The sequence below is a fragment of the Ostrea edulis genome, chromosome 10 (genome assembly GCF_947568905.1).
Source record: "Ostrea edulis chromosome 10, xbOstEdul1.1, whole genome shotgun sequence".
NCBI lineage: Eukaryota > Metazoa > Mollusca > Bivalvia > Ostreida > Ostreidae > Ostrea > Ostrea edulis.
Window position 1 is genome coordinate 28,201,380 of NC_079173.1, and position 60,948 is coordinate 28,262,327.

The following is a 60,948-nucleotide window of genomic DNA, read 5'->3' on the forward strand; positions in this document are numbered from 1 at the left end:
CTTGTAGGAGTTATGAAATTGATCACTGTTCGTTATCTTCACCTTTTATAAATAGAGTGGTCGCAGTATCTCAAGGTTACAGCGTTCGCGTTCGCTTCGTAACCGGAAGGTCGTGAGTACTAGTTCCTCCCGTGCCATGGCCGCCTCAAACCTAAGATATAAAAAAGTGATTACTTCTTCGCCAAACGCTTGACATTTAGAAATGAAAATGACAGGTCTTTCGAGTATGACAATGAAAACGGAGTTCCCGTGTCGTGGCAGGCATGACACGTTATAGAACCCTCACTGCTACGGTCATAAGCGCTCAGCATAGGTCTAAATTTGTGGTACTTCACCTACAGCTGGTGACGTCTCCATATGAGTGAAAGTTTTTTTTAACGGGATGTAAAACAAACGAACAACAACAGCGTGTTATAAATATATGTACAAGTAATTTTTTTACTCGTAAATCCCTTCATGAAAATTAATGTTAAATGTCGGGTAGGAGAAGGTATGGTGGGTAGGAGAAAGTATGGTGGGTGTTTGTATCTTGATTATTGGTTTCTACAGCGTGCTAAATCTAATAAAAAGCTGATAGAAATCCAACTCTTCGGTGACAAATCATTGCTAATAAGAATAAATCAATATACAAATTCATCGGAGAACTTTTTATTAAAACAAAATAATAATTATTTAATCATATATATATATATATATATATATATATATATATATATAAAGAAACAAAACAACTCCAGGGGTTTTAGTTTCTTATATCAAGTTACATATTGACGTACAGCACATTCATCCTGTAACAGCACTCTCGTGTAAATAAATCAATATTTCGCTAAATACGTTTACCAAAAACTCCCGCAAAGTTTGCCATTTTGTTGTAAGCATATTGTCACTTCTACCTCATTTGTTCCCTTTTAACCTGAAAATTAATGTAAAAATGCACGGCAACACAGCGCTAACGGAAAAAGCACTGATTCAGACATCTGTTTAGATACTAATTTAGATCAGTTTCATCAAGATTTATTTAAAACTCATGCTAAAATGTATACCATAAACGAAAAAAGAGATTTGATTAGAGTTTTCCATTTGCATTTATCAATCTCCGATGGAGAACACTTAATGAAGTTTACAGGATGATTATTGATGATATCCTCTGAAAAAATAATTTGTGGGAATGGAGAGGGATAACACGATTTGTCTGCGGCATTACGTGAATTACGACGTGATTTACAACTTTTTTCTATAAACTGGTTCCCCGCTGATTGGTGCTACACGAGAGAAGCAGGGTACCAGTTTACTTTTTCTTGTGCATCGTGCGTATGTTTATTTTGGGGTATTGAAACTAGGTAAACTGGTCGAATGAAACAGGATTTCTACTGTGAACACTAAAAACACCTTTAAAACTCTTAATTTACCTGCCTTTGTAATGTTTTCTTACACTGTTTACTTTTATAATTGTCATCGGAGCATATGGGAGTTATGAGGTTGATCCCTGTTCGTTATCTTTACCTTTAAATACAATAGTGGTATCCCTGTAAAAAAAAAAAAAAAAAAAAAAAAAAAACAACAAAAAAAACCCCAAAAAAACGACGGTTTCGCCACGTGGTAAAATTTTGATTTACATGTTCGCCTTTGTAAATCATAAAGCTTTGATTAGCTATTTTGAGAAATTCGAATTACGATAGTGAAAATCATGAAACGTTCAGTTTCTCTATCTAGACTTTCCTTTATTCAGCTACGAACACCAGGATACTAGTGAACCCCTATTCGTAAGAAAATATCATGCCCTGTTGTGTATTTTGTAAATGTAGCATTTTTTTTTTAGATTGCCTAATTAAATTGTGTAAGGATTTATGTGGATGCTTCCTTTGTTAAGGTTTGATCTATATCAATCTAAAATCTATTTACTCACAAATGATATTTTGATAATTATGAAAATATTTATAAATCCCTAACCCTAAGTAGTTTTTAGCTAACCTGAGTTGAAAGCTCAAGTGAGCTTTTCTGATCGCCTATTGTCCGTTTGTCTGTAAACGTTTTACATTTTCGACTTCCTCTCCAGAACCATTGGGACAATTTCCACCAAACTTGGCACAAGCATCCTTGGGTGAAGGGCTTTCAAGTTTGTTCAAATGAAGGGGAGATAATCACAAAAATGCAAAAATACGGTGTGGTCATTTAAAAATCTTCTGAAGAACCACTGGACCAGAAAAGCTGAGATTTACATGAAAGCTTCTTGACGTTTGTTAAAATCATGACCCCTGGGGGTAGGATGGGGCCACAATAAGAAATCAAATTTTTACATACAAATATATATAGGGAAAATCTTTAAAAACCTTCTCAAGAATCACTGAGCCAGAAAAGCTGAAATTTACATGAAAATTTTCTGACATTGTGCAAATTCAAGTTTGTTAAAATAATGTCCCCTGGGGGTGGATGGGGCCACAATAGGGGATCAAAGCTTTACATGCAAATATATAGGGAAAATCTTTAAAAATCTTCTTGTGAAGAATCACTGGGCCAAATATGTTTACATTTACATGAAAGCTTCCTAACATAATGCAGATTCAAGTTTGTTCAAATCATGGCTTCCTGGATTAAGTTGGTGCCACAATAGGGATCAAAGTTTTTCATGCAAATATATAGAAAACATCTTTAAATATGGGTCAAGGTGACTTAGATGAATGATGTGGCCCATGGGCCTTTTATTAATTTAACTGATTACTTGCAATGTTATACTGTATGAAAGGTGAAGATAACGAACAGTGGTCAAACTCAACCCCTATAAGGAATACAAAATAAAGAATTGGGCAATTGATTCAGAAGTAATCCAGGATCAGGTGCCTAGGAGGATAAGCACCCCCTTTCTACTGGTCACACCCACCGTAATCTCTGTATCTTGATCAGGTAAACTGAGTAATCCGTAGTCAAAATCGGTATGCAAAGAAGGACCTAACAATCGGTATGAAACATGTAAGACAGCATCTGACCCACCGTCTCAAGCCACGCCTATTGTCTCCGTTTACACTACGTCAAATGCCTTGGCTGTATGATTAAATTAATCCTCGACTTCATGAATATTTATGTTCATTAGTCAACCAATCGGTGAGCTTCCATGATTTTTTTATTTTTTTATTTGGTGGAAATAAAATCAATCGGAGGTTATTGCGTGCTCGTAGCGGAATAATCCAAGGATGGCCGATTGAGAACATACTGGACACTTTTTAGCTGTTGTAACTAATGGACGCTTCTTTGTTGACTTCACCTGTGTAATAAATTTACCATGAATTATGTGTAACCACGCCGTTCTCTTTAGATAATTATCCAATCAACTCTAGTCTTTCAGCTTTCAACACATCCCCTTTACCCCGAATTTCCTCATCAAGTTTGAGAATACGATTAAGTTTATTAACACAGAATTTACAAGCGTAACCACTGCTGTTAATGCGAATTTCATTTAATGGATACTTATAAACTTAACTTGCATAAATAAACAGGGATATGTAGTCTTTTTTTCTTTTTTTCTTTTTTGTCCGTTCTTACTTGTAAACAAATACTGTACGTTTTAATTGTGGGCGCAGCCATTAGAATATCGGAAATGTGTTATTGTGACTGTAATTGGTCAAAAAAAATTATCGATTTATTTTATAAATATTCGTGAAAATCGAGGGCTTCGCTGATCATGCAGCCACGGTTTGAGGTAGGGTAGGTACTACCGGACTTAGTAACCGTGCCTAGCGACCCAATGATAGGTTGTATTGACAAATTAGTTCATTATCACGACCATTAAAATTTGCGAAATGCTGACTTTAAACGAGACTGTTATAACCCTGCACCATCAACTTGTTTGTCAGTTGTCTTCCTCGATTTTAAAACTGATAATACGCAAAACAAGCCCTTTCGTATCGAAACAATTGTGATATATACACCATATGCAGGTGATAATGGAATATTGCTACATAAATATGGGAAGTTGGCGGTGGAGAAGGTGAATCATCCCGTTTGTCATACAGCTGAGTTGTCAGTTTGCCGTTAATTTTATTTTCAATAAAATATCTAAGTACGATTTAGAGGACTCTGGTGTTGTTGTTTTTTTTTATCTCGAGTTCAGAGGAATATATCGAATCGACATACGAATGAAAATTATTATTGATAAATGAAACGTCGTCGATATATCTAAATATCGAGTTGAAGGCCACAATAAAAAGGTTTTTTCTTCACACGTAGAACCTTTTGAATAAACTCTGCTTCATAAGAATATAAAAACAGGTCAGCTAACAAAGGGGCACTTGTAATTCTGCTGCGTGTCGATCTTACGCTTTATAAGCCAATAATTTCCTATTGAATTCGTTTATTTAATTCTTTATAATTTAACATGCTACCACTACGTTATGTACTACGCGTTTGATTGGTTCGGAGCAATCGATTATGACATCACAATGATGTACGAGCATGGGACATTATTGAAACGTATGTTGATCAGCCAACTTTAAACTGCGCAACAAATGTACCTTAATTGCTATTATCTCCAACGAGTCAAATGAAATGAAATATTCCTATAGATTAACAACGAGTCAAACGTGAAATGAAATATTCCTATAGATTAACAACGAGTCAAACGTGAAATGAAATATTCCTATAGCCTAACAACGAGTCAAACGTCAAATGAAATATTCTTATAGACTAACAACGAGTCAAACGTCAAATGAAATATTCTTATAAACTAACAACGAGTCAAACGTCAAATGAAATATTTCTATAGACTAAGTGTTTTAAACTCTTTCTACTTAAGCATTGAACTTTTATCTTAAATAATCATAATTAAAATTTCCAAAAATCAAAATTTCAAAAACACTTCATTGTAAAAAATTCTCTCTGAATTCTTGACAGTGTGTACTTCACTATGATTCTAGATGATTACTCTCGGAATTTTTGCCAACTTAAGGTTTCTTTTGCTTGGATAATACTTATCTTAATCAGATCCTACAACAGGACAACTCGTCATTAATTTCATCTGCTTTACACAAGCTTAACAAAGAATAGATTTAACAATTTGTTAGATCGCATCTGACAAACAAGAATGCGTGTCTCCATCGATTTGTTTCTTTCAATGTGAATAGCTTTCAGGCCAATTTACAGAAGCATGTAAACTCTCTCTCTCTCTCTCTCTCTCTCTCTCTCTCTCTCTCTCTCTGAATTCATATACATTTCCAACGATGCACGTTACAATTTCCATGTACTCCAATACCCTAGTATGATCATCACATGATCTAGAAAAAAGCTAGACAATTATTCTTTAATAAACATTGACGAAGTGAAATCAAACGAAATATCATGATGAAAGATTACCCTATTTAGGATCCACCGACACAGTCTAGCTAAATCACGATCACATTATTCTTCTAGATATTCATCAGAGGTCGACAGCAATCCAGCTTGTACAAGAAACACTCTTGGTGCAATCTTCATGGAAAAATCGGTCAATGTTAACTTAATAGTCATTAAATGTTCCGCAATGTCCTCTTGACAACATCTATACAGCTATGCATGAACAATGTCATTTCGTTATGAAAACATCGCTGTAAACAAAGGGTAAGTTTAAAAGGGAGAGCTTTACAGTTATGATTCAGTGATTAGCTCATCATAGTCCGTACTGACAAATCCGACGAATTCTGCCAATTTGCATTTTCTTTATGAACATTTCTATCGAAAGAAAATATTTTGATTCTAACGTTTACTTTGATAATTGCAGCGACACCTTAACTTATATACATGTACTAAGTCCTGAACACAGGTAGTGACAGTTCCATCACCAAACGTTCCGCATCAGGTGTTCATGTCGCGGGTCCTCGGAGTTGACCTTAAAAACGGATGTCTCGTGTCACAGTTGGTATGGCACACTGAAGAACTCTCAATGCTCAATGGTCGTGAGCGCCGAGTATAGGCCTAATTTTGAAGTCCTTCACCGGTATTGGTGACATCTCCATATGAGTGAAAAATTCTCGAGAGGGAAGTTAAACAATATACAGTCAATCAATATATACATGTATCTTGCAAATGTTTACGTAGTCGTTGGTGATCAGATCTCCCAACAGTCTGTTGGATTTCCCATGGGCACATATAGCGCTCCATTATTAGCTGATAAATTTCTGTATTCTTATGAGGCAGAATAAAGCAATACATCCCAATAAACTCGAAATAAGCAACATCATCGAGTCTTCCGCATCTACTTCGAATTTAAATATTTCATTGAACCTATATTTCAGCGGAAAACTAACGACACAACTTTATGACAAACGAGTTGACTTCAGCCTCTCCACTGTCAGCTTCCCATATTTGTGTAGCAATATTCCATAATCACCAGAAAATATTTATATTTCTCAACTGATTCGATACGCGAAAGCATGTTATGCATATGATCATTATTCAAATCGTGACAAGCTGCTGGCCAGTAAGCTGATGTTACAAGGATTTCAACATGTCATATTTTTACAAACTCTATGGTCGTTATAATGATTTAATTTGCAAATGGAAGCTGTCACTGGGTCGAATACGCGCTCAAAATCACACGGCCTCTCACCTCTGTCGGCGCGGGTTCGAATCCCGCTCGCGCCGGTAAGTTAGAACTTTTCGGAAGGTCGGTGGTCTCTTCCCAGGTACATTGTATATGGGTTCTCTCTTCCACCAATAAAAACTGGGCGCCACCAGATAACTGAAAAACTGTTGAGTGTGGCGAAAATCATCAATCAATCATGTCTCAAGTGTGAGGTAGTTCGCTACATACTAATTTTGACTACGGGTTAATCCCTTTATACCTGATCAAGATATAGGGCTCATGGCAGGTGTGAACGGTCAACAGGGAATGTTTACTTCTCCTAGGCACCTTATCCCACCTCTGGTGTGTCCAAGGGTCTGTGCTTGCCCTTCTCTTGAATTTTTATTCTTTACATGATTTATTAGATTGAATAAGACAGATTGAATATAAAGACAGAGTTTAACTATACATGTATATGGATACCCACTTTCGCCCTGTCCAAAGTTGAACTCACGACCTGCAGGAACGAAAATCTCCTACAAACGAGTGTCCAGCTCGACCGCTCGACCATATATGATATATATGCCATATCCTTTTCAATTTCAATTGTAGAAAACCCTTGTCCATTCACATTGATTTATAGTTTTGCCGAAGAAAACACAACCTGACACGGCGTCTTATTCAATCTTCATCCGTGGAATAACACTAATGAGTCAAAACAGTGAAATATATGTTTCATCAATGTGTTCAGTTATTGGAAGAAATACAAATCAATCCTAGAAATAGACAGTGAACAACACAATAATTAAGAATCGTTGATCTCATTTAGCGGTCATTGCAATCCCGGATGGTCAGCAAAAATTCTCCCATGTTTTCATCAACCATTACCAATTTACAACCGACCCATAGTCAACTTTGCTTCAATAATGCTTAAGAAATTCTCTTTAGTTTTTGTTGGGTTTTTTTGTTGTTTTTTTCTTTTTTTCTTTTCTTTTAAAAAGACATTTAGACAATCTTTTGACTCTTTAGGTCCCATATTTAAGCGACTGCCCCCCTAGAACTGAGATCGTCGAATAGGGTTCGTCATTATTTACGAATTGTGGTCCGGATGTCTTTACACATCATTGATGTATAAAAAAATATTGACAGAAATGTGAACAATAATCCATTTTAAAAATTGTGGTGCTTTTTAGAGATTCGGTGCTTTTTGCATTAAAGAAAGCTTTGTGCGATTCGGCACATCTATTAGGAACTCATCTCCAAAACCGCTGAAAATTTCAACACGATATCTTAGATAGTTTCCGAGAACAATCCGGGACAAACTGACCCTTTAAAAAATCGAATAAACGTCAATATCTTACGTAATAAGTAACGTAATGAAAATCGGGAAAAAAGTTAACAAGTGAATATTTACCATCACTGAAAATTTCCGAAAATCGGCCGACGCATGTCGATCCGAGAAATCGCGTTCACAAAAATTGTAAGAAAACGAATAAGAAGAAAAGGTTTTAGAATGTCTTGACAATAAAATCTTGCGTTGAAAACGAAAGAACTTAACAACTTCACAAGAAACCTAATTAATAAACCTAATAAGGTATCCAGTTGAACATGGAAGACTTGGAGATTATCATAAGGATATCACACCATAACTGCCTCAGTATCAGAACTTAGAGATTATCATAAGGATAGTACACTATAATTGTCTCAGTATCAGAACTTAGAGATTACCATAAGAATATTACACTATAATTGTCTCAGTATCAGAACTTAGAGATTACCACAAGGATATTACACTATAATTGTCTCAGTATCAGAACTTAGAGATTACCATAAGGATATTACACTATAATTGTCTCAGTATCAGAACTTAGAGATTATCATAAGGATAGTACACTATAATTGTCTCAGTATCAGAACTTAGAGATTACCATAAGAATATTACACTATAATTGTCTCAGTATCAGAACTTAGAGATTACCACAAGGATATTACACTATAATTGTCTCAGTATCAGAACTTAGAGATTACCATAAGGATATTACACCATAACTGCCTCAGTATCAGAACTTAGAGATTACCATAAGGATATTACACTATAAGTGTCTCAGTATCAGAACTTAGAGATTACCATAAAGATATTACACTATAACTGTCTCAGTATCAGAATGACTATGTATTAATTAGCCATTCATATTTACTCATCTAATTTAAATCTATCGGATCGCCCTACAGAGAGATAAATGAATTGAGAAACATCCGTAGATTTGATTCTTAACGGAATACGCAATCGGGTGTTTTCTCATGCGTTTATCAAATTCAAAACAACCATTCCTAAATGTTATTCGCATCACTTCCTCGGATGATTTTGAGGTGAAGAATTTTAGAAGTGACATGTCGGGTTTAAGAGTGGTGCTGGAATGGTTAACCTATGTCACGCGAAGGAAACTTCTCTGAATTAATGATTTTGCGATAGGATTGAATTAGCACTTAACAATTGTGATGAAAAGCACAAGATTTTGTCTCAAAACAAGAGGTTAAAGTTCCCTGACCGGTGAATTATGAGACTGGGGGATTCGTTGATATACAATGTGCTAAGCGCAGCTCCATTCCATGATGAATGGAGCAGTGTTAATATGATTCATTTCAAATAAGTGTCTAATTTCCATTTTCACACGAACACCAGAATTAATTTCTCAATGGATGAAATATAACATCAGATAGATTGCGTGGTTCCGTTTTCACAATGTTGTAAAATACTGACTTTAGAGGAGAGATTGTAATGCGAATACATGAAATAATCGGGGCTAAAACATACATGCAATGCAGTTAAACTCGTACATGTATCCCACAAAACTAAATCTCATTCGCAGGGGAAACAATGCCACGTACATGTACTATTATGTAAGAATTCGGTAATGGATACGTATCTGCCAAATGTCACGCAAAATACGCACTTTCATACACATCGATTTGAATTGGGGAAAAATATGTGTGCTAGAGAAAGATTCCTGAATTCAGTCGACTAGCTCTCTCGACTCCGATGTATGCTCACGTTTACGGGCACTGTTGCACGTTGATATTTATCGGCTTTGTTTTACGTTGATATTTATTGGCTTTGTTTTACGTTCATATTTATCGGCTTTGTTTTACGTTCATATTTATCTGTTTTACGTTCATATTTATCGGCTTTGTTTTACGTTGATATTTATCGGCTTTGTTTCATGTGCATATTTACCGGCTTTGTTTCACGTTGATATTTATCGGCTTTGTTTCACTTTCATATTTATCGGCTTTGTTGCACGTTGATATTTATCGGCTTTGTTTCACATGCATATTTATCGGCTTTGTTGCACGTTGATATTTATCGGCTTTGTTTCACATGCATATTTATCGGCTCTGTTGCACGTTGATATTTATCGGCTTTGTTTCATGTGCATATTTATCGGCTCTGTTGCACGTTGATATTTACCGGCTTTGTTTCACGTTGATATTTATCGGCACTGTTGCACGTTGATATTTATCGGCTTTGTTTCACATGCATATTTATCGGCTTTGTTGCACGTTGATATTTATCGGCTTTGTTTCACGTTGATATTTATCGGCTTTGTTTCACGTTGATATTTATTGGCTTTGTTTTACGTTGATATTTATTGGCTTTGTTTTACGTTGATATTTATCGGCTTTGTTTCACGTTGATATTTATCTGTTTTACGTTCATATTTATCGGCTTTGTTTCACGTTGATATTTATCGGCTTTGTTTCGTGTTCATGTTTATCGACTCTGTTTATTGGTTCCGTTGTACGTTCATGATTTTGCAGTGTTACAGATTCAGCACACATGTAATGCTAAAAGGGTGCAATTCATCGACAACATCAAGTTTATTCAATCAACATTAAATTTTTCTGCGCAAGAATACAAGTGACCACACTGACGTAATGTACTACTTGTAGCACGTACAAAGGCGAAGGTACACTTAGCATATAAATTTTTAAAAATCATCCAAAATATTTTAATTAACAAGGTATATTGAACTATTTTTTCTGTATAAGAATTGAGAAAACGTCATCAGACACAGATCCAAGACGCAACGTTAAATTTTGCACTCGCAAAACATGCAAAATTTGCTACTTCATATCACAAAAAATATACGTGATACATGGATATAATTACTATATATGGAGAGTACACACCCTATATAGTATTTGGGTATAAAATAACCAACTTCTGAAAATAGGCCAAAATTGACCATTAGTGTGCCTTCTTTCTAACAAGAAGCAGGGAAGCTCAGTTGTGAAACTGATAATATGGATACTAAAAGACAGGCTCCAATAAAAAACATAATAATAAGTGGATCTCAAGGACGTGTTTCTTCGTCACCCGTCATCGTTTCTCTGTCTGGTGATGGACTACAGGAAATAGAAAACAGAACACGTCTGTTACACGGGAAATACAACGGAATCGGGCTGTATGAATTCTCCCTCAGGTGAGACGAAATCCGGACGCATTGATCATTTACAAAACAATTATATTGAATTTTACATTACACACAAATCAAATGACCCATGCCGATTAACGTTTTACATCTGGCTAATATTGTAAACCAGCTGCTATTCGTGAGGACTTTATTTCGCGATTTACAAGTTAGCGAAGAAATGTATTATACACATATATACGTGTACTTACATTGTCGCGCCTAAACCATACTAATTTGGAATAAATAGACAATTATGATTATAGACATTGAAGAAACAATACTTAGAAAGTCTGCAATCAAAGCAGTCATTCATTCTATGGCAATATACACATACGGTATAACCTGGCAATATTTATCGAACATCGAGTGCAATTATTGAGGAAATGCGGTTTATTTGATTATTTTCAATAGCGGTGAATATGTCAATTGAGTTCTCGTGGTTTATGTCGGGAAATAAAGTATAGTTTATATTCTGGATATTTTGCTGATATGACCTTATCAGAGTTCACTTCAGATGACACAATTTCGCGGGTTTTTTTCTCTCAGTATCGTAAATATACAATCATTTCATGTTTGTTTGGGGTTTTATTTTTCATTGACCGAGCTGAGTCATTTTATACCTGTACCCGCACTTTCTAAAGATATCCTAAAGATGTGCAATGAGGTGTCGGAATTTTCATTTTCATCCCGCAACCCACCCACCCCACAATAAATTTAAAAAAGCCATGTTCCCAGAACTCTCACAGTTAGCACAGGGGGCTAAGCCCGCTTTCGGCCCGAACTTTGTGAAACTCTATATCTATGGTATCACAGAGTTCGGGCCCAAACGGACTTAGCCCCTGTGGCAGGTAGTTCATGTAACAACTCATTTTTAAAAAAAAAAAAAAATACGACTGTTGGTGTTCTGTTGATGTACAATACGGTTCCGAACGTTTTTCTACAAAATCCATAATCATGTTTCCAGAACTCCTCTCGCATCTAAAGTAATAGCCAAATCATATTTTGGAAAATTGAGAACGCCTCCTTTTTAAAATCTTATTTATTACCCCCCCCCCTTTTTTTTTAACTTTGTTGTTGTTGTTGTTGCTACTGCTTGCATGAAAACCTTCCAAACCTCCATTTCAAACGTAATTCATGCTTAATCAAATTATTTTAACGGGTTATGGGTTTATTGCAAAAGTGAAACTTAACTTGTATCCACTCATTCGATAACTATATCTCAAATTTCAGATTCCTGGTTGTAGAGAGAGAAAAAAATACGGAAAACTACATTGGGAACAAAGTTCCATAAATCTCGTAAAAATCAGCCCACTATCACAAACCAGAAACTGTAAACTAATATAAGCACATACTAAAGTCCAGCTTTCAAAATCAATTAAGGAAAGGCTCGGGAAAACAAAACTTGAAGAAGTTCATTTAACTAGGATTGATTAATTGATTACATCTAGTTTAACGTCCCTCTCGAGAATTTTTCACTCATGTGGAGACGTCACCGCTTCAAAATTAAGGCCTATGCTCGGCGCTTACGGCCATTGGGCCCTTTAGCGTACCACGCCTACTGTGACACGGGACATCCGTTTTTAAGGTCATTTCTGAGGACCCTTGACATTCACACCTAATACCGAGCGTTTGGCGATGGAACTCTCACTAACCTGTTTTAACGACTTAGGTCTGTCGCGGCCGGGATTTGAACCCCGACCTTCCGCCACCGCGGCAGTTCATTCAACATTCAACTACGAAAAGCATGGTTTACAATCTTTGTTAGATTATGTCAACCACAACAAAAGTAAAACTCCATCTGTAATTCCTACATAAGTAACCACAAGTCAAATATCTCATTACTTAGTTAAAGCATAAAGGAAAAATTCCGAAAACCTAGATAAGACACAAAGTCCCAAATATCTGTATATCGCATGCAGTCCGATTAAAATCAAACCTTCACTAGGTCTTCAATTTTTTATTTTGACTGTTGCGTAAAGGTGGCTCATTACACTAAAATATTACATGTATGTATTGGCTCGTTTAATTAAGCCCCTCGTATGAAGCATGAATTCCCCATCGAAAGACATTGACATCATTCAGAAGTGAAGATATCATTAATTATTTGAAGAGATCTTAATTCAATAGTTGCAGCATCAAATAAATTGACGATAACAAATTCCAAGTTGTTTGAACATATACCGCACACAATCTCATGGGTAGTTTAGATTTAATAAACTCAGGTGACAGAAATAATACCCAGCTGAAACAAAAATACCAAAACTACACAAATTAGACATGTGTAAAGTATTAAAATGTTTATAACAAATAATAGAAACCAGTTCTTCCATGCTATAGTTCATACACAATAGAAAGTGTATCCATCTGGATGTATGTTTAATATACTGCAGTCAAAGATATCCATCTGGATTTCTGTTCCATATTCTGCAGTAAAACATATCCATCTGGATTTATATCCAATATTGTGCAGTAAAACACAGCCATCTGGATGTATGTTTAATATACTGCAGTGAAACATAGTCATTTGGATTTCTATTCAATATACTGCAGTCAAAGATATCCATCTGGATTTCTGTTGCATATTCTAGAGTAAAACATATCCATCTGGATTTATATCCAATATTGTGCAGTAAAACACAGCCATTTGGATTTTTGAAACATATCCACTCGGACTTCTGTTTAATATACTGCAGTGAATCATATGAATGTAAATTTCTGTCCATTCACTCCTAATAGTATCCATCTAGATTTCCATACAGCTAAGTTTCCACTCCACACTCTTAAACATATTCATCTGGATCTCTGCTCCATGCAACGAAACATACCAATCAATAAACAGGGAAAATGTTTTCTTCTGATCAACCATCTTTTGATTGGAAATCTCCAGGGCATACACATTTAATGCCTTTGATATACAAATCCGTTTAGTGGTCCATATTAATCCCTGCCCGCATGTTTTGTTCTTTTCTTGCCATGCTGCGATTACCCACCATCAGGGTACTACAGTGTTCGCTCGTCGGAGAGCCAGACATCCAGATACCACATCACTGGTCATCACACGGATCCGGGAAAATTCCTCTCCTGTTGCATATCTTAGTTTTGTCTCTGGATCTCTGTAGAAGGCCTATAAGAAATTCAGAATTGTCACTATCGTCAAATTCCAATCAGTCCAATCACTTATATCGAAATTCAAATTGTTATAAAATTATTTTGATATACATTAAGAATATTTTCTCATAAAAAGTTTATGATATCCTAGAGCACTGTGTGCCTTGTCATATTTAGTCAATGTCGACAGAGAAATAAACAAATGTTGAGTTTTTACTCACTTGAAGGCCAGATATATCAGAATATTTCTTAGCTGGTTTAAAGGAGGGTGGTGCATCAATAGAGCCATCTGCCAAAAATTATTGGTACATGTGCATATCACTTATTACATGTATGCAAATAAATTCACTAAAACTACTTATATGTATATCTCATGTAGTCCACACATGCATGAGTATCAAAAAGTCCATACATGGTATATATAAGTACTCCTGAAGAATTGAAGAAACTAGTCGCGTATACTCAATTGGCTATGTGATATTTTAATTATACTACTACTTGTGTAGAATTCTCTTTACTTATTTCTGGATTATATAGATGTATATAAACAAGTAAATCCTTTCAAATGTCTTACATGGCACATCATCAGGTTTCCATGGTAACAGTTTTTCAGCTGCCACAATTTGTTTCAGATTTTTCCACACTCTTGATTTCTTACTCCCGGCATTTCCTTTGGTCGAGTGCTAAAACACAGTACACCAGAATCACAAAGACTGCATTCAACAAACAAAGGTACATAAGCTTGGGTCAATCTAGTTTATATCCTTCCCACAAGGTTTTCCTACCAAGTGATACCACGACCTTGACCTTTGACTTCTGACCTTGAAAAACAAGAGCCATCTTCCTCTCATCGTGGTGATCAAATATACCAAGTTGTAATATCCTGGAGCTTACGGTTCGGTCTGTATCCTGCCCACAAGGTCCAGACAGACAACACCATACCATAGTATGTCCTGTCTTCGACAGGCGTATAAACACAGTTAATCACATGGTTAACTTTAAACACAGAACTTAACACCGAGTTAACGCTGTGTTAAAGTTAACCAGCTTTCGAAAAAGCGAGCCCAGAATGCTGAATGGTTTAGGCAGAATGTTTTGGGCTTGAAAGGAACAATTTGAGAATGGTAACATGAATCAATGGAATGATTCACGTTGTGTAGAAGGATGTGCCCCAGTCTCTACAGTACTAAACAATACTTACAACAAAGGTAGGGTCTTTGAATATGGGTATTTTGTCTTGGGTCTCTGTGGACAGTTTCTCCTGGTTATCGATGACCACTTCCTCCGTCTCGATGGCTACCTCTACTTTTACCTCTGCTTTCACTGTAATCTGTGGCTCTATTGTCTTTTGCTGTAATGAACATTTGAATTTTATGTCACTGAGTGTTGTATACTTCATAGTCGGAATTAAAATTATCAAAAATCTCTAAAATATCACACAATATATTTCTATCACTACATAGCAGTCTATTTTAAATGATTAAAAACGAGTTCTATGTAATGTTACACATGGCTGAAAATGATCGATTATCAAAAACGCTATCGAATGATGAAATGTGGAGGGATTTTAGTGACAATCAATTATTGAAACATTGCTAATGCAGATCAAGCCATTGAGATATCGATAACTGTTTAATAACAGAAAGATGTCCCTTGGCCATCATCTAGGGGTGAAAACCCCATTTCTCACTCTGTATCCCTGATAATTATATAAATGGCTGATGTGGCTTTTAATTACTGAAATGGGATGACCCATTGAGAACTAAGGAAGTTATAATATTCAGGTCAGTACCCTCAGGTAGTTGATAGCACTAATAAGGGAAAAGTGGGTTTTCCATTGCAAGAAATGCTGTCATGGGACATGACTTTGAATAATTATTAATAGAGAGCTCTCCCTATAGGTAAAATGTATATATTATACATGTTTAGAAGGAAAATATAGAAAACTGATGAAAAATTAAATCATATTTATAAATCGAACTTGAAAATTTTGGTCAAAATGGCATAGATTCGAATGCAACCACGAGGGGATGTATTTCTCAATTTTGAATCTCATGTACCCATGTTCACATCCTGAGATGTTACATAAAATTCTCAAATGTATGTAAACTATATTTTCTTAATCATATATATAATCACTCCTCAATTAACGTTATTGTAATATGCCTCCTATGTTTGTTCTATTTGCTAAACACTGATGCTGAATATGATGTGACAATGCACTGTTTACATCAATTGTGTTATATTTCAATGAATAGGCGTTTCAAATGTCTAAAGTCGTGAAACAAGGTGTTAGGATGCTTTGTTAGGGCTCTGTCCTCACATGAAGATGCTAACTTCTTGTTATGGGTATAGATACTAATGCTAATACTGTTTGCTTTGCTCTCAAACACGGTCATGCCGATAGACAAATGCCATAGGAGCATATAGATCTAATAAATTCTTTTAAATTCACCCTCAGTCAATGAATTCGAGAACTTTTATATGTTCTATGAAACAAAGCCCTGGACAAACCTGTGTCTGAATAAGTGGATAATCTCTCTCTCTCTCTCTCTCTCTCGATCGAGAGAGAGATAGAGCTGGAGAAAGATAGGAGGAGTAAAATTCATACACCTACATGGGCATTGTGATTGAGAGTGTTTTGTCACAAGCCTGAGAAGCTAGGCTTTACCCAGATACCAAATGCCATACCTTTGCTGCAGGTTCGGTGGTCGCAGGAACGACCTTCTTCCGTTTTGTCGGGGTTGTTTCCGGGCTAATGTTTCTTGGAGGTTTAATTATTCTTTTACTTCGACTCACAGTTGGAGCACTCATTTTGACAGGATATCAACTTTGCAAAATAAATACAAGGCTTTTGGGCGGAAAAAATATTTCCGTATTTGGCGGTGTACTGTCGTTTCGCTCCAACATTGTCATTTAGACTACTTAAGAGTTATTGTTCCTTACATTCACGTATATATCTACATGAGTGTTCGGAACGGGAACTCTAAATAGAAATTGAATATTTTGTAGTTTCGAAGAAGATTATGCAATTTTCAGCAGGCAAGTACGTTACAGACACGTCATTGGTACAATCGATAGCTAATACAATCGATCATTGACATTTTATCATTAAATTGTGTAAAACCTGTCTGTAGAACAACAAAATGCAGACGTCCTTATAAATTTATTAAAATCATTGAAATGAAAGAAAATTGCTTTTTGTAAGAAGAAACTATTCCCAAACCCAAAACAAATTATCTTAATTATTGGGGAGGGTTGTCATCGTCGGTCAAAACTAATTAACTTTGCAGGACTTCGGATAGAGGTTGGAAGATATCCCGTTTCAAGTATGATCTTATTGTGATATTGGTAAAAGGATCTCAGCAACACATTACTGCATGGAAGCGTGGGAGAGTGTTTTAAAATGTGTTGACTTATTTCAGTTGATTAATCAAACGACTATTTATGACGTCAAATACAGAATCACTTACTGATCACATCTATAACCGATAAAGAAAGGCTCGTCAATCGAGTGCTTTAAGGTTAGGTTCCTGTGATCATATAATTAACAGACACAGGCACTCGACGTTTTAGAATATCTATATAAAAAAGTTTGTTTATAGTACGACAATTTTTTAAATTATGGATATTTAAAACGTCGAGTGCCTGTGATAACAGACAGTTAAAGATAAGATTGTCAATCAAGTGTTATTAACTTGAATCCCTGTGATCATTTCTTATATTTCCTTCTATCTGTGGGGATCCGCGTTAGAATAAGTCCTCAGTACCCCTTGCTTGTTGTAAGAGGCGACTGAATGGGGCGGTCCTTCGGATGAGACCGCAAAAACCGAGGACCTGTATATCAAAGCAGGTGTGGCACGATAAAGATCCCTCCCTGCTCAAAGGCGGAAAGCGCCGAGCATAGGCCTAATTTTTACAGCCCTTCACCAGCAATGATGACGTCTCCATATGATTGAAAAATTCTTGAGAGGGATTTTAAACAATATACAATCAAGCAATCAATCATTTGAATTGTATAAATTTTCATTTGTATTTTATAATTTTGCATTTCTGTATGCTATACTTTTTAATATGTATTGTATTTTTTTTTTTCATTTGTATTATATATTTTCTATTAATATTGTATATTTTTCCATTTGTATTCTATATTGTCCATATGTTTCATATATTTTTGATTTGTATTGTATAACTTCCGTTTGTATTGTAAAAATGTTCTTTAGTATTGAATTGTATACGAGAGATTCTTTATTTTGATTAATTTTGTTACGAAGGATGTCATTAGTCCCTTCGAGAATACCTCTGGTCACCCATTGATGTATAGGGGTTTCCTCTGGTCACCAATTGATGTAAAATGTCATATAAAGGTTACCTCTGGTCACCAATTGATGTAAAATGTCATATAAAGGTTACCTCTGGTCACCAATTGATGTAAATGTCATACAAGGGTTACCTCTGATCATCCAACGATGTAAATGACATATAAGGGTTACCTCTGGTCACTCAATGATGTAAATATCATATAAGGTTCCCTCTGGTCACCCATTGATGTAATGGTCATATACATTATACATGTAAGAATTACCTCTGGTCACCAATGATGTAAATGTTATATAAGGGTTACCTTTGGTCACCCTTTGATGTAATTGTCATAAAAGGTGTTTTTTTTTTCTGGTCACCCTTTTTATACAATTGTCATAATAGGGTTTCCTCTGGTCATGCAAGGGTTACCTCTGGTCACCATTGAAAAAATTATAGAAATGTAACCGACATCTCAGTGTATGGATGACCTTAGGTCACCTTTGTTTATATGTTTACTTCTATTTCAAATACATAGCCATGCAACAGGTAGAGTGACCACATGACCAATCTCATTCTATGTCCGAAATCTATACTTCCCGCCGTTATCTCTTGTACACATCTTACAGACACGCCTTATACATGTATATGTTATATTTTCTATTTACAACAATTCTAATGAACAATTACAAAGTCAAACAATGACATAATTTAGACAAAATACCCAGTACCATCTGAACATAAATTTGGACAACACCTACTTAGGTTTGGTGAAAATATGCCCAGTAGATAAGAAGATTTACAAACGGATAGACAAATGATAAAAAAAAAAAAGCTCATTTTATTCTTTAGCTCGGGTGAGCTAAACATTTGACCTTGACACTGCTGCAGCATCATAAAATACATTGTATAATCCACAGTAACATAATTATCATGTATGAAACCAATAGGTGACCAGAGACCACCTTCTAGGTGCAACATTATCTTATAATTATCTGTAAATAAATTACAAATAAATAAAATGATGATATTCCATGTTCAATTTCACTGCATTGTATTTATTATAAGCTAGGTTTATATCATATTCTCGTATTTGGGAAAATCTGGGGGATGCAGATAACAGTGAATTATCATTTTCAAAATTAGGCTATATTTTGCTTAGAAATGATGACATGTAAATGATCAATAATGACTTGCTCAATATTCATTTTCCTTTGGTAGTGTGCAATATACAGTGAATGCATTGTACTTTCACTTTTATGTTGGACTATTTTTATAGCGTAGTAAACTGTGTAGAAAATAGGGTGACCCAGGGTCATACTAAAATGGGGTACGAATTATCCCAATCTGCAGAATTTTCACTCATATTGATGTGTTCCGTCCTACCAGTACATATTGATATTATAGAAAAATGAATATCCCCTCCCAATTCTTAAAAAAACAATTCTTGATTTTTATTTTGTTGTTGATTTTTACTTAAATTTTGTCAATCTTAAGGCCATTTATGAATGGTGCGCCATGCCAATATAAAACGTGGTTCCAAGAAATGATCGAGGTCAAGATCAATTTGATTTAGTATTTGGTAGGAGTGCATGTTACCTAAGCAAAGCTACAAGTGACTTCCTCGAGAAAATCTTTGCTTCTGCGACCCTCTGTCTCAAGGTCATTTTATTAAACTTATATTAACTATCAACAGGTAGATCAAGATGATTTTTCTCCGCGTTTTGATTTCGCAATTAGTCCAGTGTACCTCGGGACTTACAATGATTTGGTTGGGTTAATTGCAGGGTGGAAATCATTAGAGGGTTATCTCCCCCATGCATAGCTCTTATCCTTAGACGAATTTGACTCCACTTTTTGGCACTCTGTTTTCCCCTAAAATAGCTCTTACTAGTTTATTGTTATTTCGGATTTCAAAAATTTCGGTTGAGCATCACTGGAGAGACATTATCTGTCGAAATGCGCATCTGGTGCATCAAAATTGGTACCGTACACGTATAAGTTTTACATGCAAGTGAATTAAATTAAAAGTATGCATGCAAGGTGAAGATAAGGAACAGTGATCAATCTCATAACTCCTATATGCAATACAAAATAGATAGTTGGGCAAACACGGACCCCTGGACACACCAGAGGTGGGATCAGGTGCCTAGGAGGAGTAAGCATCCCCTGTTGACCGGTCACACCGCCGTGAGCCCTATATCTTGATCAGGTAAACGGAGTTATCCGCAGTCAAAATCAGTGTGCCAAGAACGGCTTAACAATCGGTATGAAACACGTCAGACAGCATTTTACCCAATGCGAGGTTGTATTGACGAACTAGATCGTTATAACGACCACAGAATTTGCGAAATGCTGACTTCAATCGAGACTGTAGAAACCCCTGTACCATCAACTTGTTTGTCAGTAGCATGTAAACAATAGCTGCCCATTCTTATATTTTAAGAATGTGAAGGTTAGCTATATGTAAACATTAGTAGTGACTGCTCCTTCACCAAACGCTCAGCATTTAGAAGTAAGAATCACGGGTCTTTCTGATATAACCTTAACAATGGAGGTTCCGTGTCGTGACAGGCGTTGGCACGATAAAGAACCCTCACTGAGCACTACGGCCGTAAGCGCTAAGCATAGGTCTAAATTTGAGGTACTTCGTCTACAACTAGTGACGTCTCAATATATGAGTAAAACAATCAACGAACCACCCAACCTAGTATGGAGGAATATCATATCAATATCTGCGCTTTTGTCATCTAGAGAGGGAATTCTGCATACCGGATTGCAAGTGTTATCAAAATAGTGTTTTCTAGCTTTGGGTCATTCATGTCGTACAGCCTTGGTGCCCACTCCAACTCTATACACAGGGTGGGGGGGGGGGGGGTAGTCCAGGACTACCTTAAAAAACCCCACTAATAACCAGATGCAATCTCCGGGAAACGGTATACGGTATTAAAACAGACAAACTTGTAAACTCGTTCAACCTCAAATGGATGGTCTGTTCATAGTTTGGAATCTTCGGTACCAGCGCTCAACGCCGGGCCACCGGTTTGCCCGTAACTTGCTTTGTAGGGTCGGTATGCAAAATATTCCTTCGAACTCTTTCATAAAATGCGGTCATTATTGGATATTTAGAAGGAGTAGGTAGTCCTTTTATTACCAAAATTGTAAATTTCATTATCCTTGGGGGTAAGGGTTTGGTTTCAGGGATTTTCCCCTGCATTTCATGGCCCTTGGGAGTAGTGATACTGTTAACTAGTACTCACGTGACCGATACGGTCTGTAAGCCTCTTGTTATATAGAGCTGTTCATGTACGACATCGTCTTCTTTCTCCGCATGTTCACGCACGATTGGGTCTGTCTGCTGCCTCGTACATATCATATGAAAGTGTTGTTTGAATTAATTGCCATTGGTGCATACCCGATATTGATGCAAGGTACACATGTTCACTTTGGGGGTTTACATTAATCTGCCTTCTATCCATTATCTTCCAGTCGTTGATGATATTGGCTTGTCATTAGTATATTAATGTGTCCATTTAATTCCTCATTAATAAATGGGTAGTCATTATCTGATTTCAATTTCGTCATTTCGAACACCTCATGCTATATATTCAGTCATAACGTTTATTTCATTTATTCAACGTCGTAACATCTTATTACCAAGCTTTAATCTGTGGTCAAGATTCAAAGGGTTTTTTTGCAATTTCATTTGAGGAGAGAATTAATTACATCAAAATGTCCTTCGTCTCTGAAAATGTGACAAGTTTTCCTAACATTACCCTGGTCTTTCTTAATATATCCAACCCCGTACCTCAAAACATGACGTCAGAGGACCCCATCGTTTGCACTTGGAACCCTCCAGCAATTGAGTGGTTTAAAATCGCCATGACAACGTTTGGTTTTCTTGGAAACGGATTCACATTTTTCATTATTGTCTTGAAGAAGGAATTACACAGCAAAACGTTTGCGGTAATAGCTGTTATTGCTCTTTCGGATTGCCTTTATTGCATGGGCACGGTAGTTTGGGGTCTTTCCTATAATGCTTACATAAATAAAAAGGACTATCGAAATTACAAGGTATGTGTAGATAAAGTACTTTACGATTTCATTAACATATACTTATCTGGACTAATGTCAGCAGCATACATTGCCTCTGGATTCTTCATTGCTGTTTTGTCAGTTGTTCGCTACATCATCATTTCCTATCCACTAAAATCCAACATTCTACTCACAAGAAGACGCGTCACCTTGACGATTTCTGCAGTGTTTATCGTCTCGCTTGGGATAGGAGTCTTAAAAAACCAAGAAACCAACTTAGGAGCGAAAGTCAACAAGCCCTTGGAATTTCTGATATCGTATCTCTCGCCTCTTAGTGTCATGGTAATATTTCACACTTTGAAGCTAACAACCCTCAAAAGGAATACATTCCAAAAGACTAGCTCATCAGTACGCAAGATGGAGATGGTGGTCGTCATGGTAGTGTTAGCATTCTTTCTGTTCCTGTTGCCATGGCACGTATTGGCGATGCTGCACGCGTTTGACCTCTATAACCCCCCTTATGTGGCTATGACAGTAAGCTCTCTTCTCCTCCAGTTAAACAACTGTATCAACCCCGTGTTCTACGCCTTCTTGTCTCCGCGAGTCCGACAATATCTTTGTTTTTGTTGGAAACGGACGAAACCACGCAATAGGAACCAGACAACCACACAGTTTTCTTCTGTACCGATGAGTTCTAATTTCTCTAATATTCAAACAACAACTCTCAATTCATTTCAGCCGAAAACATAACGAGCGATCAGTTCACCTTCGTTATAAGGATGACATTATATTCGTAAACTACACTTGCGTGCTTTATTTTTAAACATGGAACACAGGGGTGTTCAAAGCCAACCATTAAGTTAATGTGTCGTCTTTCGAAGTTATTTTTTCTTCTTCATTCATCTACTTTCAATAAAGGAAGAACACTGTGAATGAAAACCCGAACGTCTGTGTTTTTTGGTGTTTCTATGACAACATGTTGACCATATTTGGAGCGGGCACCTGCCAGCCAGGATGTATCCATGTACCTGCGAAATGAGAGAAATGATACAAGACAACAATAGACAAAAATGTAGCATGCATCTCGACAGAACAATTTCCGGTCACTTCATATGCTTATCATTTTGTCTTTTCTTGTCAAACGTTATTGATAACAATTTTGTCGATTGAATCTTTGATTTAGAAGCCTTTAATAAATGTGAAATCTTAGACTGATTTTTCGCTATATTTCACCAATACCAAGGACTTATTTCATCTCTCTCTCTCTTTCTCTCTCTCTCTCTCTCTCTCTCTATATATATATATATATATAACCGAATTAGCAATGATATTCTAAATAAACATAACTGCCACATAAATAATCACTATTTAGATATTCACTTCGCCCCTATCTGGGAGTTGGACTCACGACTTGCGGAACTAAATCTCCTAGTAGCGCGCTAGACAACTCGACCATCTAGGCAAGTTAAAATAAAACTTGCTTTCGATGACGATGGATTTTTCGAGATATTATATGTATATGTTGACTACTAGTACGTCCACTCACCTCGTTGTTGAAGAAACAGAACAATAGTGAGACTACAGCACCCTGAAGAATCAAATTTCACAAAGTCAAAATGAAACACAATATCACTGCGACTTTTAACAAAGTCAAAATAATCGATATAGTTTCATATTTGTTCAAGTTCAAACGAGTCAACCATATTTAAACTTCATTATGGGTGTTCAGCACTAAATAACTCAAGTTTAAAAGGTGCAAGACAATTGGACAATATTACTACTTTTGCTGCGGAACTTCACCGGAAATTTATAGTTTAAATATGTTTGAACTTGTTGGCGAATAGGTGATGAAAACGAATCTGAGATGCCGAGACGGACGATCAGCATTTATTCAAATATTGTGAGGGTGACCACAACTAGCTATAGTGTAGAAGGTAATTGTAAGATGGACTGCAATGGATACATAGAATCCACCGTAATGAAGGGAAAATGCATGGAGAAAATGGTTAAGAGTTAACGACGGCGACCTAATTCTCGGAAGTTGGGACTTTTTTTAAAGTTTCCGTGAAGTCAGGTAAACGATTCATATATAGCAAATCAGAACAATATTCTGGTATTTGACTGGGAAAACTTTTAATACATCATCACGATTAATACGGAATTTGTGAGAGTTTGAAGCGAGCAACCAAGAATTTAACCGCAGCTTGTTATTCCCTTTATTCATATTATACTATATACACGAGTTTGTAAACCCTGTGGTCTAACATAAGCTGCAATAACTGAGCCATTTCAAAATTTTTAAAACCCTTTTTACTGTAACGTGTTTCATACCGATTGTTAGGTCGTTCTTGGAACCCTAATTTTAACTACGAATGGCTCCGTTCACCTGGTCAAAATATAGGGCTCGTGGCGGGTGACCGGTCGACAGGAGATGCTTACTCTTCCTAGGCACCTGATCCCACCTCTGGTGTGTCCAGGGGTCCGTGTTTGCCCATCTCTCTATTTTGTGTTGCTTGTAGGAGTTACATAATTATATGAGACCGATCGCTGTTGATTTCGTTATCTTCACCTTTCATTAACATACTTTGTAATCTAAACTTGGAAATCTTAGGCTCTTGTAATCTTCATGAAACGGACAAGTGCACAACGCTTAACATGATTTTACTTCTATGGTACCATTTAAACATTCGTCCGAGTTTCCTCTGCGTGAAATAACTGAAGAGTCACAGTTTTCCCGATATCCCGTGAACAAACTATTTATTTGTCATGTCTGAACTATATGCTTACAAGTCTCCAAATGTTTTAGCTACATGTAAAAGCAATCAAGGATTCTCAAACATGTAAATCGGAAACTCACATCTTTCTAATCCACAAGGAGTAAATTGGTTAAAACAGTGCGACATTTAACTCTGGACACGACAAAAGTCCGGAGTTTCGCCAACCCTTTTATTAAGGATACAAATAAACCCTTTACAAAAAAAGATGGGATTTTATGTTCACAAGACATGCACCAACATTTACACTTGTACCTATTGTAGTTTTTAAGATATTTCACCTGAAATCAAAAAATCCCATGGGATTTTGGAGGGATTTTTAATCCCACTTGGGGGATTTTCACTCCCACCAAAAATCCTATGGGAGAAAAAATATAATTTCTCCCATAGGATTTTAACTCCCATATTTAAACTTAATATGGGATACAATGTCCCATAGGAGGAAATGTCCCATAATGAACATGAAATGGCAGTAAATATCCTATTTGAGCATGAATGGGAATAGATATCCCAAATAAAACACAGGATGGGATTTTTATTCCATGAATATAACAATAAAACAGAAAATTGTATCTTAAAAAGTGTTGTTTATCATGATTCTTAAAATGTACTTAAAAGCCAAGGCATGACATTAATTTTTAAATATATATAGTAATTATAAACTCTTATGTGTAGGCCTATGTGTTTGTGAATAAATGTCTAAAAAACATGAAAGATAATAAAGGATATTAGAGCTCTGCATTACTAAACTTTTCCCCATGCAATTTTAATTGTATACATATAACCCTTGCACAAAAATATTCATATAAAATTGGACGGGACTATATTATTGCAACAAGCAGACAAGAACACTATGAAATACTCATTCACACACGGGCACTGTAAGTTAATGTAAATATATAGTATGTGCATGTATAAATATATACACATGCACATGATACTACATGTATCTATTTACATCAACTTCCATTGCCCGTGCATTCACATGCAGTTGCTCACATTCACTATTCACAACCCTTCATATGTCGTCAGGTGTTAAAATATGTTCACAGGAACCGTTAATTTTGTCAGTGTATTAATAATAGTGTGGGTATATACCATATACCGTACCATCCCCTAATCAGCTGCTATGGGGGGGGGGGGGGGGGGGGGGGGGGACCTACAAGGGCTGATACTTCACTCAAAACTTCGTTTCAAAAAAGTTCTTAAAATTATCGTCACCCACCATCCTTGTGGTTTTATAAAGGGTAGCAGTATTATTACTACATATTAAATTAAAAGTTCCTGTGATATGTTGTTGAATTACGGAATAGGCCTAGCTTACAACTTGTTTACATGTTCTAAAATTAGTGTTAAGTGCTTACGGTGAAAGATGAACTCTGCTAGGTGATGCTAAGTTGTTTAGTGAACCGAATCAGACATCTCAAATAAGATTCTCGATTATTTAACAACACAAGAATCGTTTTACAAAATGCATGCTTCGGTCCATCTTTCCCTCCCTTCTACAATCGTATTCATTCTCAAGTCAAAGTACTTTCTCCGATTGCTATCATTACCTTAAGCGTCGAAAAGACTTTGACAGGCGTGTCCGAATAAACGGTTAACAGACGTCTCGACTCTAGGGAAGTTCGGCTCTAAGTGTTCTAAACATCTCGAGCGATTTTATAGTGATAAACTTCTATGGTTTTCGACATTTGTGTATCAATGTTTTATGAATATTGTAGACTATTTTACTCATAAAGCAAAGTAATGTTATCGCAAATTTTTAGGTCTACTTACAAATGTATTAACCCCGAGATCCGCCACTAATTAGTTACACAAGTTGTGTGGTTACAACAGTCTTATCATTTTAATTTCATTGGATGATAAAATAGATGACGTTAATATTTTGAATACCTTGTATACGCAAAAGAATTTAACTATACGATGTTTATTTTTCAAATTATAACTTCAGTGGCGAATGGTCGGATCCCCCGTCCCATTCCCATCCCTCACGCATAGTACTAATTATTTCCCCAGCCACTTAATGACCAGATATACACGACTATTGAATGTAAAGCACTGTTCAGTCATTGTGTACTCCCAATTAATTAACAATCTACCCTCGTAAATCATAATCGTTACGCTTCGTTGGACATGAAACCTTAAATCAATCCATTGACACTACTTAGTCAACGATTTTGTATTGTGATACATTTCTATGATTTCGGACATTTATATATCAGGATTATCTGATTTATTTATCAGTGTTCAAAAAGCAAAGTACATGTACCGTTACAACGATTTTATACCTACTTCTTATAATAACCCCCTGGATCCGCCACTAGCTAAATTAATTCTGGTGATGCCTATAACAGCGGTACATGTACTCACCTATCATTGTAACTTATTGAAAGTTAAAATAAATGTAGATATAATATAAACATTTTGAATACTATATATATATATATATATATATATATATATATATATATATATATATAAAGGCATGCCTTCATCATATGATGTTATGATGTTTATTAACTTTAGTGGTGGATAACCGAGAACGACACCCCACCCCTACTTCGCACAATTCAATTTCTAATATTGACAAGCGGCCCATTTTGACCAGATAGACATTACCCTTGAACGTAAAACACTGGTCAGTCATTGTGTATTTCTAATAAACAAACTTCATCATTGAATACAGACCGTTAATGTTGCCACTGACACTACTTAGTCGTGAGTTGATTTTGTACGTGATAAATTCCTATGATCTTTACTCGTATGTTTCATTGCTTATTTAGAATTTTTATTTGTTTGGTTTTTCCCCCTTCTTCTTCTTCTTCTTCTTCTTCAAGAGCAAAGTATTGATATTGCAGTTTAACCCCCCTGGAACCGCCAGTTATTAGGTAGACGTATGCTGTTGATCTACTAATTAGGTAAATGAAGTCAATGGATATCTGCGGTAATATTTAGCGTTATTCACTTAATATTAGCTTCCTAACTATATTGAAAGTTGAAATAAACAACGTTAACATTTCGAATACTTTAAATATCTAGGATACATAATCATACGAGGATTATTTTTTAATATTTTGAAATTAGAAAAACAACTTTAGAGGCGGAGGAGCGGAAGCCATCCCTCTTCCTGCAGGATTTATGGTCCAAAATTGACAAAAGGCTCGTTTTGACCAGATAGAAATGGCACTTTCAAACGGAAAATATTGGTCAGTCATTGTGTACTTCCAATTAAAAAAACTACTCCCATTGTAACTCTACTTAGTCCCTGGTATTCTACAATGTACAATTTGAATATATCATATCTGTATGGTATAAACAGTCACACGATGTTTAGTTCGGAAATTAAAAAAAAAATGTAGTGGGGACACTGGTCAGTCATTGTGTATTCCCAATTAACAAACTACCCTTTTAAATCCTACTCGTTACGGTTCGTCAGACATGACAACATATCCGAACTAGTCTTGTATGTATGGATGTACTTGTTTATTGTAATTAAGGTCTGCTTCGCAATGAAAACCTGGTATCATTGACAATTAATTGTTATTCCACTTAGTCATCGATTTTTTATGTGATACATTTCTATGATCACGGACATTTATATATATATATCAGGGTTGTCTTGTCAGGGTTTATTTATCATTATTCCAACCTCTGGATCCGCCACTACCTAAATAATTTTGGTGATGCCTATAACAGCGGTACTCATCTATCATTGTAACATTACAGGGCCGTAAATTAACCTTCAATTTGGAGGAGGCAGGAAATTAGGCGGGGGTCTGGGGGCCGCCCAGGCCCCCAAACGCTGAGCACATTTTGTGCACACTGAACACGTTTCGTGCAAAATCCTTGATTCTAGGGCCTTCTAAGATGTTACTTGACTAACTCATTCTAAAAGAAAGATTTGGAATGCTTTTTAAGGGAGGTATCATGTTCTTAGTTATTGGAAACAACATAAATTCTAATGAACTTTAAATTTTAATTTTTTTTGGCTCAAAAGTTGGAGGAGGCAGCTGCCTCCTCCGCCTCCATGTAATTTACGGCCCTGCATTATTGGAAGTTAAAATACAAGTAGATATAATGTTAACATTTTGAATACTTTACATATATACATGTTAAGGAATTCATCATGTGATGTTTATTAACTTTAGTGGTGGATGACCGAGAGCGAACATCCCCCTCTCCCTCGCACAATTCAATTTCTAGAATTGACAAGTGGCCCAATTTTACCCTTGAACGTAAAGCACTGGTCAGTCATTGTGTAATTCCAATTAACGAACTTCACCATTGAGTCCTGACCGTTACGCTTCGTCAGACACTAACCCACTAATACTATCTATAGATACTGATTTTGTACGTGATAAATTCCTGTGATCTTTACTAGTATGTTTCATTGTTTATTTGGAGTTTCTATTTGTTTGGGTTTTCTATTTTTTTCTTCTTCAAAAGTAAAGTATTCATATTGCAATTTAACCCCCTGGATCCGCCACTTTTTTTAAGTAAACGTATAAATATAATTGTGTTGATCTATTGAGGTAAATGAAGTCAATGGATATCTGCGGTAATATTCAGCGTTATTCACTTAGCTTCCTAACTATATTGAAAGTTGAAATAGACAACGTTAACATTTTGAATAATTTAAATATTTAGAAAAGATAATCGTGCGGTGTTTATTTTTGAATATTTTGAAATTTAAAAAAAAAAAAACCTTTAGCGGCGGAGGAGCAGAAGCCACCCCTCCTCCTGCAGGATTTATGGTCCAAAATTGACAAAAGGCTCGTTTTGACCAGATAGAAATGGCACTTGAACGGAAAATACTGATCAATCACTCTACTTAGTCCCTGATATTCAGAACAATGTACAATTTCAATACTTCATATATGTGCAGGAAATAATCACACGATGTTTAGTTCGGATATAAAAAAAATATAGTGGCCCAACTGGTCAGTCATTGTGTATTCCCAAATAACAAACTATCCTTTTAAATCCTAGTCGTTACGCTTCGTCGGACACGACAACATAACACATTGACCCTAACCGAACAAGTCTTGTAATTAAGGTCTTCTGCTCCCAAATGGAAACCTGAATAAGATATCATTAAGGTCTTCCGTTTCCAACGGAAGATTTCGATGTTCTTGACACTACTTAAATAAATAAAAAAAATAGTGGTCCCACTAGTCAGTCATTTTGTATTCCCAATTAACAAACTACCCTATTAAATTCTACACGTTACGCTTCGTCAGACACGAGATCATAAGCCATTGACCCTAACCTATCTAGTCTAGTATATATGGGTTTTTTGTTATCTATGTTATCATTATGGTCTTCCGCTTCCAAAAAAGATTTCGTTGTTATTTTTTACACTACCTAGAGACATAATCTCGAACATTTATGTATCGATGATTTGTTGTTTGTTGTAATTTTTGGTGGAAGCTTTACTGGAGTTGAAATAGTTATGGTTGATATTGGAAATAGATTTTACAATGAAGAACTAATACTGTCTTCATTACTAGGAAAACTTTAGTAGCGGACTGATCAAAGCACCCACCCTTTCCCCAACCCCTCGACCAGCCATCACGTATAGTTCATTTTCCAAAATATATAGATGCAACACTTGATCGTAAAATAGTGATCAATCAATGCATATTCCTAATCAACAAAATACCTTTAAAAGTGCGACATTTAACTCTGGACACGATAAAAGTGCGGAGTTTTTTGTCTATGACAACCACATATTTTCCTCAATAAAAACACTGAAAATTTCACTCTGTCATTAAATGTACGTATACGACGCGATCTAATCAAGCCCCATGCGAAAATTACCCTTATCAAATGTTACATACTTCGGATTTTTATTGAGCTTAATCCTAAATATTGCACATCTAGATAATTTTCCAAAAATATATGAAACTTTTTACTTGTATCAAAATTCTTTCTGTTTTATATCTTCTAAATTTTATCATAGAGTTAACTAACAGTCTCACTTGCGGAATTATGGGGTGTTTTCAGCCCTTCACCGGTAATGGTGACGTCTTCATATGAGTGAAAAATTCTCGAGAGGAAACTTAAACAATATCCTATCAATCAAAACTGAGTCTGTAACGTGTGTCTCTAGTACTTAATACATTCTAAGGAACTAAAGATCATGCACCCAATGTTGGGAATGAAGTAAGTAAACTTAATTTGTACACTTTTAATGCGATATAGTTTTAGACTTTTTTTTTCATTAATGTATATTAAATATGCGCATGCCAAATATACAGCTTTTAAGAATAGAGATATGCAATCAAAATACTTTAGAGAGTACTGGTGCTAGTTTTTGCAATAAAAAGAAGAGAGAAAAAAGCAGGAGCTTTCATAGGCTTTGTCCCCTGGAACCACCCAGGACTTTGTCCTGGACTTACTGAGGTCTAAAGGCGGTCTTTAGACCCACCCACCCAGCAATTTCTCCGGGCCCCAAACTGAAATATTGCACCCGCCTCTGAATACAATACATAATTCATGGTTATCTTTCTTTAAAATCAACAAATGTAAAATCATGTAATACTACACAATTGTCTATTACTTGAATGTGGCCATTTGCATGGATCTTGAGAGATAATTCAATTATCCCCTAGATTATAACGCGAGAGTCTGAAGGATAGAGCCAGTCAGACAGCAGAAAGGCATGCGCATGTGCACGCGTGTAGATTCTTCTTTTCCAATATAATTTCATACTAGAGCATTACACACCCGTTTTTATTTGTCAAACTGCGTTTTGGAAATCTTAAAATCTTCAATTCAAAATACCCAGTCTAAGCTTCGATGATTCGGGCTGTATGAACTTCGTAATATCAGGGGCGGGTCCAGGAAATGCGGTTAAAGGGAGGGGACGCCACTTTATGAGGCAGGGGGTCTGGGGGCCGCCTTGAGGCCCACAGTGGATCCAGAGCAAAGCGCTGGTGGAGTTCAGGGGGGCGAAGCCCCTGGAAGCTCCGGGATTTTACAGGGCTTGAAATATGTCTCCTATTTAGTCATTTGTGAAATTAATAAAATGACTCAAATTTTATGGGTTTTAGAACAAAATTAAGTTCTCCCAATAAAGTAATGCAATAAATCAAAAGGTTTTGTCAATTATTTCTCCGGGAGTGGAAGAAATTATTGCTTCTTTTATCGTTTTGTACATTTTTCTAAACAAGATACCGCGATTTACCTTAAATTTGAAAATTTTAGGTTGGGGGGGGGGGGTTGCACTGAATATAGGTGTATGGAAATGTATAGATCTATGTACGTGCATTTTAATAACCAATTGGGACTTCACTCAGAGTAACACAAACTGGGACTAAAGCATGCCATTCCTAACACTAAAAGCTGGTCTGAATCCCCCCCACTCGCTTATATACCCTACAAAATTTACCTGCAATATTACATAGTATTACTAATGTTAATTATTATAAGTTCTTTTCATTAAAAACATGGAATTTACAAATGGATGAAAAATACAAATTTCACTACATAGACTTAGGTGTACAAGTGGTTTTCGTCAAGTTTCCGCACTCATTTTTCATCTTGAAAGCTTTCTCCCTGCAAAAACTTGGTGTGTCCTGCTGAAACTTGATATATCTACGTTGTTTTCAAGTAGTTTCCGCAACGAAAATTTGCTGAAAGCTGATCAAGTTTGCGCAAATTTCGGTTTGCAGAAACTGTTCTGTTTTAGTATGCACATTGCTATACTGATAGTCTACCGCAAAGTTTTGATAAGTTTCCGCAATATTTTAGTTCTGTATCAGTTTGTACAATATGGTGTATACCAATTTTCAGCTTTGTGGAAACTTACTGAGACTTTATCATCGCCATGTAATTATAATAGGATGTTTGTGTTGCAATCAATATATAGAATTTTTAAAAAGATAACTGAAATCACTCGGACTAAATGCAAAGACAGCCTGTTACATGTATATTATAATTTTCGGAATGTGTTTTTCCCCTTTCGTTGTTAGTCTCACTCCCTCCCTTTGGGGGGATGGTGGTGGTGGTGGTGTTCATTTGTACTAATGAAGTATCACCTATAAGGTGTCAGTATATTCTGGTAGATTATTGCAATATACACCAGTGGCGGATTTAGAGGGAGCGCAGGCGGAGAAATAAATGACAAAATCTTTTAATTTTTTTAATTACTTTATTGGGAGAACTTAATATTTTCAAAAAAAAAACCCTTATTTTATTAATTTCACCTTATTAAAATGATAGAAAATACATGTAGTACAAATGACTAAATAGGAGAAATATTTCAAGCCCCATAAAATTTGTAAAACCCAGGAGTTTCCGGGGGCTTCGCCCCCTGGGCCCCAACCAGGGCTTCGCCATGGACCCACTGCCTCATAAAGGGGCGCCCCGTAACCACAATTCCTGGATCCGCCCCTGTACATGTAGATATGAGGAGATACTGTCTGCATAAGTTGATTAGCTCATCAAACGCACCTCCTGCGATGTGAAAGTGAAAATAGCTGCAATCCTCGCAGGCGGATTATGGTAAGGTTCAATTTCAGCAACTATTTGCGATAATGTGCTCCACGAAGATTTCCTTAAAGATTACAATTATTCTGAATGAACCCTGTGCTTCCTAATCCCCGTAATGTAGTTCTTGTTCATCAGTGGCGGATCGAGAGGGTTGTAGTCACTCCACTTTACTTCCATAGTTTTAAACAAAACTGGTCATTTTACCAGTTTGCGATATTCACCCATCTTTGGGGCCGGGGCGGAATAGGCACAAACTTGGGTCGCAATCCGCTCATCCTTTAAACAATTCCTGGATACGCCCTTGCCCACAGGCACCTTAAATATGGATATTACTACCCCCCCCCCACCTTTTTTCATTTTTTTTTTGGTGGGAATAATTTCTCTGAAATGTATGAATTCGTAGTCTATTTCATCCCTCTTTCGATTTATGTAATCGTTTCACACTTTTTTGTAAGCTTTAGAGATTGGCCTTCTACCGGTATAGAGATTGGCCTTCTACCGGTATAATAAAATTCATTTTATTATATACCAGTAGAAGGCCAATCTCTAAATACATGTATCCATACTTCCGGTGCCCTTGCCCGTGGAGAACAATACGTAAAGTGCACTTGTAAATATATTACCATTTTGTCTGTAATGATATTTACGGGTGTATTCAATACCACCTTCTAATAAAAACACGGGGGTGGGTGGGGGTGGGGGGGGGGGGGTATCGTATAGACTCATTATTATCATTACAGACAAAATTACCGGTTCCTGTGATTAATATTGATTTATGTTCACAAAATAAAAATTAAATCAAAATCGGAACCAGGAAAGCTTAATTGATTCCCAACTACATGGAAATGGACATAAGATTTTAATAGTGATATTGTTTAGCTACAGTTCATAATGCATAAGATATAATTGCAAAAGTCTATCTGTTAGTTGGATAATATCTTGTATACAATATAAGAATTTCATAAGTTAACATCAGGGACCTATATACTAACTAGTATATAGGTCCCTGTTAACATCAACACTGTTCCAAGTATCTGATTTAAATCATTACTTCTTTTTACTGGCTAACAATTTATATTTCTATTAATTTGTCTTGAAAATGAAAAATCCATCGTACCACTGGACCTGTTCATAAAATGAAATTGATCCAACTTCGCCCCAAAATCACAGATTAAGCAGTGGCGGATCTAGACCTCACTGTGTTTGTGTGTGTGTGTGTGTGTGGAGGGGGGGGGGGGGGGGCTTTTTTGGTCAAGCAGAGGAGATATGGTTTTGGTATTAAATGTTAATGAAAATTGAAACATCCATACTTCTTCATTATACTAGCCCGAATATTTAGAAGTAATTGTCAAAGTGCACAAATGATCTTACAAAGATTTGGCCTAAAAGCAAAATATGCTTGACCTGGACCATTTAAATTGGCTTTAAAAGTGTTTCAGGTGTTTCCCCCCAAAAAGTCACTAAAATGATTTTAAAAGATTTGAGATGACCTTATAGAAATTAACAAATTTTGCACTATTCAAAATTTATAATCCATAGTTTTGAAATGTTTGAGTGGAGTATGAATGGTTGGTATGAGTGATTATATATCAATTGTACATCTTACCTTTAAAAGTATATATTATGATGCACTTAATTTCTATTTGTACAAATAAATTAAAAAAAATTAAGCCTAAAAAAAAATAATTTTAAAAAATTATTATAATCCGAGTATTAATGTGCATTAAATTATACTTTGTTGTACAATATGAAAAAGGTACAAATTAAACAAATATTAGAAAGAGATTACATATCTTAATGGTAGTATAAGTTAACCACATTCACTAACTGCAAAATTGTAGCTCTCTGAGAAAATATTGGGACAGATCTGTACCAATTAATATTTTCTCAGAGAGCTACAGTTCTGCAGCTATGCATTCACATGATTATGAATTTCACAATATTTCATATGAATTTAAACGTAAAAATTAAAATGTATCCTTTGCCTTTGTATTGGGTGATGTATATTGCAACATAATTGTCAATGTTCATGCTGAGAATTGCTTTGCCATTATTTTCCAAATATCACCATATAAGCCTACAATATTACATATTATGTATCAAATGAATTATTTATAATATTGACTGAAATAGCATGATATGTTGATCATGATATGAAATGCTTATAAAAGTATTAGATGGCAAATTACAACCTCACAAAGTCATTCACCCAGTAATTGTAGATAAGGAACAATGAGAAACAAAGCCAGGGGCTTGCTGAGCTGTAAAGAACATCCCATGTGTATTATACACAAAGGGATTAGTTGGGGTAAAAGTCACAAGACAAAACCTGGGTACAGATATAAAAAAATGAACAAAATGACCATGCAAGGACAAAGTCAATATTAGAAGTTTATTAAAGCATAATAACAAAATGTCACAGGACATAATACTGATTTTTATATAAATTCAGGGGGGAAATCTGTTCCTTTTGTAAAGTTTACAAAAATCCATGTGTAAAATATATGTTATATTTTTTATGAGATTGTTTTTCAATTTTAAACTATAGATTTTGATAATTATTATTAAATGCTTATTCCTTTTATCATATCTATTGCAAAATATGAATTAAAACAGGATTTTCTTTTACTGATATAGAATACTAATAGGCTTTGTAATCATTGGGTTTACAAATTGCTACACAAGATCTGACATTTTTCACATAGCTTCTGCGTGCATGCATGTCATTTGATTCCATATCAACATATCAATTAATAAGCAAGATTCAAAATGTGAAATTACTTTGGAAAAAAAAAAAAAAAAAAAAAAAACACAACAAAAAACTTGATGACTGATAATCTATAATATGCATGATAGTTCAAATTTTCTTATGAATATATATGTATATCAAATGATATGTCAGAACAATCAATTTGCTATTATTGTACGTACATGTATATGCTTTCATAATTTTGCTGTTGTGTGATAATGAAATATTGTCAAATTAAAAAAAAATGTGAAATTACAATTTAGTGTCCTTAGGTTTGTAATCAAGAATGAAGGAGTAAATGATAACCCAGTGGTGGATCCAGAGGGGTGATGGTTTAGGAAATTTTGCTAAAATAAAGTAAAAATAACACATTTTGAGGGTGGACCCCCCCTCCCTTGATAATCCGAAATTAATGGTAAAATTCCCCTCTCTCAAAAATTCCTGGATCCATCCCTGTAAGCATTAGACAATCATTAATTTGTCATTCCATTATTCATAATTTCTTCATTGGACACATGGAGGCCAACTCTCACATGTGTGTATATAGACATAATTCCAATTATTTTGAAAATAAAGAGGTCAAAGTACCAAATTGAATTCAATATAAAATATATAAAGAATATCTTATCATGGATATAAAGATTAAAACATTTCAATCATGTTAATTAATAGATTTTTAGGTCAATTGATTCTCTCAATTGATTCTATTGCTAGTGGTCAGCTTCTGTTGTGACAGTAAACAAAACATCAAGCTTGTAAATATCATGATTCCTAGAGTAGAAATTCTGACTCCAGGAGGAACGAAACTTGATATATAGTGTTTATGTGTAAAACATTTAAATTTAGATAACATCTTCCTTAATGCTATTGATGCTTTTAGGTAAAGAAGGAACAGGTAATTGTAAATTTCATGACCTCGATCAGTGATAATAATAATAAAATTTATATACATGCAGCCTTATAACAGTTTATTACTCTAAGGTGCTTTACACAATCTGATTAAAATAAGATCTTTGATCCGCTCCGTTATTGTTATGTCGTTTCAATAAGATCTTTGATCCGCTCCGTTATTGTTATGGAGCGGATCAAAGATCTTATTTATAACAATAACGGAGCGGAACAAAGATCTTATTTTAATCAGATTGTGCTTTACAAGGGCAAGAAGAGGAATGCAACAATAAAATAGAATTAAATGACATTATGACAACTTATACATGTATCTGTAAATTAAATTATCAAAATAAAACACTATGATTAAGATCAATAGCTAAAAGTTGGTTGGTTTTTGGGGTGTTTTTTTTTTTGGTATTTGATAATTAAAAACACAGTTTATATATACATGTTAGAATCTAAAGGTTTTGATACTAGCTTTAAAATAGATGGAACCAAAATGGTCATAGTAATCACAATATATATGTCTTTATGATTTAAAAGAATCCTTCTTTAATTTTGTTGACACTAGAATATTATAAATGATGGATGCATTGTCAAGAAAAACAGAAAGAGATGTACAAAAATTGTGACGCTTGCAACTCCAGGGTTCTGATTCAAGGTCAGATCCAAATAGTGTTAAAAGTGTATATCAAGTTTATAATTGTAAAATGTTTCATCAGTATAGACGCTTTTGGGGGAATGAATTACACCTTATATTATACTTCTACTGAATATTAGAATTTAGCATATAAATGCATGCCTAGAGCAAGAAAAGTTACTGTATTATATAGATTTCATTCATATTGAGGTTAGTAATACTTTTAACTAAATAACTCAGGTGACTGGTAAGGTCAGTGTCTTGTTGATATTTTTGATGTGTGTATGCATGTACGTGTATGTGTGCGTGTGTGTGTGAAATACAAAAATAATCCATAAAGATTTGTTTCAGAGTTTTGAGTAGTGATCAGTTTTAGCAATCATCAACAGCTAGGGTATGAATCTGTACACTCATCTTTGTTAATTTCTAAAAAGACTTAAATTGCATTTCAAAAGTAGTCAAGTGTTATGTGAAGGAGATATGAGGAATATATGTTCCTGCCAAATGTGTGTGATCATACATTTGGGGTGTCAATGGATGGAAAATCATCTGAAGATCGAAGTTTTGAAGAAATTGAAATACTTTTTTGAATATTAATCAATCTTATTTTCATTCTAAAATCATGTACTCAAAGGAATTTTCTTTCAATTACATATGTAAGTGCATTGAATTGAATTATTTTTCTATTTCTGACTTACATTTAAAACAGTTATGTTTGTCATTTTGTTTCTCAAAGTAGAAAATATTTTCATGTAGATTTTTCTTCAAAGATTATTATTCCTTAGGTTTCAATTTAGAACATTCAAGTAAAAGAAAATAAGACTCTAAAAAAGAAGGTCTCCATGTGAATTGAGAGAAAGAAATGGAAATTATAAATTCTGTGGTGACATTAAATTTCATTTCATAATTTTGCCAGCTATAATAAGGTATGATATGAGATTCAGGGTGGTACATTTATGTGCATACATGTACCTTGTATCTCCAATTGAAAATTGATTGCTTTAAATCAATTTCAACATTATGAATATCCTACAAAAGTAAAACATAATGATTTAAAGTTTAAAAAACCCACATTGTTTCACTCCTGAAACCTTGACCTCACATGGATATATATTGGTATTTAGTGTTGGTAGGTTTTGGTTCTTTTTGGGTGGATTTTGGATAATGTAGTGAATTTCAGTTAGTTGTAGCACAGTAACATGGAGTGAGCTTGCTTGCTTCCTGATATCTAGTCAATCACTTTTTAAGACATACATATTTTTCAAACTCGCATTGCACATATTTGTTTACATTTTTGGTAGGAGTGTTTTATATGCTCACTATATATGTCATCTTCATATATAGATGTGTAATTGTTTGCAAAAAGAGGAGACATCTAAATTCCTAATAAAAATGATAATTACATTTAAATCATAATTATGCACTTCATGTACTTTTTACATGCAAAATCATTTCATATAATTATATGGTTTTTGTACTTTCTGTCCATATCTGTAAGTCTGTCTGTCACAAAGTCTTAAATTGTGCATTAAAATGCTTCTCCTCCTGTATGGATTATCTGATAAACTTGAAACTTTGTACAATGCTTCATTGCCATTTGCAGATGTGCACATTGTTGGGAGAGGATTTATTGTTATCCTAAAAGTTATAGTGGTTCGATCCAAGAGGGATGCGGGTGTAAAATAGCTTGTGACCATTTCTCCTAGTTGCAAACATATTGGAGAGTCTTGAATTTTTTTTTTTACAATACTTCATTATCATTTAATGATGTCTAGATTTCTCTGACCCAGGTATCTAATATTTTCCTAAAATCTACAGTGGATCAAAAACAAGTATTTTAAGTGTTGCTTTTTTTTACCCTTTATTGAATAATCTTTGTAAAATTGCATGTGCAAAAGTAAAGATGCATTGAAAATTCAATTACAAAATTAAACATTTCACTGGTTTGTTAAGGTACTCACTACACTAAAGCTTTATGACACTATGTTACAAGATGACGATTTAAATGTTTTGGGAAAGTATTTGTATTGATCGATTTATTCGTCTATAACACCATAGCTAAGTGGTTAATTAATAAAGCATTGGGCAAGAGAGAGAGAGAGAGAGAGAGAGAGAGAGAGAGAGAGCATTGGGCTGGTGAACTACAGATCTTGAGCTCAAATCCACCAGTCTTTTGTTCATGTGTTGAAATAATATTTTTGAAAATCATGTTTTTATCCAAATTTGCATTTTTTGCTGTTTTTGGCATACACACTTATTGTATATCATCAGATCTTTTTTTAAAATATTAAATCAATTTGTACTGATTTGAGAAACTATTTCCCGGTGTAGTGAGCCACCTTAAATGTAAACATAAAAAGACTCCAGTCTTTGTTTACATGACACAGAATGAAGGCTAAAATTTTATTCCTGCATCCAGAAGGTTAAAATTTTGGCTGTGAACACAGATTCATTTATACTTTTCATGTTTAACATTTAAAAAAATGAAAACAAAATTTAAAAAAACAAAACAAAAACGTAAACGTCCTGCTTGAGAATTTTTCACTTGTATGGAGACGTCACCATTGCCAGTGAAGGGCTGCAACATTTAGGTCTATGCTCGGTGCTTATGCCCCTTTGAGCAGGGGTGGATTAATATTGTGTCACACATTTAGGTAATGTCATATAACTGTAAACAATGTCTCTAGAGGATTTGGGTGTTGCTCAACCGGAAATTTAATAAATTAATGCATAAGATTGGGTCATACTTCTTTTTGGACTAGAACATCCAGGACTGAACTTTCTTAGGGTCGAGATGTCTGTTAACCGTTTATTCGTATTTACCTGTCAAAGTCTTTTTGACGCTTAAGGTATAGGAGAAAGTACTTTGACTTCAGAATGAATGTGATTGTCAGAGGGAGAATGATGGACCGAAGCATGCATTTTGTAAAATGATTCTTGTGTTGTTAAATCTTCGAGAATCTTGTTGGAGATGTCTGATTCGGTTCACGAAACAACTTAGCATCATCTAGCAGTAGCAGATTTCACCGTAAGCACTTAATTAACACTAATTTTAATATATTGTAAACAAATTGTAACTGTAAGCTAGGCTATTCCAAAATTCCACAACATATCAGAGGAACCGGTAATTTAGCCTATACATAATGATAAGAGTAGGGGTATATACCACACACCCCTAATAAAAGCACTGGGATTACTGAATCAGAATGACAATTGGGGTGGGGACGATAAAAGCAGAATTTTCGAATTATTTTGAAGCGAAGTTTTGAGTAAGAAATGGTGCCATTCCTTTGGGGTTATTTTTTTCATTGGGGATGGTACCATAGGGCCTACTATTATTATTACAGACAAAAATACCGGTTCCTGTGAATATTCACACCTGACGACCTGTAAAGGGTTGTAAATAGTGAATGTGAACAGCTGCATGTAAATAAGTTAGTGTTCTAACTGCATAATTTAATACCGTTCAATTTTATTCTAATATTTTTGTGATAGGGTTATATGTATACAATTAAAATTGCATGGGAAAGAGTTTAGTAATGCAGAGCTCTAATATAATTTAATTTCTCATGTTGTTTAGACATTTATCCATTAACACATGTATAGGTCTACATAATTTAGGAGTGTAATTACTAGATATAAAGTTAATGTCATTCCTTAGCTTGCAAGTACATTCTTAAGAATCATGACAAACAACACTCTTTAAGATACAATTTTCTGCTTTATTACTATATTCATGGGATAAAAGTCCCCATCCTGTGTTTTATTTGGGATATTTATTCCCATTCATGCTCAAATAGGATATTCACTGCCATTTCATGTTCATTATGGGACATTTTCTCCTATGGGACATTGTATCCCATTTTGAATTTAAAAATGGGAGTTAAAATCCTATGGGAGAAATTATATTTTTTCTCCCATGGGATTTTTGGTGGGAGTGAAAATCCCCCAAGTGGGATTAAAAATCCCTCCAAAATCCCATGGGATTTTTTGATTTCAGGTGAAATATCTTAAAAACTACAATAGTTACAAGTGTAAATGTTGGTGCATGTCTTGTGGACATAAAATCCCATCTTTTTTTGTAAAGGGTTTATTTGTATCCTTAATAAAAGGGTTGGCGAAACTCCGGACTTTTGTCGTGTCCAGAGTTAAATGTCGCACTGTTTTAAACTTCCGGCGAGGAAACATGTGGCGTAGACGTTTATTACGTACCATGTCATTGCGGAGATTACCGCTTACCGATTGCTGCTAAATTTGCTACACTAGGGATCTAACTTAGCGGATCTCAGGATCTGGTGTTAATCAGATTGTAAATTTGACAAACGGATCTTCTTTTTGGATAAAAAGAAATGAAATTGAAAACACGGAATGCGGATTATAAAATTTGAAGAAGAAAAAATCGATTAGGTTCGTGGGCAAGGACTGAACTTTACACAGTCATTAAAGTCTCATTTAGCGAGTATTTCCACTTAATTGTGAACTCTGTCGGTATATGCGTAGTGATATGGTTGATGTGATAAGTTTTAACTCACTTGGGAATCCGTGATGATTTTGGAGATCACTTCGTAAACTACCCGTGAGGTGTCGGAGCTCGGGCGATAGATGATGAAGAATAAATGAATTCCAAACAGCGGGGTCAGCAGTAAGGTGGCTTTTGTAGCCTGTCTGATCAAATAAAAACGGAAATAAGGGAAGTCTGATAGCGTAGATATGAATATGAATTTTTATTCACCAGAGGATATCATCATATTGGTTGTATCTGACTTAAAGAACTAAAGCTGTCTCATTTACTTGGTGATAGAAAATCGAAAATTCAAAACACTGCACAATAAACGTTGTAAAGCCAGTTGTATATTCCAATGACCCCAAAACTTAATTATAACATTGGCATATTCAGATTCTGTTTGGTTGGTTTTTGTTTGTTTCTTCTTTCTTGTGTGTGTGTGTGTGCGCGCGCGCGCGTGCGTGTGTTTGATTTACGATTATTATTGGGTGTTTTGTTTTTTTTTGAATTCGTTTGTCCCATCCTTTTTATACACTCGTCTTTAGACGGGACGTATTATGGTACAGCGATGTCTGTACGTACGTCCGTCCGTCTGTCCGTCCGTTCGGGGTTTTCTCTTTATAATTTCATTTCCCTTTCACATATCATGCTGAAACTTACTGTGTAGCTTCTTTGTGGATCACTCTGGATCATACTGCAATTTTGATCCATTTCGACCTTTTTTTCAGGAGTTTTGCCCCTTTATTTGGAAATAATTATTATATGGAGGGTACATAATTTGTCCACCCTACTCCTCCCACAGTTTTCAAGTGAGAGCCTTCTGATTTTGTGGAGTGTTGTATGGGTATTGAAAATGTGCATGTGGGATGGATTTTGATTTTCTACAATGTTTGAGAAAATTACAGGTTGTTGAACTTAGTCTATTTAGAAATTAATATTCTATGAAGGGTACATAATTTGTCTGCCCAACTCCTCCCACAGTTTTCAAGTGAGGACCTTATTTTGTGGAGTGTTTGTATAGGTACTGAAGATGTGCATCTGGTGAAGGATTTGATTTTCTTCCATTTTTGAAAAAATTGCAGGTTGTTGAACTTGGTCCATTTTGAGGAAATCTCAATTTTTAAGCTAAGACCCTTTGTTGATATGAAAGTTTGTCACAGCCTCATGATGGCTGATACCACCTGAAGCAGAGTTATACAAATTATAGCACTAGAAAAACACCCTTTGTAAGCATTTCACGGGCGTATTATGTACCGTTTGCGGTACTCTTGTTACAGCTAGGAATGATCTATGAAATCCCCCAAACCGTTTAGATGTATATGTCTTGCAATTTGGACAGAGATTACCATGCAGTAACGTCGCTCAGGGCACATAGTCACCTGAAATGGTTCGGTTCGTTGGGGTGGTTTTGAAGCCTCGTCAGTAAAATTCGTAGGATGTTAAATAATAACAATACATTGACCTGAAGAAAAAAAGCAAACATTTATCTACATCTCAAAGTAACATTTCTAAATTTTGATTAAACAAAGAGCGATATGAAAATAAACTCCACTTTGCAGAAATTAGGTTGTTTTATTTAGATACACATGTGTCAATTATGCGGACTTACAATGATACACACAAGGTTTGGAACATATACAACCCATTCAAAGACACCCAGCTCGTCAACCCAGCACCTGTTGGAAGATATTTGTATATTTTAAAATGAATTATACATGTATCTACAAAGTAAGAGGGGTGTTTAAAAAGATTTGAAACGAGCGCCATCGTAAAAAAAAAATTACGTTTAAACCATATGCTACACATCTTAAAAAAAATAAATTAAAAATTGCTATGAATATTCGATGCCATGGCCGCGTTAAACTAAGATTTAAACACACAATACATACGCAGTGATGGCACCTTCACCAAACACTCGGAATAAAGAAGGGAGAATCGCAGATCTTTTGGACATGACCTGAAAAGCGGAGGTCTCGTGTAGCAGCAGACATTGGCGCGATAAAGAACCCTCACTACTACGGCCCTGAGCGCTAAGCATTGATCTATACTTCACCTACAGCTGCATCGTCGGATACCCACGGGTAATCTCGTTTAAGACGAGATCACCCGTGGGTATCCGACGATGCTACAGCTGGTGACGTCTCAATATGGGTAAAGAATTCTCAACGGGACGCGTCAAACAAGCAATCCATCACTCGTTATGGTTAGCAACAGTTGTGCAGATCGCTTGTGTCTTAGACGACATGAAATCTTCCTGGAGGTGATCGACATGAACATTCGCGGTTCAGATACCAGGTGACGTCAGTAGGAATGATTTCAAACTCAGCACGATAAATCACGATAGAACGGCACCAAATAAATTTTATAGAGATTTTAGATTACAAAAATTAGAAAATGCCCTTTCTATGTCCAACAAATGCTCAAGCATTTGTTAGAGAGACCTATTTTCAATATTCACACCATGGATGTCTTAGCATCAGAATTCATTTCTTCAGATACACCGCAGTTTTTATGACGTATACTGATGTCAGATGATCATCACATCATCTGGAGCTTGTGACGTGTCATAGTACCTAAAAAAAATTGTTTAAATGTTACAGATCATGTTCAGTAAATATTTATGTACATGTATCGTGCCGATATCTTTTCATGCTCTCCACATTTCGTCATTTTATTCTCAAAATTAAATATTGGCATCCCTTATAAGATATTTGCAATTGCATGGCGCTAGCCTAAAAAATTTTCAACACTCCTCATGAATATGCTCTTACAGGGACACGATACAGGTAATCACTGTTGAAAATTGCTAACTTTCAAATGAAAATTGATTTATCTTGTTTTTAGATTTTATTAGATTTGACCATTACCTCATATATTTCAGGTATATGGTTAAAATACTCCTGTACATACAATCTGAAACATAATTTCAATACCCTGTTTTCTGTACGGTGGATTTAATCCCAGTATAGATAGACAGCGGAATGACGGGGAAACCTGAAATTAGTCACACAAATCAATGTACATCTTCCGTATGCAGTAGGACTGAACATCTTACATGTACAAGCATAAGGTATGCAATAATATACATTTATTGACTGAGCTTGAGGTTAACATGTGTTTTTTTGGACCCGAGGACCAAAAACTTGCCTGAGACCGTAGGCCTTAGGCAAGATTCTGGTCCGAGGATTCAACAACACGCATGTTTCCCCGAGACTTAATCGATAAAAGTGTTGTTGTATCCTTGAAAATTTACAACCCTTTACAAGAAGAATTTGATTTTCCCGCGAAAAAACATCAATGGTACATGTAATTCATACTTTCCTATGACTTCCTACACCTAAATCCGCTTAGTTCCCTTGGTAACATTTTTGTGTTACATGTATTATTAATATCTTCGTTATTCATAAGATTTTCGATATCTCCATCTGAATAAGCAGCATACCTGCTTATACCAGACACCATTTTATCGCAGAAGTAACTAAAACATTACAATTGTTCCAATAGGGGTTAGACTAATGACAAAGTTTTGAAGCTTGACGGAAACTAACGACCTGTCGGATGTCACGGAGTTAAACCGAGTGACAGCGAAGATTAATGCGATGACGTTAAACGGCCCATTGGAAACTCGGTGTGAAATTTAGCAGTCCAACCTCGAGTTTTTAGTGGACAAATGGGTTATCAATCCGAACATTGGATTTGCTGGATTATTTATCAATATAAAGGGAGTAATTTAGAAAGGTGCAACAAATGACATTGGATGATGGCACACCAATCAAAGCCATATTTGGACAGAAAAAACAAGTTAAAATTGCACGCTCTCGCCGTCAATGCTTAAAATGGAGAATTTGGCATATTCATTGTACAAACTTTTAAAAAAAAGTCGGACACCTCTCCCCTGCTGTCAGAGCGTAGATAGTGACACTCTTCAAATAACCAAATGTGCAATGTATGTATAAACTGGACATACATGTATATGTATACAAAGTAAAATTTTGGTCATAGAATGATTTATACATGCACTATGATTAATATCTACCTGTGACGTCATTCTATTGTTTAAGTACTCCATTGTTAGTAAGGAATGGGGGAGTTTCACACAACAATTTAATGATATGATGTTCTGCTGAGATATTTAGTGATACATGTATAATGTTCTGTTGGGATTAATATATTTTCTTATTTAGTGATATAATGTTCTGTTGGGATTAATATATTTTCTTATTTAGTAATATGAAATATATAATGTTCTGTTGGGATTAATATATTTTCTTATTTAGTAATATAATGTTCTGCTGGGATTAATATATTTTCTTATTTAGTGATATAATGTTCTGTTGGGATTAATATATTTTCTTATTTAGTAATATAATGTTCTGTTGGGATTAATATATTTTCTTATTTAGTGATATAAATGTTCTGTTGGGATTAATATATTTTCTTATTTAGTGATATAATGTTCTGTTGGGATTAATATATTTTCTTATTTAGTGATGTAATGTTCTGTTGGGATTAATATATTTTCTTATTTAGTGATGTAATGTTCTGTTGGGATTAATATATTTTCTTATTTAGTGATATAAATGTTCTGTTGGGATTAATATATTTTCTTATTTAGTGATATAATGTTCTGTTGGGATTAATATATTTTCTTATTTAGTAATATAATGTTCTGTTGGGATTAATATATTTTCTTATTTAGTGATATAAATGTTCTGTTGGGATTAATATATTTTCTTATTTAGTGATATAATGTTCTATTGGGATTAATATATTTTCTTATTTAGTGATGTAATGTTCTGTTGGGATTAATATATTTTCTTATTTAGTGATATAAATGTTCTGTTGGGATTAATATATTTTCTTATTTAGTAATATAATGTTCTGTTGGGATTAATATATTTTCTTATTTAGTAATATAATGTTCTGTTGGGATTAATATATTTTCTTATTTAGTAATATAATGTTCTGTTGGGATTAATATATTTTCTTATTTGTGATATAATGTTCTGTTGGGATTAATATATTTTCTTATTTAGTGATATAATGTTCTGTTGGGATTAATATATTTTCTTATTTAGTAATATAATGTTCTGTTGGGATTAATATATTTTCTTATTTAGTGAAATAAATGTTCTGTTGGGATTAATATATTTTCTTATTTAGTGATATAATGTTCTGTTGGGATTAATATATTTTCTTATTTAGTGATATAATGTTCTGTTGGGATTAATATATTTTCTTATTTAGTGATATAATGTTCTGCGGAGATTATAACGTTTTCTTATGACCGAATCCCCCTTTATACCCTTCTATCACTATGGAGATTTAAGTTTTTACAAAATGTAAATAATAATTTTGAAATTAAAATCCAAAGGCCTGGATGGTATTCGAACCTAAGACCTTTTGACATGGATGTCAGATGCTTTATCCAATGAACCACTGAGGGCGATGACAACGATTCTAAAAGTTAAACAATAGATGTTTTCTAAGACAAAACTCTGTACTGGTATTTAATATAATTATAGCTAATAGTATTTTATGATTTATGAAAGGAATTCTCTAATATGAGTAAATCATAGTTAAAATCAAACTGGGGAGGATCTCAAGTCGGCCCCTTCTGGGCCTCGGCTCCATTACGTTTAAGGAATGGAGAGAGGTATTCGAACATTGACCTATCTTGTATTCTGTGATATATATAAAAAACCACTCAATAGACACATACCCCATCCTAGCAGATAGTACCACCTGAGGGTTTGTGGGATTCTGAAGGCAGCCGTGATTAGATGATGAAGAAAATAGGCTTCATTCAACATCCACATGTAGTTGGAGGACCTGAAGTACCGCATTAGCAGGTAAAGGATCCGGCAAAATATCTTTCGACAAATATAGAATTATGCATACATATTATTAGTGGATTAAGTAGACAATGCTTTGTTCAGTATTCTAATAGTGAAAGCATTACCGCAGACTTTACCTCTGGGAAAATAATGAACACGTTTGTTGTTTTGCATCGTCGGAACCCACGGGATTTTATTTCAGTTACACTACGTGTAGGTTGAATATAGTGTAACGGAGAGAGAAAACTCGTGAGTTTCAACGATCCTGTTTCAGGGAACAGATCCGTTGACGGGTAAGACAGAAATGAGCCGGTATCAATGTGCATTATTGATAATTGGCAACGAAACGACAGGAAATGTGAACCGTCCACCCCAATACAGACATGCTTATATGCTGTCATTATGACAAGGGTCTAATTTATTGACGATTGATTCACTATCACATTTGTCGATTTGGTGTACCAGGATATGAGACTGATTAAATACACTATGAGATGAGACAGACTGATACACTATAATATGAGACAGATTGATACACTATCACATGAGACACATTCATACACTATCACATGAGACACATTGATACACTATCACATGAGACACATTCATACACTATCACATGAGACACATTCATACACTATGATATGAGACAGATTGATACACTATCACATGAGACAGATTGATACACTATCACATGAGACAGATTGATACACTATCACATGAGACACATTGATACACTATCACATGAGACACATTGATACACTATCACATGAGATATATTGATACACTATCACATGAGATACATTGATACACTATCACATGAGATACATTGATACACTATCACATGAGACACATTGATACACTATCACATGAGACACATTGATACACTATCACATGAGACACATTGATACACTATCACATGAGATATATTGATACACTATCACATGAGATACATTGATACACTATCACATGAGACACATTCATACACTATCACATGAGACAGATAGGAAATACAAAATAAAGAGTTGGGCAAACACGGACCCCTTGTTGTCCAAAAAAGGGGATCTGGCTTCTTGCCCCTTATTCTGTTTCATTCACCTGCTACTGTATATTATACATACATATGAGGGGGAAGACGGGGCAGCCCTTTCCCCCTCCCACCCCCTTCCTCCCTTTCCCTCTCACCCTGTCCGTCCCCTCATGTGTATAGCGGTTGATTTATCTGACTCAGAATGTACTAAGTCTTTATTATATATTATTACATGTACCATGATAATTAATGTTTTACTTACAGGCTTCTGTACGATGTTTGTCCTGTTTGCCGCATATTCAATTCGATCTTTGAATATGAACACATCCCATAGAATGGTCACCGTACAGTACAGCACAAAAGATGTGAACAGACTAGTATGAATTCGGATTCTCAGTTGCTTTCGTAGCTGCCTGTAAATGCCATAAACAATCAAATCGTAAAACTGTCTATACTTTCATTTACAATTGATAACTTTAATTGCAGAATTATTCATTACATTAGTAAAATATCTACTGTATTTTGACTTGGAAACATCAACAAAAAATGTGACAGAAGGCCTAATAGATATGAACTAAAACACACAATATAGTTATCTTGTACTTGTACGTACGACTTAGTATTTATGTCGTGTGTACGACTTAATTATCTCGTACGTGCGACATAACAGAATTATCTTTCATTTGGAAGCAATTTTGCTTCCATACAACCCAAATGGTTATCACAGTATTCAGCATTTATCGTCAAACACGGACACCCACAGTAGTTTGATAATTTAGAAATTTCCATTTAAGATATTGGAATATGGTACCAGACAAACGAAGTATAAACATGAATTATCTATTTTTAGTTGTGAGCTTGCTAACGCATTTGACATGAAGTGATAGGTAGGCAGGGGGACCTGGGTCCCCAGCCACATTCTTATCCCCTCCTGATCCCTCGTCTACATCTCTTTCATCTCCGCTCGCTCTCTCTCTCTCTCGCTCTCTCTCTCTCTCTCTCTCGTCCCTTCTTTATTACGTCTCACTTAAGTATACAGTACCTTATGGACATAAAGATCAGCAAAGAGGGCAGCAGTAGTAGCATACTAACGGTACAGCTGACTATCCCAGCATACATCACGAACTTTTGTTCCTGTCAACAGAGTTAGTGACTCGTCATATATCATATCCAGGAGAGAGAGAGAGAGAGAGAGAGAGAGAGAGAGAGAGAGAGAGAGAGAGACCTCAAAAGGAATACAGGCTGTGTAGTCAGTCCATTCCCGTCCATTTTTAGAGTTTATCCACCAACTTCCGTTGCCAAGGCACGTCTTGAAGGCTTGCCCTAAATTTTTACAAGAAAAGCTTTTCAAAAACATTGTCGTCTGCAACCTTGATTTATTACATGTGTATTACATTACATGTATATGTTGATAGACAGACGTATAATGTACATGTAGGTACGGAAAACGAATGCGTAATCTTGTGTTCATCTTCGCTAAACCTGAGGCTCCGCTTCTCTACAAGCGGAGTGGGTCGTAACCCCTTGGCTAGCGAAGATGACTTGTGTTATGCGAGGAGGAAATAGATTTTTAACTATATCGTTGTTCTTTAATCTTAGTTTTAATTCGATAAACTATAGTCGTTATTATGTGATATACCAGTTACCCCCCCCCACCCCCCACCCCCCACCCCCATTTTAAGAAGATGGAAGCGTAAAGTCTGGTGGAGCTGGATATTCTCCATGTTAGGGGGTCTCTGTTTGCAAACACTGAGAACAGCTTTGCGCGCACGTGTTCGCATGTTTATAAGAAATTACTTCGGTTGTTAGAACTTAATGTAATCACGCCATGAAATTCCTATTGAATTTCGCTGCCATTTTGTTCTCGTTCCTTGATTATTACCTAAGTACGTTCCGTTAATGTTAATCCAATCAGACAAAAAATATCCACCGTCTCTTTTTTTTAAATAGAAAACGGTGGGTAATCCCCCACCTCCGGATTTTTATTTCAATCTAATTGATAAAACGTCAGACTCCTGTGTCAGAACGAAGTATTTTAAATCTCCCGCTAACATCTAATGATAAATAATGCTTCATGTGGTCTCGAAAATGTAGTAAATACATGTATGTAGTAGATATAACTAGAACGGTGCAGGTTTCAAAATTTTCATAACAACTGGTGTTGATCTTTTAAGGCGCATGGACACGATTTAACTAAATTTTTAATATTTTCCACGTTTTGATATCTAAAATATTGAACTAATGTATTTTTCATGGTCTAATGGTCAGCACTCAGCACACATTTGAATGTCAGTTGTTGAGTTACAAGTGAGATACAACACTCACAATTCCTAGTTAAATGTAAACAAGGCTCGTGCCATGCTTTTGTTTACATATACATGTAGATTGCTTCATAGAAAATATCATGTTTAAAACTAAATGAGATGTGACAAACACTAGAAAACTGTTTAATTGTATTCAGAATTAACATGTAAACTGAAAAGTATGTTTTAAACGAAATTTTCACTAGAACTGTGATCTCTGTATCTCTCTTGTAACGCGAGTACTGACATTCAAATTTTTGCTGACCATTAGAAATACTTTGTACTTTAGTTTAAAAGCATTGTAAAAATTAAAGATTAAAAAAAATGAAAATTTTCAGCTCAAATCGTGTCCATGTCCCTTACAGCCAAGAAATTGTAAATCGCTTATGATATCCCATTAAACTGAATATATTGCAGTTATCATTGTCTCATTAATGAGCACTGGTAAACCAATTCGTCGGTCACGTGACCACGATTCTTAATAGAGTTCGTTCATTTCATTACCATTGATTGGCTCTATTAACGTATTAACAGCAGTCAAAGTGTCCCGCTCTAAACAACTGCTCTGATGTTTTACGGTCCCAGGGAGCCGTTTCTAGACAATCACATGACTCTGATGTAACCCATTCCTCCCAAAACACACTTAAAAAACTAATAAAAGATTTGGAGGAGCAATTCATTTGACAAGTACACTGCCCATAGACTGAATATCCTATAACCCGCGATACATGCGGCTGTATATTTACAAGACTCAGTTCTATCTAGTATGTGTGAGCGCCATTCATGCAACGGAGCCATCTTTGAATGGAGGACAGCTCTACAAGTATAAACGATTTTTCATTAAATTATAGGGTTTTATACCAATATGGCTGGGAAAATGAACAGCTGTCTCTCGGTATAGTTCGTTTGGCTCTAATTTGGAATAAGACACTGATTCCATCAAGGTTCCTGTCGTATGTAATCAAAGGAAAAACGAAATCATTTCCACTAAACGTCACTCCGATTTGATTCGGCGCTCAGTGGAATAAAAAAATGACTAATGTATTTCGACGTTTCCTTGAAATCGGGATGGAAAAAAACCTTAGCGCTTGTCAGGGTAAAATTCGAGAAGAAAAGCAGGCCCAATTCCCTTTTAAGAATCTAAATTTGCAAAACTTAAATTGAAAGCTTGCAACAGGTGTTTATTCCAAACTTCCGCCCAAGTTCGTTTGCTCACAAATGTCTATACGTAGATGACGTAATGAGGCCTCGACGGGGGGTTTGGTGTTTATTCTACCCCGATATGATTGCTCCAGTAATACTGAAGCACAACGCAGTGGAACACCACAGAAAGTCTTATGCATCAAAACTCTAAGAATTTTTTAAAGTATATACTTAAATTTCTTAAGCACATTCTTGGCTAAATAACATTCCTAAGTTCCGTTGCATAAAACTTCTAAGCAACATGTTCTAATTAGTTATTCTTAGTAAAGCATGTCGTAATCTACTTAAGTACACGTGAGGCCACAAAAACCGAGGTCCCGTGTCTCAGCAGGTGTGGCACGAAAAAGATCCCTCCCTGCTCAAAGGTCGCGAGTGCCGAGCACAGGCCTAAATTTTGTAGCCTTTCACCGTCAATGGTGACGTCTCCATATGAGTGAAATATTCTCGAGAGGGACGTTAAACAATATTTAATCAATCAATCAAATACTTAAGTTGCCATGTCAATAAAGTCCTTTCCGCTCAATTAAAAGGTTAAGATAACGAACAAAATCAATCTTATAATTCCTATAATGAATGAAAAATTAAGTCTATGACAAACACGGATCCCTGGATACACCAGAGGTGAAATTAAGTGTGTAGGAGGAGTAAGCACCCACTGTGGAATGGTCACACCCGCTGTGAGCCCTATATCTTGATCAGTCAAACGCATTTATCCGTAGTCAAAATTAGTGTGCCAAGAACGGCCTAACAATCGGTATAAAACAAGTCAGTCAGCATTTGACCCAATGATAGGTTGTATTGACAAACTAAATTGTTATAACAACCATAGAATTTGTGAAATGCTGACTTTGAACGAGACTGTTGAAACCCCTGTACCATCAACTTGTTTGTCAGTAGCTTTCATCAATTTACAAACTGACCATACCCAGAACAAGCTCTTGCGTATCGAATCTGTTGAGAGATATAAACACCATATGCAGGTGATAATGGAATATTGCTACATAGATATGGGAAGTTGACGATGGAGACACGGAGTAATCCATAGTCAAAATCAATATATATAGAATCGCGTTGGTATGGAACACGTCAGACAGCATTTAACCCAATGTAAATCAGATTGCTTTAACGACCATTGAGTTTACGAAATACTGACTTTCAACAACTTACCCCTGCAACATCTACTTATCTGTCAGTAGCCTAGCTGTCTCGATTTTAAAAACTGATCATCTCGCATATCGAATCAGTTGAAAAACAATTACCATATGCAAGTGACAATGGAATATTGCTACATAAATATGAGAAGTTGACGATGGAGAAACTGAATTCATGTTTTGTCAACGTTCAGTTCTTAGTTTCCCTTTAACATCTATGTTCAATAAAATATCCAAGAATGAAGCAGATGTGGTGTCTTTTATTGGAATATCTAGAATCAAGTGAGTTCGAGCCCCACTAGTGTCAGATTTATGACGTAAACATGGGTAGTGATTGCTCCTTCGCCAAACACTCGATATTCAGAAGTGAGAATCACGGGTCTTTCGGATATGACCTCAAAAACGGAGGTCGCGGCAGGCGTTGGCACGTTAGAGAATCCTCACTGCTACGGCCCTGATCGCTAAATTGTGGTACTACACCTACAGCTGGTGACATCTCAATATAAGTGAAAAATTCTCGACGGTGCGTGAAACAACCAATCAATGTACACTAGTAACTGTTCAAATTTTCCAAATTAGAAAAGATGGTTTATGTGTACCAATAGATAGTCATAAAAATAAATGATTGATTCATTCAATGTATATTGTTTAACGTCCATCTCGAGAATCTTTCACTCATATGGAGACGTCACCATTGCCGGTGAAGGGCTGCAAAATTTAGGCCTATACTCGCGCTTACGGCCATTGAAAAGGGAGGGATCGTTATCATGCCACACCTGCTGCAACACAGGGCCTCGCGGTTTTTACGGTCTCATCCGAAGGACCGCCCCATTTAGTCGCCTCTTACGACGAGCAAGGTGTACCGAGGACCTATTTTAACCCGGATCCCCAAGAGATAAAAAATGAAATAAACAAAACAAACTATTCCTTGCTGCATCTACCGATATAATACATGTATACCAAAATATGTGCATTGACGAAACTATGGTATAACAATTCAAATCTCATACACCATGAAATATACATGTTGTGTACTTTTGTTGTCACTATATAGCATTTTTCTCTTACCCTTATTTTTGCTTGTGCACTTCTTGATCTTTCCATTTGTCAGTATCTCGTCTTTAAAAGACAGTTGACATGCAACACTATCTAGTAACATTATCCTTAAAATTCCAAATGTCTGGAATAACCGACACGCTAATGGCATTGTAGTCTACTAATACGATAATTATAAAAATCAAACAGAATGTTATAGATACGGCTGTTATTAGGATGCGGAAATGAAGGCAAGAAGCGCGCCAAAAATCTTTTCAAGGCAAATCTGAATGCATCACAGTACATATTATATCACATATCACATTTCTTTTTAAAAAATGAATTCGCTCTGAAAATGGTTACACTGATATAGTGCAGTGACGTCAGACGTGCCTGATTAAATTCATGTCCCCTTAACAGAAGTTTTAGGCTGCATTAAATTCTCACTCCAAAAAGTCTCTAATCGGTGAAGACAGTTTGACAAGTTCTTTTTTTAAGGAAATTACCACGTGTTATAACAAGCCTTATACAGGTAATACCATAAAGAGGGAGTTAATCAGAGCAGGAAACAGCATTTCAAAAGTGCAGAGGTTTTTTTTTTTTTTGTGGTTATGTTTTGGTGTGTTGTTTGTTTGTTTGTTTTTTGGATGATTTTGTTTCGCCTTATGACGGGGGTGTGGACTTGCGGGAATGATTTGGTTTCGCCTTATGACGGGGGTGTGGACTTGCAGGATAATGATTAGGAGTTCTTCCTTTCCTCCTCAAGAAAATTCATATCACAAATAATTTACAGATGCAAGTACCGTGTTACCATTGTATAACAAGCGATGATATCAAAAATGTATTTTTACTGTATACTTTTGATTGTTTTGTTTGTTTGTTTGTTTTGGACGTTTTTGTAAGAAGTGTTCGCAGATTATAAGAATACATAATCAAGTCTTCCTCCACTAAATTAGTGTGTAATTATGATACATGGCTACTTTTATTTGTACATAACATATGGCAATATCTTATAATTTAGAATATCTTCATATATGTACAATGTATGAGGGACGATACATTTATGTAAGTTTCGCGCAGTCACCATTTTACATAATTATTTCCAGAAGTGGCACAATCATATAGGGCCTTACACAAGTACCTAACGTTAAATCAGCGTTAACTTAACGTTTTGAAGTTAAAATTTAATGTTAAATTAATGTTAATCGAGCTTATACATGAATTTAACATTAAACTAACTTCAGGCACAAATTGGCTGTGTAACATTGAGGGTGCGTATTAACGCCCACTGTGACTCATGACCTCAACTCTTAAGAACAATGTACTACATACAGATATATATAAAACGGATCTGACGTGGTACCAGGATAGTGGTATGGGTCAGAATTACCTTTGATAATATACAGCAGCAGAAGTTACTAACAAAGGCATTTAAACAATAATATTTATTTGTAATTTAATAACTGCAAGAAAATTGTACAAATATTAAAATACTAACTTACAGTAGTTGAACAATAAATAACAAAACTCCATGCCGAACTGAATCTACACACACAAAAATATTTGATTCCAGAATACTAGTTCCCAGTTATAAAGATAATCCAGAAAGTGCTTGTCTAACCAGAGCTTTTTAATCATAAAAATTCACAATGTATTTATGATAAGAATGAATCTTGAAAGACAATGATGCAACCATTACGTCATTTTTCTACTAAAGAAGTAAACATCGAGCTCAAGAACAATTTAGGTCTCAAGTGTCAATGGAGTGCAAGTAGTACACCACAAGAAGTAAAAATTGAGCTCTAGAACAATCTAGGTCACAGGTGTCCATTGAGTGAAAGAAGTACACAACAATAGGGAATTGAACCCGAATCTGCCGGTTACAAAGAAAGCGCCCTAACCACTAAGCTTCTGCGACCGGTTCTAAATGCTTGTAGAAGCACAAAAGAGACTATATACTTGTGTTAAGCATAAGGTAAATATTGACCACATGTGTGTAGAAAGTGTTTAACAAACTACATTATTGTCTGGTGCCGTTTCTTTGACAAAACAAAAGTTGGTGAGTTATGAATTAAGCTTGAATTTATTAAATCACGTACACTTTGAAAACATGTAAAGAGTCCATCTAAAACAGCTGCAAATTTGAAGACCGTCAAATTAAGCGTTAAACATTTTGTATCATGAATTATCATATAGGAGATTGCGTTTTTTAAAAGATCTTGTGTCCAATATCTAATTTATAATTTAATTATGACATCCAGACAATTAAATGTGTTCAAATAAAATCAAGTGAGAGTTGGGTGATTTGGTATTACTTGGTACGGGGAAAATTCCTTATTTGTCTCCGTTTTGATAGAATTTGATAAAAACCACAATTAATACATATGTATACACTACACGTAGAATAAGATAGATCTTCAGGAAAACACAGGCGGTATAGTCTAGTTGCTATAAAAGAATGTGATACGTCAACAACACGTTCAGGTGTGTTAACAACTCACAAGCTTTTGATATGACCACTCCGATTTTATTTTCGCCTTTTGATAGTGGATTGAAAAAGGCCATTGAAACCAAACATAATGCTGGACAAATGTGTTTCAATTATTTGTTAGACTTTAGTTTATAAACCCAACTTTGCTGCAGTTTGATATGTTTAACCTCTAGTATCGTTGATTTGAATTTTAACGTATCTGTCGGATCTCCATCCTGTAACCCTGACTCTGCTTATTTTTCCCACACCGTTAAGATATTAATACGTAGACTTGCAAATAGATTGAGAGTGGGTGAATTCAATTAAGAAATAAATTTTGTTTTTTGAAAATACATAATATTTTTTTGAATTGCAACGCGTCCTCAAGCCAGCCAGCACACTAGGCGTTCCGTGAAAAGTACGCAGGCGCGAGACGATGCAGTTCATGCCTTCATGTATTTTCGAAAATGAAATTTTATATCTTTTACCTTTATACCATCATTCTACTTTCATTTCTGTCGGAAATATCAGTCCTTAGAATAGACGTACTATATTTATCAATATTAATACGCACACTGTTCAAAAACTGCAGCGCATTCATGAGTAAATAGCAATCATTACAATTTGTAAAGATATAAGAAGGCAAAACCACCGGAAATGTAGATACGAGGTTCTAGGAATGGCGCCCAGGTGTATTTGTCGATTGGTTTTGGCGACAGACAGTGTACAGCGGTAAATGCGTGAAACGCAACGAGGTTTACGTAGCCCAAAAACATGTGTATGTGAAAAAAGCATTTTTTTTATGTTGACAGTAACGTTTTTATAAAGCGGCCATGTTCAGTAGTGAGTGTTTTAGTAATGTTCAACAAGGAGTAAAAGAAATTTCAGGTATTGGGTGATTTGTTTTTAATTTTCAGCTGTGCGAAAAAACAATGATTTACAATTTGAAGAATGGATTGTTTCACACGAAATGAAAACTTACAAGTTAAATTCATACATCCTGTTTTGATTTCCATACAATCAACTAAATCTCATTAATTCTCACAAATGTCCTCTCTAGTTTTTCCTGAAATTGTGAATAATTCGATTACACCGTTATGCAGCGTGACGGCACTGTAGAGAAGTACCCGGACACTATTAATATTAATACATTTTATATGTAGTTAATTCTTACAGGTGTTTGCAGTTTAGATCAATTTAGTTCTACGTGGATTTTTGTGGCATATTTGTTTGTGATTGTTTAATGGTTTTTGGATTTTTACATCCCGTCGATAACTTTTTTTTTACTCATTGAGACGTATTCGTTTGTGACATATTCCTTTAAATGTATACGATGCAAGCGCAGCACCGCAGTAGTTCACAACCTAGGCCTAAATATTAAATACAATATTACAAAATTAGCACTTTTATATACACCTCATGAATTCAAGACTTTTCTATGATTCATAACAAGTTTGAGACACAAAAACATCTTAGTCCAATGGACAGTTTTTACGAACACACAGAAATAATTTTTTATTTTTTTTTTTACTAATTTCTTACCTTGAGTGTTTCAAGTTTATGTAAATAAAAATACGTGTTTCTCATAAATAAAAACATCAAGTAAATTTTTTCACATGGTGGAAATCCTACTCTGGGACACAAGGCGTGGGGGGTGGGGAGAGGTATCCCCAACGGGCAGAAGGTAGACCCAACTCTAACACATACACACTCTATATGGGTCGGGTTTTTCCATGGCTCTGGAGAAAATCCTATTTCCTTACAAGTGTACATATACATATATATATATATATATATATATATATATATATATATACGGTAAATACCTGATGTTTTTCTGTGCTTGACATACGAAGGACAACCTATTTCTGCCACTGACCCCCCTAATGTCTCCATGAAACATCCGTACCCATCCCAGGTACTGGGACAGGAAATGACGTCAGCTATCTTCTGCTGCTTCCTTTGACGTTCGCAACAGACTTCCGCCTCGCTACAGCAGCTTCTCCAATCCGAACATTCTCGGTCACTTAAATCACTACAAACCATTGTCCGAACGGATTTCTGGGACGAATTAGCTATTATTCCGAAATTTGTTTCGTTCTTGTACTCAGGATTGTAATTTAAACGCGGCCTTTGAACATCCATATTGGAAATGAATTTCTTGTTGTCTTGGAAAAGATAATGATAACACATGGTGCAAGTCCAGAGCGTGAAGGTCGAGACGTTCAGATTCCCTACACTGTCCCGGCAAAGTTCCATATTCAAATCACAAAACTCAAGCAAGTGCTGCGCAGCTTGATATCGAACACTCTCTGATAAGACAGAATTCTCGGAGACCTTTCGTTGATTATGTCAATACTTCTGATAGATTGCATGCGTCAAATACTTGAAAACGTAAAGTCATATAAGAATATAAGTGCCAATTCGAAATTGGTACCATCTTCCTAATGTTTTATAGGCTTTGTGACTAACATTACTCCACAAAAGAAAGAAAATAAGATGATAGAAAGTGATGGAGGGCTTCTCGGTCCTGTGGCGTCTGGAACAGTGTTCCGAATTGCCAATTAATGGTCTTTTCTTATTTTTCGTAACGTCACGGAAAACTGGGATACATTCCTGTTTTAGACAACTTAATGGGTACCGAAAACTGCGATTTATTAAGTTTGTGAGAATTGTAAAATGTAATATTTCGGTCTCATATATATTATTTTATATATTTAATACATATACGTCAGATATGAATCTCAATTTAAGCATATACATGTATAATAATGATCAAAAGAAGAATAGATAGAGGATATCCAATGATTTAATGTAGTTGTATATAGTATTTATTTCACAAGAAAGACACTCGCAGAATTTTATTTTTATTTTCACGAGTGCGATATAAAAAAAAATTCCTGTCAAAATTAGTGAAATGAATTCCATATCTACAGCAAAGCATTGGATTCAATTGTCTGTTCATATTCATATTTTTTTCTGTCAAATCTAAAAGGTGCATGTATAGTAATACGCAAAATGACGTCACAATCAGTTGTTATTTTCACAGTGTAAAAATATCATTTTTATTCAGTTGATAAATTATGGTATTTCACTGTTGAATATGTAATAAATCCGATACTTTGATATGGCCATTCAGAAAATTACAAAGTGCACATGGAAGACACACGACATGGACGGAATATATATATATATATATATATATATATATATATATATATATATATAAATTGTTTTACACTTTTTAAATCGACTTTGGGTTTCAACAATACGCGATGAGAAGAGCGGCAACATCCAGCAAAAGTTAAAATATGATTAAACAAATAATTGGCATACCGGTAATACGAGGCAAAAGTTAGACCCTGGTCTTCGGAAATCAATACCACAAAACCCGGAGCAAATAAAAGCAGGCTTCG

General features: G+C 35.3%; 3 protein-coding genes across 3 annotated transcripts; 1 reads left to right on the forward strand and 2 right to left on the reverse strand.

Annotated features, from left to right (window-relative positions):
• Positions 1-13,166: 13,166 nt before the first annotated feature.
• On the reverse strand, positions 13,167-16,965 carry LOC125665690 (INO80 complex subunit C-like). Its single transcript, XM_048898456.2, has 5 exons — positions 16,804-16,965; positions 15,314-15,463; positions 14,687-14,795; positions 14,334-14,401; positions 13,167-14,128 (listed from the first exon to the last, which is right to left on the reverse strand). Exons 1-5 carry the CDS (start codon positions 16,924-16,926, stop codon positions 13,997-13,999), a joined length of 582 nt encoding a protein of 193 aa, XP_048754413.1. The 5' UTR covers positions 16,927-16,965; the 3' UTR covers positions 13,167-13,996.
• Positions 16,966-22,106: 5,141 nt separating this feature from the next.
• On the forward strand, positions 22,107-23,196 carry LOC125665336 (C-C chemokine receptor type 5-like). The gene has a single exon (XM_048897983.2). The coding sequence runs from the start codon at positions 22,144-22,146 to the stop codon at positions 23,194-23,196; it is 1,053 nt and encodes a 350-aa protein (XP_048753940.2). The 5' UTR covers positions 22,107-22,143.
• Positions 23,197-23,257: 61 nt separating this feature from the next.
• LOC125665692 (calcitonin gene-related peptide type 1 receptor-like) lies at positions 23,258-59,611 on the reverse strand. The gene is made up of 11 exons (XM_048898458.2): positions 59,359-59,611; positions 50,596-50,693; positions 50,413-50,504; positions 49,633-49,783; positions 48,226-48,376; positions 45,437-45,497; positions 44,113-44,179; positions 43,883-43,965; positions 42,532-42,664; positions 23,993-24,034; positions 23,258-23,474 (listed from the first exon to the last, which is right to left on the reverse strand). Exons 1-11 carry the CDS (start codon positions 59,576-59,578, stop codon positions 23,346-23,348), a joined length of 1,227 nt encoding a protein of 408 aa, XP_048754415.2. The 5' UTR covers positions 59,579-59,611; the 3' UTR covers positions 23,258-23,345.
• Positions 59,612-60,948: the final 1,337 nt, after the last annotated feature.

Bases quoted from the DNA above. Each gene is read 5' to 3' on its own strand.
- LOC125665690 (XM_048898456.2), bottom strand. From the start codon at position 16,926: ATGAGTGCTCCAACTGTGAGTCGAAGTAAAAGAATAATTAAACCTCCA. The intron at 14,402-14,686 runs GTAAGACATTTG...AATTTTTGGCAG, and splicing joins GAAACCTGATGATGTGCCAT to ATGGCTCTATTGATGCACCA. The intron at 14,129-14,333 runs GTGAGTAAAAAC...AATTTCTTATAG, and splicing joins CTGATATATCTGGCCTTCAA to GCCTTCTACAGAGATCCAGA.
- LOC125665336 (XM_048897983.2), top strand. From the start codon at position 22,144: ATGTCCTTCGTCTCTGAAAATGTGACAAGTTTTCCTAACATTACCCTG.
- LOC125665692 (XM_048898458.2), bottom strand. From the start codon at position 59,578: ATGGTTTGTAGTGATTTAAGTGACCGAGAATGTTCGGATTGGAGAAGC. The intron at 44,180-45,436 runs GTATTGAAATTA...ATCTTCCAACAG, and splicing joins TCCACCGTACAGAAAACAGG to GTGCTGGGTTGACGAGCTGG. The intron at 24,035-42,531 runs GTGAGTTAAAAC...TTGATTCTTCAG, and splicing joins AAATCATCACGGATTCCCAA to GGTGCTGTAGTCTCACTATT.